This window comes from Cryptomeria japonica, chromosome 5 (genome assembly GCF_030272615.1).
Source record: "Cryptomeria japonica chromosome 5, Sugi_1.0, whole genome shotgun sequence".
Lineage (NCBI taxonomy): Eukaryota > Viridiplantae > Streptophyta > Pinopsida > Cupressales > Cupressaceae > Cryptomeria > Cryptomeria japonica.
Genome location: NC_081409.1, coordinates 57,253,331 through 57,325,419, shown reverse-complemented (window position 1 = coordinate 57,325,419; position 72,089 = coordinate 57,253,331). Strand labels below are relative to the sequence as shown.

Here is a 72,089-nt window from a genome sequence, read left to right as displayed (position 1 = left end):
AATCCAATAAGAATGTACTACAAAAAATTGCATCTTCATATGCTGAATTCAGTACCGGTGTAATGCTGATATGCTTCTACAAAAACCTAACTTCACCTTCAAATGATGTCTTCGTGTATGCCTCTGCTTTATCTCGCATATACTTTCACTTGATCTTTTTCGCATTCCACACTTGATCTTACAAATAAGATCTTACATTTATACCATACCCTAAGACCAATTTTAGTAGGTTGGCTCTACAAGATATTACAATAAAAACATTTTACAAACAATACAATATCTGATGCAATAACTGATTGAACATGTTGGCTTAATGCATTTACAACAATAATAAATCATCTCCATAGCATGCCATGCTGATCTGGAAAAGATAAACCTGCCGGTGTAACCCTAGATAACCTGGACCTATTTGTCGGTAAAAGCAATAATGCAAATAAGAATATACCAATGATTATTAGTTCAAAATAAAGTGTCCACATGATGTCTTTGACATTACCAAGTGTCTTCCATGTCATTCTAGGTATCGGTGAATCATTATATCCTACCGGTTAATCATATACCGGTAACTATTGCACAGTTTACTGTTTGCCGGTGAATGTTGTTGGATCTCCAAAGTAGGTGTTGACATCAATGACAAAACCATACCAAAATACCAACAAATCCACTATGTCTTGAAGAAATCTTTTGAGTCAGAACATTATAGTAGTTATAATGGGTCACTATAAAGAGGATTTCTAGTCCACGCACAAATAAATAAACATTATATAGAGAACAGTAGAAAGGATTACCATATGAATATATCTTGAGTGGAGCTTCAAAGAGCAACAAGAAGGAAAAGCAATATAAAGATACATATTCTATCTTTCCACAAGTGTTCATCCCACACAAGAAACAAGATTTGTAGTCATAGAGAAGAATGTTAAAGATTAGTCTTTGACTAAGTTAGCAGGGTATGAGGACCCATCCAAGAGATATCTCATAGTAGACAACCAAAAACATCAGTCATAGCAACGTTGAGGACCATTCACAAGTCATGGTCTTTTAGAAAGAGTAGTCATTATCCTTAGTGATTGTCAAAAGATAAAATCTCTACCAAATCTATCTTGTATTGCTGGTTTTTTCCCTTTTATATAAAATAATTGAATTAGCTAAATTGTGTGTGTGCCTTGTATCATAATATCACTATTATGTACAGATACAAAACTATCCTAGGTCTAGAGAAGGTTCATTCATGATTTAAAATAGTGAAGACATTTTAAAAGAAACCCTTACCAATCTAAACCACAACATCTTCATTGACCAGAACATAGGCACATGGGTGGAGTTCTATTCGATATTCCTTAGATATGACAAATAATATAAATCCTAAATCAAGTTAATATTTGTAGTCCCAAAGGCTATTTTCACGAATTACTTAAGTGCTTCTTAACTCAGTCAAAAGGAAGTCTTAGGATAATAGCTTCATAATGCTTTTAAAGATAGTCAACAATTTGTAGCTATCAGAGTCCTAATGTATTATGCTCAACCATACACATAGGGACAAAGAGAAATTCAAACCCTTGAATAACCGTGAAAGTATCAAACAAAGGGGTTTTCATGACCACCAAACAAAGAAAGGTAATAGTGTATGATTGTCTTAAAAGGTATTTGACTGTAATGAGCCTCCATAATAGGTCTTCTCTGTGTCATAAGAAATATGGATAAAGAAATAACAATGGGATTGAAATTTTTGAGGGTGTTCATTCAAATGAAAGACACCAATGCCATGATACAATAACATTGAACAACAAAAGAAGATTTTTATAGTTAAGACACAAACACCTAAGCTAGTGCCAGTAATAATGCCCTTTGGCTCTATTTGATCTACACTACTAGCTATGACAAAAATTCTTCTGGTTGAAAACTAGAGCATTGACCATATCATAGTCTTTACCTCCTCTAGCATTTCTTGACAACACAATACTGTTACTTGTCAGTGAATACCTTTGTCATTGCACGGATTTGCATTTGTGCTACTCTTAGTCTGTATTTTATGAGGATTCGAGTGGGCTGCCTTTTAACTAAAATATGAATGTAATCTATCATTTGATGATTGTAAATGAAGTAAGGAAGATGTTAAACTAGTCATGGATCATTTTTTATGTATTTAAATTGAAGTTTTAATGAATGGAATCAAAGTTTTGTGTAAGAACTCTTAAATCTCTTCTACAATAGTCACGTGGTATTGTTGTTCTTTAGCATTTTTTGATGGATGAATGGATTGACCAGGGCTTGAAACCTATTTGGAGTTGTTTCCAATTGAATTAACTTTGTTTTGGATGTGATCAGAACTTTGGCCATGAAAAATGAAGTTTGAACATGTTTTTCTAAAACTATCTTGAAACCCTCTGTGACAGGGTTAGTAAGAAAGGTTTAATCATAACTTTGTTTTTAACCATCCAAAATTATTATAACTTTGGAATACACTTGTATTTTTAATTTTATTTCTAAATGATCCAAGTTTAGATTGAACGGTTTTTTTCCTGGGAGAAAGATGATGCCCTAGGTAGACTGAACTTAGATTTTGCTTTTTCCTCCATGACAATCAAAATTGGTCTATGTATAGAGGGCATACCTTGTTATTTAACTATTGGATCTTTATAGTTTTTGAATTTTTTTTTTTAAACCTAGCTTTATACATTTTCACTAGAGAGATTTACTTAATGTTGTCTGGTTTTTAAGTTATGAGTAACAAAGTTCAGGTCTATCAAAACTATCACAACTGGGACAGATTTGAAAGATGTTTGGAAGCATGAATTTGATGGACTCTTGGAGGATGCAAAATTGATGTCAAGAGGACTATGTTTTAGTCTTAGTTGCTTTAAGAGTTAATGATGAAATATTAATGACCCTTTCTTTGTTTTGAATAGCATACTCATTGTGTTGATAGATTGGTGGTATTGTAATAGTCTTCATTCTTGGTGCATCTTTTGTATCTCAATTCTCACTATGAATTCTTAAGATTTAGACCTATTTGCCTTGATCTATGGAGGCAACAGTAGAAATTTGAAGAACTATAAAAAATAACCCAACTCATGATAGTCTCTATGCTTGTAAAGATAACCCATCTCATGATAATACTTGAAAAATCAAGGAATATCTTCTAAGGCAACTAAGGATCTCTTAGGATAGGGATGCAACATAATGTATCTTCCACAAAATGAAAGCACACATCGAGATAATGGAAACCCTATCCTTCTCTTATTGCCTCTATACAAAAAACCGAAATTTATTTTCTTATGATATACGAGAAATCAAATAGCGAGGAAAATCAACAAACTAAATCATGCAGAGATCCTAACTTCTTGGTGAATGAGGATTCTATTGAGACTGAAAAAATATACCTTTTCATGCAGCAAGAAATGGATGAGAAAATGAATCCTCTGGAATTTAATAATGCCAATAATGAAACCCTAATCACTACTTATCCACGCTCTGCTAGCAGCCTGCAAAAATTCAAAGGTCAATCATATCATCATATTTTATATGTAAGATTGAAATAAAGTCTACCAAAGAAGAAAATTTGAGCAACGCTAATACCAATCCATGGTAGAAACTGTCATTTGCAAATGAAAACCCTAATGGGTAGCTGTGTGGTTTGAATCCATACTTTGCAATTTGCATGCGATTTCGACAAATGTCTAAAACTATTCTTGGAGTAAAACTTTAGACCCTTGGACTTTCATGCTATGTGGAAAGAGAATTTAATCTTGAAAATTTATTCCCTCCAAAATGGTGAAATGGATTTTATTTTTCATTTGGTGGTTTAAATTTTTTGTTTATTTTGTTTTCATTTCTCTCTAGGCTATTTTTGTGACAATTTTCCTAGCTAAATTATTTATATTGGAGTTATACAGATTATTTTAATTTTATAATTATATAATTTTCAAGTTAGAACATTTTATCTATTATTTTAAACTTTAAAATAATTATATAATAACTATAAATATTTTCATCAATTATATTATAACTATAATGCTAGTTAATAATTATTTAAAATATTTTAGATAAATAATTATTAATCAAGATTAAGATTATAATTATTAATTTTTTAAATCCTAATCTTAATTCTCATTATTTATTATAATTCTAAAATCATTATAATTAGGATTAGGATAGAGAAAGATCTTACTAAAAATGATATTTAATTTTAAAAATATGTCTATACGTCTAGAGAGGAAATTGAAAGAGAAATAATGTTTTTATTTGAGCGATGTAGATTTAGAGAGAGTTTTTTAGAATTTAAAATAAAAACCTTGTAGCGATGGAAAGTGCTTGAAGAAATTTTGCACTTCATGTACACTGATTCACCAACAAAGACTTTTCCATCTACAAATTTGAAACCAAAAGTGTATTCCTTCCATAGAGATGGGGATACTTACTTATTATAGGTATGACCTAGCGATGACAACCAAGACTAATTATGACCCAATTTTAACATAAGAATTAAATTGGATAACAGATAATAGAGACATCTTCGATAGGGTTAAAAGTGAAGAAAGGTCAATGTAAAAGTATCCAACAATAGGGACAAAACATATTATTTTAGGTTATAAGATAAATAAATTTAGGATTATCATTTGAAACTTTAGATTGTAGTATTAACTATTTTAGAATTAATAAATTAAGTTCTAGTATGTAATAAATTAGGTTAGGTATGTATATAATAGATAAGAGATATAACAATTTTTGAAAACTAGTGAAAAATATAGAATAATATTAAAACAAGTTTAGGTATAATTATGTTATAATATAAGTTATTTTTTTATGTAAAATAATATGTTACAATATGTTATTTTTTATTTTTTATGTTATAATATAAGTTATTGTTTATAAATATAAAATAAATTTTAAATAATAAATAATTTACAAACAAAAATATTAGGATCATTTTTTTATATCATTTCCACAAGAACCTAATTTCTTTAAGAGAAGAGCCAGACAATTATCTAGTCATTTATTTAGTCATTTATTTAGAACTTCTCTATCATCTATCAAATTATCATTTATTTAGTCATTTTTATTTATGTGATCTCACCCAATGACCAAATTAGTCATTTATTTAGTCATTCATAGCTTTCTTGTAAAAAATTACTAAAATTTGGTCTCGTGACCAAAAACTTTGGTCACGTAGTCATTTATTGGCCATATTTCTACTAGTGTTGGAAGATCTGGTATACAGGTTTTTGGATATAACAACGTTCATCAGCAGTAACATGTGGATATTCATTATGTGGATCTTGTGGATCAATTTTGGTGATCATTTTTGTGTTTGAGGATGTTTAGCCAACATGTGGGAAATGTGTAGACAATTTGTTTTGGTCCACATATGCATTTAAGTATAGATTGAGCTGACTTGGTATACATGTTTCATTTGTGTGTTATGCTTTTTTGGGCCGACATGAAGAAGACATAATTTGATGTTGTGGATATAAAAGAGTGATTTATATGATCATTTTTTATATAAGTGGTTGTGTGAAAAGTGTTTGTGAAAGATTGTGCATAATTTCACTTGCTCAAGTGAAGGATTTGTGCTCTAGAATATATCCGAACAACATAATAGAGCAGAGTAAGATTATGTGTTTTGTGCTTAGCCAAAACTATACATAAATTTGTTGATGCTATTCAATAGTCCAAACCTTCATATAATCTTTTGTAATCATTTTGTAAAGCAATGGGCCTTTTTGTAGCCCTTATTGTAATTTGATCAGTGAGCTCTAGGCAGTGTGCCTAAATGCATGTGCATTCTCCTTATGTAATATTTCTATACTTCTAAAGAGTATATTAATATTGTGGGTCTCAATCCTGCTCTGGTTTTTCCCTTTAGTGGGTTTTCCACATATAAATATGGTGTTATGGTGTTGTGGATATTTTATCTATGTGTTTGCATCTTTCTTTTGTTGATTTCCATTCGATGGTTGAAGAATCAGATTAATAGTGTTGAAGTTTGAAGAACACTGATTCACCACCCCTCTCAGTGTTTCTTTATACCAACAATTGGTATCAGAGCCTAGTTCCTTGGAAGAAACCTAACAACTTGAGGAGGATATGGGAAAGTGAATCAATGTATTCTAGTAGTATTAGATAACAACTTCTTGTTGCACTTGAAGATCTTGATCAATCACAAGTTGAGGTCTGGCAAGTGAAAGTAAACCTTAGGGATGCTGAGAAATTCATTGAATCATTGAAAGATCAGCTGAACAAATCAAGAGAAAAGAGAAAGGAACTTGTTGATAAGTTGAAGGAGAAAAAAATCCAAAGCATTGACGACCAAGCCTTGAGGGAGAAGACATAAGAATGTGAGAAGCTTGCTAGAGATAATGTAGTTTAGAAGAATGAGATGGAATCTATGTTGGCATTCTACACTCTTATGAGAATAGTTGATGTTGTCATTGATGGCAACCAACTGGTAACTCACCGGCAATTAGTTTCTACATGCCCGACATCACAAACTTCATACACCGACAAAGACCGACACCGGCAGGCACTTCACTGGCATTCAGATTATATCACCAACAAAGAATACCGGCACTCCAGCCAACATGGGATAAAGTTTTGTTTATATGATTTGTTTTGTAATGTAATTATATTTTGTAGGCCGACATGGTATATTATAAAAGACTCATATATGTATGAGATCTTATAGGTCATTTTGATAGGATAAAAAGTTGTATGAGAGGTATAAAGAGTGAGACATTTTATTGTATAAGGTGATATAGTTGACATTGAAGGTTTTGGTTATAGACTGAGCTTAAACCGGTACTAAACTTGGCATGAGAGATGTTGTTTTGAGTAGTACATTGTATTGGATTTGATAATCCATTTTGTAGTCAATGTGACTCTTTATTGAGCAGTGAGCTCTAGGTTGTTGGCCTCCCTACATGTGCAGGCCCCTCATTGTAAGTAGTTTTTATTCATTGGATAGTGAGTAAATAATGTGGGTCACAAATCCCACTAAGGTTTTTCATACACTGGGTTTCCTCATTAAATATGTTGTGTTATGGTGTGTTTCTATGTTGTCTCTATTATTTCTATATATTGTATTAATTCTTATTAACCGGTACACTATTTTTGGATGCAAACTTATAAATAAGTTTAAATATTTTGCAAACCGGTCAGACACTGATTCACCCCCCCTCTCAGTGTCTTTGGGATTGTCATTGAATCTAACAATTGATATCAGAGCTTGGTCCTCTATTTTTAAAAGCCTAACAGCTTGAGAAAGGTTCTGACACCGGTACAGATGGAGAACTTAAGAAAACAGTTGGAAGGAGCTCTTGAAGATTTTGATGTAGAAAAATTGAAGAATATCAAACTTGAAGATGATTTGAGGACTGCTAAGGAATTCATTAAAGGACTTTAGTGTTACTACTTATAAGATTGCCATTAGTTTTATGTCAAAGTTATACTATATACTCTATTCGGTTACTATTACCGAAATATTCAGTTGGTATGCATAGTCTAGTCGGTTACAAAAGAAAGTAGTCACAGAACACAGTATACACCAAGCTGTTTATCGAGTATCTTTTCATGTCTACCGAGCAGCAAAGATGACACACCAAGTTGATATACACCAAGTGAAACATGTTACTAGATTCATTGAACTTGGACATGCATATGAAAACATGTTGCAAGATCGAGGCATATCTAACCATTATCACATTGGAAATTGCACTAGAAGATTGTGTATGATTTCAAGGTCATCTAACCAATGAAATATTTTACATGGTTATAAATCGTGTTTGTAAGATCGAAGCAATGAATTGGATCACTGTCTTAAGAGATCTATTTATATAGCATGAGTTAAGGGTGCATGTATGAGTGTAAGAAGACTATTATAGAGACATAGAGGTCAATTGAGAAGGTTTTCAGAGAACAGTCGAAGAACAGAGTAAACAGAAGGGTTTACCAAGTTACTATATGGGTTACCGAGGTATGCTATAAGCAAGGTAATCTTATTCTGAGCACATAGAATCTGCTATAACATTTCAGATGTAAAGTTGCAGATATTTGTAATGATTTTATTGTAATATTGTGAAGTTGAAAGATAAACATTTAACAGGGTAAAAGACTCTAATCAAGTCTATAAACTATAAAGCCTCTAACCAGGTGCAACATTTAGATTAAGTGTTGTAAAATCCTTTAGCAAGGTAGATCTAACAGATCTTGTTACTCCTAACATGGTAAGCTATCAGAAATAGCTAAACATGTAGCTCTAACTGAGCACTCTTTATTATTGTAGTAGTGAAGTTGTGGGTGCCATCCCCACCGTAGTTTTTCTCTCTAACCAAGAGTTTCTGCATAACCAAAATATATGTGTTATGAAGTGAATCATGTATGATTGTTATCTATTTGTTTTAGCTTTATTTTATGTTACTGCACTATTTGGTTTATGCATAATAGTAAAGTTATTATTCAAGAAAAGTTTTGGAGTACTAATTCACCCCTCCCCTCTCAGTACATTAGCTTTCCATATTGGGCCTAACAATTGGTATCAAAGCTCGTATCTTGGAAAAGGGTTTAACTACCTAAAGAGAAAGATCTTATCAATGGAAGGCTATAAACAATCTCAGAGGATTGTGTATCTGCAAGAAGAACTAGACCATGCTAATCAAGTGATTGCAGACATGCAAAGGCAAATGCAAAAATCTCTGAAAGTAAGAATAAGATTATCTGATGATTTGCAGGACTCTCAAGAGTTAGTGGAACAAATTGAGACATCATCTGAGAATAGTATATCTAAAGAAACTGAAGAAATGATTGGAGTATTGAAAGAAAAGAACAAAGCATTGGTTGATCAACTAAAAGCAATGAAAAGAGAACATGAACATTTCAGCACATAGATGACTGAAAATCTAGATGCATTGAGGACAGCTAAGGATAAAGCAAGAGATCTAGAAAGAGAGAAACAACAACTTGAAGTCTTAGTATTTGATAAAAATGATGAAATCACAAGGTTGACTGGAATTCAACAAAACCTATCAGATCCACTAGGTTATGCACATCATGAAGCAATTCTGAAGAATGATGAGAACCAAGCATTGAGACTTGAAGTATCAAGGTTGACCGATGAACTTGAAACAGAAAAGAAATCCAAAGAAAAACTAAAGAAGAGTTATGAAGCATCAAAGATGTTGGATGAGCAACTAAATACAAGAAGACCCAACAGAGCTGCAGGACTTGGTTACAAAGGAAAAGACTCTACCGAGAAAGGAATTCATACTACCAAGAGAGGAGAATCATCAAAGCAAGCTGGAAACAGGAATAACATCAAAAGAAAGAAGCCTACTTGCAACTACTATGGAAATCAAGGTCACACTACCAACATATGCCAAATCAGAAAAGGTAAGCAACCGAATGTCATTAAGTCCAATGGTTATTGTTACAATTGCAATAAATATGGTCACACATCTAATCAATGTAGGATAAAGTTTGTTAACAATTATCAAAAGGCAAAATTCAAAGGGTTTTGTAGACACTACAATAGATATGGACATAGTACCGAGAAGTGTTGGTTTAAGTAAAAGAACTACATGTGGTCTACACACCGAGCAAACACTAGAGGCTACCGAACTTACACAGATCCTTACTGACAATATGTAGCAGTACCATGGGATTACAATACAAGGATATGGTGTGAATGTTGTGGAAGATATGGACATATTAGTGCTAACTATTTTATAAGGTTTGGAATAAACAACCGAGGATCATGGAGAAATCCTGGTATGGCATATTTTCATTGTCACAAAGTTGGACACTTGGCTGGAGATTGCAAAGATCAACCTAGAAAAGACATTGAAGAAATAAAAGAAAAATTACAAATGATTTGGAAAAAGAAGGAAATTGTGTCAGATAAGGAAAGCACCTTACCTACCAAGTTAGGTGCACCTATTCCAAATTAATCGGTAAAGGTATGAAGGGACTGCTTTCTCTGAAGGTTAAAATCATAACAATTCCTATTCTATTATGTACTAAATTCAAAATCTGCATAGTTAAGATGTATTAGTAAGTTTGAAATTCTATCAAAGTCTTTTGAAGCACTTTATAGGAAACCTGTCAAGTCGGTGAATACAAGAAGCCTGTCAAGTCGGTAAATGAAGGAAGCTTGGTTACTCGGTTAAAACAAAAAAAGAGAGTAAATTGGTTAAAGAGGAACCGAGTACATTTAATGTTTTTGACCTAACTCGCACGGAGCCCGATAAGGTATTTTGAGTACTTACAAGCATTTTCGCGGTCATTTACACTTACCAACTTTTCGAGAGAGCAAAGCAAGCGATTCCAAGGTGATCAAAACCTCATTCAAAGCAAATCCAAGGTATTTACATCAAATCTCAACGTATTGTTAAGCTGGTTTACCGATCTTATCTAGTTGCCATTATCTGCTAAGTATAAAGCATCTGTCATTTGAAATCCTGAAACCCTAAGGACTCTTTACTAGTTTTTACCTAAAATCTTAAATGGCACCCAAGATCCAAGATCCCATAGTTGTCAAGAATGTAGAGAAGCCTTCACTAAAATATTCTTTGACTCCCAAAGTCGCTTCTAAACTGGATGAAAAAACTGCCTTTTCACTCATCCTGGACAGAGTGTTGTTAGTCAAAGATGTGAGATTCTTCACCAAATGTCGTGTTGAAGAACTCAGTCATGTTGAAATCAGAGACACCTATGATGAGCTATGTATCGATGGTAAATTGAATAGCAAGTATGAACACATCAAAATCAAAGGATTAACTGAAGCCCTAACCTATCCTTGTGTGTTCAAACCCCAGTGGGTCAAGTTTGTTCTGAGCAGAGTTCATGATGATTTCATGTGGCTAGAAGAGCAAACATTCAAGATAACAAAGGAAATCATTCATTTGATTACCGGTTACCCTATCTATGATCATGCCTGAGCCCAAAAGATGATATCACAGAAGGAATTGATCAGTTTAACCAGAGTAGAATCTGATTACAGAGGACTAAAACTGAACAATGTCACTGATGCAGAACTTAAGTTTGCTATTAGAGTAATTAGTTACTATTTCTTCCAATCGGCAAGGGAAAACAGTGTACCCTGTGCAGCAGTTGACTTAGCTTATAAAATTGTGAAAAAGGGAATGAAAATTGACTTATGTGAGGTGTTATTAAAGAATCTGTTTGAGAATCTGAACACAATCAGGAAGTCAAAGAAGAACAACTCAGCTAATACTCTAAAGTTTGGATCACTATTGGTATGCATGTTTTTCTACTTTGAAAAATTCTTTCCATCAGTCGGTAAAGTAGTTTGGGAGCTACACCGACCAATCACCCATCAGATTAATGACTTCATCAAGAAGTTAGGAGATAATTTCAATGACATCATGGATGATTACTTTAGTAAATTTCAAGAGAAAATGCATAACAGGTACTGAATCCCACCCCAGCTAGTAAAGAAATACAAAAATGATATATGTTTTGAAGTTGACACCGATTACTGTTATGTGAATGCTGTGGAACCAAGGACTCAATCCTTGTCACCAATGGGTTACAAGATTGACTTTGACATCACAAAACAGCAAATTGATGCATTTCTTACATTACCAAGGCATGCTACCGAGCTAAGATATGGAACCTATGAAGAAGTAAAGGAAAAGGTAAAAATGAGCATTGTAGTACCCAAAGCTACAAAGAAGGCAACAAAGATGATTAAGGCATTGTCAGATAAATTCAGAGAAGACTCTTCCTCTACACCTATCAAAGGCACTCTTGCCATCACCGAAGAGGAATCAGAAGCTCAAGAGGCAGCTATAACACTGAGCACTGAATTGCCTAAGGGTAAAGTGTTAAAAAGAAAAAAACAGGACACTTCAAAGGCTCTACCGACTCCTCCAACAAAGAGACATAACACAAGAGCATCTGTAGCATCACCAAGTAAGAAACAAAGGAGTGTTACTGCTCCCAAGGTAACAAAGACATACAAGAAATCTACTCGGAGACTCATTTTGGCAAAAGAGTCTAGTGATACAGAATCAGAGGATGCAAACAAATTCCAGATTGTCAAGAGCAAGAAGGTAAATATACATAGTGTTGAAAAATTCTGTGCTAATCTAAAAGAATATGGAGGATTTGGTTCATTTAGATATGTCAAGTATGAAACTAGAAATAATGATGAGAAGAGACAAATTAAAGAAGCTATCATCTGCACACTTCTAAAGTTCCGGTTAGCTCCATTGGAACTAGTAAAGTCACTTCCAAATGAACTTTACTTGCATATTGATAATAGGTGGAAGTATGTAATGGACTCAAAGAAACAAATAAGAGAAAGAAGTCTAGTCCATCTCTTTCTTGATATGTCAGTAGCTGAAATAAAGGAACATTTGACAACCTACAATTCAAAGTTTCTTGTCAAATAGAGAGCCTTTAAACTGATGAATGGGCTATATATTGACGTAGAAAATGAGACAAAAGCAAAGTGGCAAGAAATCTTCAAAATCAAGGATGCCGGTGAACAAACTATAGTTGAAATCGTTGATGTCATCGAGCATGATCCTGATGTCACGGAACAAGACCCTGCTGACACTATTCAAATAGATGAAGATGTCATGGATACAGAAGCACTGGAGCAGAAAATGATAGAAGGCACTACATATGCAAAACTTGTATCTAGTGAATCCATTTTAGAACAAGTTCAGCCTTATCCCCTGGTCAATCAACCTGTCTCTATTGAAACTCCTCAGGATACAACACAAGGCACCGAAGGTCACACGTCTACAGCAGGAGAAGATACTACTCTAGAACAGACCTCACAAGCACCTTCGAGCACTGAAAATGTTGCAGCTGAGACACCCAGTACCGAGACACCAAAAGACACCACAAAGGCTACATGAACCGACCAAAGTGTTGCCTCTACTGAGCAACCTACTAAGGGTCAACAAGCCTCCCAAGCTATTGTCTTGGTCCAACCGGCCAAAGGTAAAGAAAAGAAAGTGAAAAAGCATAGTTTCAAAGTTGATTTGTTTAAACCAATAGTGTTGCCCAATGTGGACATATCAAAATTAAAGGGGCAAGCACTCATTGATTTTGGTGAATTGCGCAAAGCAAAGGCCGAACAAAAAAAATAGATGGCCATACAAAAGAAGAATAAAGTACTTCAGAAGGTGAAGACACTGCTATTAGATATGCTACCTGTAGCTACAGTGTCAACCAATGCAGCCATCCATATTCAACTAGATGAACTCCTTAATCAAATAGAAACATCTGGAGTTGATGCATCTGAGTATTTAAGCAAGCTAAAAGACAAGGAGCTCACTGAAAAAATGATAGAAGAGGTAAAGAAAGCTCTAGCCATTGGCAAAGTCAAACTTGTCAAATTTATTGCTGAGTTGACTCCTCAACTCAGGCACATTCATTATTTATTTCAGAAACTCTACACATTTTCTTTATTCATTAAAGACATTACAAATAAAATAGAGACAATTGAGAAAGAGATCACCGATCTCTCAAGCAAGTTGACCACAGAGCCAAATTCAATTCAAAATTTTTATACGAAGTTACAATGGCTCATGGCTCAACAATTGGACTTAAGAAATGAAGAACACAAGATCCAGATGGACATAATGACACTTCAGACATTATGTCGTGCCCAAACTTTAGGGCACAAAAACGGAAAAACAATTTTTTTTTTTGACGTCATAATCTCGCTATAAAACCTAAAATATAACAACTTTATTAAAGTTTTGTCTTATCTAGGATGTAACTATATTTACTTCTAAGGTTGGATAAATTAACCAACTCGAGCGAGCGACTTGTTTGGTGGGGATTAATTAGCATCGCGGATTAGTTAGCTAGCTCAATTACCTAAGACAAGATGTCGCTAATTGAATCAAGGGATAATTGATTATCTTAATGTATTATATCATTCCAAATCCATATAAGGATAATGCTATTAATTAATTGATGCACATGCGAAATTATTATATACATCCAACCGACGAGGGTTCGAATTACTACAATGTCATTTGCCCACTTAAAACCGACAATAAGCTAAGGCCAATTCTAATTTTCCCTAAATCCCTTGATTTTGTCAATTAAATTTCAATCCGACCAAAAATCGGTCTCAAGGGCTTTAGGTTCATAAATTTACAAATTCCTCCTATTAAATTTTCCTAACATCCAACTGTATGGGGGAAAGTCTATTGATTAATTAAATATATTGGTGGACTTAATGCATGGTGCATCCAACTATACTAACCCCCTTTGTTTTTTTTTAAATCCCTTTAATTTTAAAATTTTAATCCCCTAAAGAAAAAAAAGGACATATAATAATTCCATTATTAAATTAACCCCGAATATATATATATATTAAAAATCAAGGTTTAAAATTTCAATTTAAATGGACATATAATAATTCCATTATTAAATTGACCCCAAATATGTACATTAAAACCCAAGTTTAAAATTCCAATTTAAATTTCTTATATATATATATATATATATATATAATCATATATATAAACTCTTAAATACTAACCCTCATTATAAATTAAAAATCAAATTATAATGCTCCAACCTAAATCTCCCATATATATATATATATATATATATATATATATATATATATATATATATATATATATATATATATATATATATATATATATATATATATATATATATATATATATATATATATATATATATATATATATATATATATATATATATATATTCCTAAAATGCTAACCCTAACCCGAAATTGGGTTAGGGTTGCTTTTCTATATATTACTCCTTGTTTTATTTTTTTATCATTTAATACCCTAACCCGAAATGGGTTAGGGTTTATATTACCCTTTTCTTTGTTTTTGTTTCTTTTTTTTTTTTTTTGTTTAGGGTGTGACTGCAGGTACAGAGGTGGAGGGTTTCTCGTGGGGAGAGGCAGAGGAAGTGGAAGGGTTTCTCGGGCACCGCTGTGCATACACACAGTGGCGGACGGCATAGCCGCCGCCCACTGTGTATACACACAGTGGCGGGCGCCGCTCACTGTGCGTAGCACAGTGGCGGCCGCGACCGCCCACTGTGTTACACACAGTGCGGTGCCCTTCGGCGCCGCCCACTGTGTGTAGCACAGTGGCTCGGCCGTGGCCGTCCACTGTGTTATGCACAGTGGCCCATGTGTCTCCAATTTCCCCATTTTTTTTTTTGCTACAAATCATAAAAATTACATTTTCTTCTTGCTTTTCTGCTTTTAAATAGAAATCAGAAATCTAAATAAAAGTCTGCAACACAACAATCTGCAACTCCTAGTCTTTTTCCCAAGCCACCTGCAAGTAAAATTTCGGACTGTGACCATGGGATGCTCACCTCCCAGCCTAGGCTTACCAGAAGCCACCCCCGAGCTAGGAGAATCAAGACCTAGATGGGGTAACAACCAAGCAATACAACACAACAATAGGGCAAACACACAAAACATACACCTTCCCATCCCAAGCTACACTTTCACCACACTTTGTGATGATCAATCTATGGGTGGAAGTGGACCAAGTACCATTGGGGAGACTGCAGCCAAAATATAACTCAAGCCACCTCATGGCAACACAAAATACACAACAGATTCATCCCACACACCTTATGCCCCCCCAAAGGCTCAAAGCCATATTCTCTCCCCTTATGACCCCCAAATGCATACACAAGGCTATGCAGCAAGGGTCACAAAGGACACCCTTGAGACCACTCTCCTTAAGGAGAGCCTCTCACCCAAGGCTGTCATGCTTCTTCCACCCCAAGATCATCCTACTCTCCCAAGAGTAGAAGATCTTGGACACTCCCAAAACAAGAACACAAACAAAAAACATAGAATTGAAACTACTCTTTTTTTTTTTCCAACAACAATTTACATAAACACTCCCTTTACAAGCATTTCTTTCCTTCAACAAACAACATAAACTAACATAAACAACATAAACAAGAGGAGATAAAAACCAACCTTATTCTACCAATAGGTATGCTAAATTTAGTTGGAGATGAGCTGCCCAATCCACACAACTTTTCTGCAATTCTTTGGCCCCCAAATTCCTCTATTCCTCAAACTGGTTTTCTCCTTCCAAGTTTTTCCAAAAATCTCCAAGGATGGAGAGTGGGTGATTAGCTCACTAAGCTTCCATTCTTAGCCTAAGAAGGCCTCTCTCACTCCTTCCAACCTCTTGGATAGAGTGAGAGATCCCCCATTGGGTTGGTCTTCCCTAGGTCTTACACACTCCCTAACCTAGGTGTCTAGAGAAGGGAAATGAAATGGGGAAGAGGGATTACTATCTCCAAGAAGGTTATCCTACCAAGGATGGCACTCCTATAGATGGAATTCGTCCATCTTGGGAAAACCACTTTTTTGGGTGGTTAAACAAGTCCTAAGGGAAAGACACATGGCCAATTTTGGCCTTCACCCATAGGTACCCCATGAGGCCTAATAGAAAAGCTCTAAAATTGACTCTAGGAGTTGATTTGACCTTCAGAAAGTCCACCTGAAGTTAACCTACGGGTCAACTCTGAGTTGACCTTCCTTGTGGCTCACTAACCTAGATTTCTTGGTTCCTTCAAGGATAATTAGGAGATATAACAATTAACAAAAATAAAATTTTCCAAAAAGGTGACATGACAAATTGCCAACACAACATACTACATAGGTGTCAAGTGACACTACAAAATAATTCCACATCACAATATACACATGGCAATTGTCCCTTAAACAATTTAAACAATCCAATAAATACAAATTACACTCATGCAACATTTTACATTTACGAATAAAATACAGTACATACGGGGTGTTGTCTCTCCAAATAGACAACCCCTGGTTTTACTAACGCACATTGGCCTAGGTTTGATTCTCCATAATATTTCCATGGTCACATGGATAATTTCCTGCACATCTCAATTTAAACATTAGTACTTCCCAAATAACCTCATATAGTATATAACACAAAATCAGAATACAATACATTCATTCCATAAAGGCTCGTCATTATAAAATATGATTTATCACAAATCAAAGCAATTTATTATAATCCTCAAAATTTGATCCATCTACAAGATATGCAAACATTTTTCTAACATTATAACAAATCTTGAAATTCAGATAATAACCTGCATCATCACAATATTACCCTAATCTAGAATCATATAATATTCTATAATCCACAAGGCATAGAAATGAAGCATCGATATATATCCATGTTACCAAAATCGTGGGACCATGTAAAGTTCTCTATCCATAATGTGTCAAAACTAGCATCCAAAATAGTTCCAAAATGAAAATAACTGAAGAGATAGGATGGGTCGGGGTAGGGCCTCACACATTATTCCTTCCTCATCTTTTATCCATCCAAGAATAGATCAACCGAGCCACATACTTGTCTACTACATAAGAGGGAAGCACTCTTGATGGCTTAATATCACTATTGGCTGATATTCAAGCACAAAATTCTTTAATGGATAGTGTAAAGGATGCACTCTCTGCCGCTCTCACCGACACCCGGAACAGGTACAAATCCATTTTTGACCAGTTACCAAAGTTATTGATGTTTGTCAAAAAGGGGGAGTGTGATACAATATATTTGGGGAGTGATACAATTTTGATACAGTATTGAGAGAATGATATAGTATTCAGAGTATAGTATACAGGGGGAGTATACCGAGCATAATAAGCAGAGTATCCAAGAGCAGTATACAGGACAGTAAGCAAAGCACACAAGAACAGAACCGAGCATGCAAAATCAGAGTTTTGTACAGTATAATGGTAAGGGGAGTATATTTGAATATACTATTTCATTGACTATTGTATATACTGTCAAGTATAGTCATTTTGCAAAGTATATAGATTTTTGATTTATAACTTTGAAAGTAGATTTTATCAAACATCTCAACTAATGTCAAAAGGGAAGATTGTTACTACTTATCAGATTGCCATTAGTTTTATGTCAAAGTTATACTATATACTCTAGTCGGTTACTATTACTGAAATATTCAGTCGGTATGCACAGTCTAGTCGGTTACAGAAGAAAGTAGTCATAGAATGCAGTATACATCGAGCTCTCTACCGAGTATCTTTTCATGTCTACCGAGCAGCAAAGATGACATGCTGAGTTGATATACATTGAGTGAAACGTGTTATCAGATTCATTGAACTTGGACATGCATATGAAAACGTGTTACAAGATCAAGGTACATCTAACCGTTATCACATTGGAAATTGTACTAGAAGATTATGTATGATTTTGAGGTCATCTAACCAATGAAATATTTTACATGGTTATAAATCATGTTTGTAAGATCAAAGCAATGAATTGGATCACCGTCTTAAGAGATCTATTTATACAACATGAGTTAAGGGTGTATGTATGAGTGTAAGAAGACTGTTACAAAGACACAAAGGTCACCGAGAAGGTTTTCAGAGAACAGTCGAAGAACAGAGTAAATAGAAGGGTTTACTGAGTTACTATATGGGTTACCAAGGTATGCTATAAGCAAGGTAATCTTATTTTGAGCACATAGAATCTGCTATAACATTTCAGATGTAAAGTTACAGATATTTGTAATGATTTTATTGTAATATTGTGAAGTTGAAAGAGAAACCTTTAACAGGGTAAAAGACTCTAATCAAGTCTATAAACTGTAAAGCCTCTAACCAGGTGCAACATTTAGATTAAGTGTTGTAAAATCCTTTAGCAAGGTAGATCTAATAGATCTTGTTACTCCTAACAGGGTAAGCTATCAGAAATAGCTAAACATTTAGCTCTAACCGAGCACTCTTTATTATTGTAGTAGTGAAGTTGTGGGTGCCATCCCCACCGCAGTTTTTCTCTCTAACCAAGAGTTTCTGCATAACCAAAATATATGTGTTATGAAGTGAATCATGTATGATTGTTATCTATTTGTTTTAGCTTTATTTTATGTTACTACACTATTTGGTTTATGCATAACAGTAAAGTTATTATTCAAGAAAAATTTTGGAGTATTGATTCACCCCTCCCCTCTCAGTACATTATCTTTCCATATTAGGCCTAACATTCAGGAGAACCTGGTTATAACACATAATAAGAGAAAGGAACTTCATGAGAAGATACAGAATGATGATGCAAAGGATACTCTTAGAGACATTGCAAATAAGTTGAGACAAGCAAATAGTAATATGAAGAATGAAATTCAAGATATGACTATGAGGTTATGTAAGGATATTGAAGACATGAAGAAGAATGAAGAAAACTTGACTAGGAGACTTAATGATGCTGGAAATGAAAATCAAAGACTTGGTCATGAAAATGATATGCTAAAGATAGATCTGATTCACATGCAACATGATAAAGTTGATCTTGTGAGACAAGTTGGAATTATGGAAAATGAGTTAGCTACTGTGAATAAACACAAAGACAAATTCAAGAAAAGTTCAAAAGAACTTGATGACATGCTTAAAAGATAGAAACCTGATGGAGATACAAATGGACTTGGATTTGAACATGGAGAAAGTTCCAGTATTGCAAACAATCAAGATCAGAACAAACCGGTAAGACAACCTAATGCTTATAAATTTAATGGGAAATGTTTCAATTGCAACAAATATGGTCACAGAGCAAATCAATTTAAATTTAGAAATAATCAAAATATAAACTCACCCACCGGTCTATGTTCCAAATGCAACAAAGTTGGTCATAATTCAGAAAATTGTAGAATGAATGTGAAATGCTATGTTTGTGGAACATTTGGGCATTTATCTAATCAATGCAGATCACAAACCGGTCAAGGATATGGAAAGGCTATTCATAGGAATAATGTAACTTGTTATGCATGCAACAAGATTGGACATATTGCAAAATTTGGTAGAAGCAAGAATGCACCGACGAACAACAAAGGATCTAGTTTGAAGGGCAAAGAAAAGGTAGATGAAGTAAAGCAAGAATTTTCAAAACAATGGATTAAGAAGAGTGATCAAAGACATGATGAAGCTATCTTTGCACTGGTCGAACAGAGTAATCCTCCACCGACAGGAGATTCTTCATCTAACTAAGGAATAATCCTTAGGGGGTATTGCAACAAGTTGAAGATCATGCATTCTACCCTTGGTTGATGGTGAGAAGATACATTTCTTCTTTACCGATGGATGTGTTAAGTTTTCACTTAACCGATGAGCATTTAATGCAGTTTTAAGAACCTTTTTGGCTATAAAGCACCAGGAAACCCTCATTTTGAACTCACCGAGCATTCAAACAATCAAAGAGTGAAAGATTGAGCAAGGGCATTCTAACGTGAAGCTGTGAAGTGATTTTCAGTGATTCATAACTTCGGTTAAGAGGTATTTATCTTAGAAACAGCTTCCTCGTCTTCTATTCTAGAGTTTATTTTGAACCCTACCATTGTGGAAAATGTCAAACACCCTAGACCTATATTCAAAATTATCCCTAAGATTGCAAAACAAGATGATTCTATAGGATCTTTTTTGAAAATACCGAAAGGTGTAACATTTGTAGAAGACCCTAGAATCTACATACATTGCAACATAGAAAACCTAGGGAGTGAGAATTTGAAGAAGATATTCAATGAGGTTATTACCGATGAAAATGGAGTGATTAAACCTGAACATAAGATTGTAGAAAATTTAGGTTTTGTAGAGATTCTAAACATTCCTGAATTTCAAAAGGAAGTTGTCAGACTTGTATTGAGCAGAGTCCGTGGAGAATTCATGTGATGTTGCAGCAGCAACTAACTGTACACAGGTACTATGGTTTAAGCAAATGTTGAAGCATATAAAGGTAAAATGCAAGGAACCTATTACTATCTATTGTGATAACACTGCAGCAATTGATATATCTAAGAATCTAGTATTACATTCTAAAACCAAACATGTTTCTATCAAACTGAATTTTCTAAGGGAAAATGTTGAAGCAAAAGAAATTGAACTGGTTTATGTGAATACTAAAGAACAAATTGCAAATATTTTCACAAAACCTCTACCTAAGGAGACTTTTGAATATCTTAGAGAAAAGCTTGGGGTCATACTCCCACCGGTAGAGACTTAGACAGTTGATGATAGTCATCAACCAACAGAATTAACTGAGAAATCTTTTATTCTAGCTTTGATGAGAAAGCTACTTCTCAGGAGGAGTAGTTGGTATTTTGTATTTACATCTGGTTTTGTATTGAATTTGGCATTTGATGTCAAAGGGGGAGAGATTGGTATGGAAAAATACAAGAAAAACTCATGTCACTCCCAGGGGGAGAGATTGTTACTTTGGGGAGATTGTGAGATTGTTGTTTTTTGGTATTTGGCATTTTTGTTTTGGCACTTTGATGGTTTTCCCATCTTGTGTTGCCATCAATGCCAAAGGGGGAGATTGTTGGTATTTTGGTATGGTTTTGTCATTTATGTCAACACCTACTAACACTTATCAACTATGGCACTTTGGAGAATCAACAACATTCACTGACAAGCAAGTGACTTATGCACAGTCACCGGTATATGGTACACCGATAGGATATAATGTTCACCAGGACTTGGAATGGCATGGAAACCACCTGGTTATGTCGAAGATACAATTTGGACACTTTGTCTTAGAGATTTGTTCATTGGCATATTTGTTGTTACCAATTGCAATTTCCAAACTAGTTCTATTCATGATTTTGCATTTTCCATTCTTGAATTGTAACTGAAATCCTTTCTCAACTAATTGACCAACACTCAAAATATTATGCTTTAAACCTTCCACATAGTAAACATTGTCAGTATTATGCTTACCATCAAGAGATATTGTACCTTTACCTTTGATCAAAAAAGCTTTATCATCTCCAAATCTCACTAAGCCTCCATTATATTTCTGAAAGTTCAAGAATTTGCTTTTATCACCAATCATATGATGTGAGTATCCTGAATCAATGATCCATTCATCCTTAACTTCAATTTTAGCTGCCAAGGCCTGCTCTACCAGTTGAATAGTAGGTATCGATTGATATTCTGTTATAGCAATAAAAACCCATCCATTGTCTATTGGATCTTCATTAGAATCATCAGTCACTCCTTCATCAGCAAGATAACAAGATTTATCTTTATTCTTCATAAATCTGTATCTCTGATATTCAGGGTTAGGCTTGTATGTTCTCCTAGCTTCTTCTCTTAGTCTAGCATGTCTATCAAGGCATCTAGAAGCCATATGACCAATCTTATTACAGTTAAAGCATTTAAAGGGTGCTTTACCTTCATACTTACTTCCAACTGGACCTTTAGGCATTTTCCTTGCAAATAGTGCTTCAAGTTCTTCAAGTTTTCCATTTTCTTTCCTTCTTTCCTCAAGTTCTCTTGCATAAAAGGCTTTCCAATCAGACTTGTCAAATGATGGTGCAGATGATGTTGATGCCTTAAAAGCTAAATCTGTCTTTATAGTAGCAACAAGACCAAATTCCTCAATTTTAAAGGCTGAAAGTTTTTCAATCAATATATCCCTAGTTAATGATGTATTAGGCATTGTTCTTAACTCATTTATAGCAGTAACCTTCATTTTATATGCTAGTGGAAATCCTCTTAAAACTTTTGAAACAATTTCATCTTCACTTAAGGTTCCTCCACAACATTTAATACCCAAAACAATTTTATTAACTCTTTCCATAAAAGCATAAATCCTTTCATCTTCTTCCATTTTCAGATTTTCATACCTAACCTAAAAGATTTCAAGTTTTGCAATTTTGATTGTGGAATCTCCTTCATTCAGTGTTTCCAAATGATCCCAAATAGCTTTAGCAGTTGATCTATCTGATAATCCCATGATTTGTTGATCTGTTAATGTGCTCAAGAGCGCATTTTCTTCATCTTTAGCCAAGTTTGGTGGATTAGGCTGACTAGTTGTAGGAGTTGTATAACCATTCTTTGTAACATCCTAGATGTCCTTTCCAATGTGATTCAGATGTGTCTCCATTCTGATCTCCCATATTCCATAGTTGGTTCCATCAAGTTTAGGATTGTCCTTCCTAGAATAGTTAGTAGACATTGGATCTCCTCAAGCTGTTAAAATTCTGCAAAAAGAGGACTAGGCTCTGATACAAATTGTTAGGTCCCAGAGACAACAGAGAGGGGGGGTGAATCAGTTGTCAAATAAATTCAAACCAAAACAACTTAACCAACTTCAATTCTTAATACCAGTAAACCAATCTTTTATGCCAGTAGACAGTTTTATCTGTTAATTATAGTACCGGTAAAGATTAATGCATGAAATAGAAAGACAATAACATCCACAACATATAACACCAAAGTTTGTACGTGGAAACCCTGTAAGGGGAAAAACCATAGTGGGAAACCTTACCCACAATCAGATGATACTACCCCAGATAGTATGTGTATACAAATGGGGTCTGCACATGCAGAAAGGCCAAGTGCCTAGAGCTCACTGCTCAAACACAAATAGGAGTCACACTGACTACAATTGGATGGTTAAATCTAATAAGGATGTACTACTCAAATTAGCATCTTTCTATGTTGGATTCAGTACCAGTGTAGTTTTGATTGTCTTCACAAAAACACTCCTTCAACCTTCAAATGATGTCTGCGTGTATAGCTCTGCTTATTCTCACATATACCTTCACACAATTTCACTTTCTCATTCCACACTGATCTTACAAATAAGATCTTACATTTATATCATAACTTAAGACCAATTTTAGTAGGTCGGCTCTAAAATATATTACAATAGAATCAATTTACAAATAAAATAATTTCTGATGCAATAACCAATTCAACATGTCAGCTTGATGCATTTACAACAATAATAAGACATCTCCATAGCGTGTCGTGCTCATCTGGAAAAGTTAAACCTCCCAGTGTATAACCTGGACCTATTTTCCAGTAACAACAAATATGCAAATACGAATATGCCAATGAACAAATCTCCAAGACAAAGTGTCCAAACTGTGTCTTCGACATAACCAGGTGTTTTCCATGCCATTCCAAGTGTTGGTGAACATTATATCCTATCGGTGTACCATATACCGGTGACTGTCCATAAGTCACTTGCTTGCCGATGAATGTTGTTGATTCTCCAAAGTGCCATAGTTGATAAGTGTTAGTAGGTGTTGACATCAATGAAAAAACCATACCAAAATACCAACACATTCTACCCTTGGTTGATGGTGAGAAGATACATTTCTTCTTTACCGATGGATGTGTTAAGTTTTCACTTAATCGATGAGCATTTAATGCAGTTTTAAGAACCTTTTTGGCTATAAAGCATCGAGAAACCCTCATTTTGAACTCACCGAGCATTCAAACAATCAAAGAGTGCAAAATTGAGCAAGGGCATTCTAAGGCGAAGCTGCAAAGTGATTTTCAGTGATTCATAACTTTGGTTAAGAGGTATTTATCTTTGAAATGGCTTCCTCATCTTCTATTCCTAAGTTTATTTTGAACCCTACCATTGTGGAAAATGTCAAACACCCTAGACCCGTATTCAAAATTATCCCTGAGATTGCAAAACAAGATGATTCTGTAGGATCTTTTTTGAAAATACCGAAAGGTGTAACATTTGTAGAAGACCCTAGAATCTACATACATTGCAACATAGAAAACCTAGGGACTGAGGATTTGAAGAAGATATTCAATGAGGTTATTACCGATGAAAATGGAGTGATTAAACCTGAACATAAGATTGTAGAAAATTTAGGTTTTGTAGAGATTCTAAATATTCCTGAATTTCAAAAGGAAGTTGTCAGACTTTTATTGAGTAGAGTCCATGGAGAATTCATGTGGTTAGAGTTAGTGTGCAAGATAACCAAAGACTCAATTAAGGCAGTTACTAGTTTACCTTCAACCAGTAGTAGGCTTGATAAAACCAATAACAGGTCACTTAGAGTGAATGATGTTAAGAATATCAATGTGAGATATGTGAGTATGGTACTAGGATAAAAAGAAACTCACCCAAATAGACTAAATTATGTTTCTAGCCTATGTATTCATAGTGCATATGAGACGGTAAACAATAATGGTAAGATTGATATGTGTGAATGGTGTAAAGATGAATTAATTGACAACCTAAAGAAGATTAAGGGAGACAAGAAAGGTACTTTCCATTTTGGTAATCTTCTAGTATGCCTGGTGTTGTACTTTACCAAGGAGATACTTGACATAGGTCACAAGGATTTTGGTTATGACATCCCGGTAGGAAAACAAATACAAGATGCTTTCACTGGTATGGGCACTGATAGTGTTAAGAACATCTCAGACTACTTCAAAACATTCCAATCTAAGATGAGAGCAAGTGAGAGACTACCAAAAATCATAATTGACAAATATGACAAGGAAATATGTTTTGTGATTAAGATAGATAAAACTTGGATGGAAGCAGTACACCCTAGAACTATTTGGGTTACTGAGATGGGATATGAGGTAGACCTATCTGTTTTGGAAACATATGCTAAAGCTCTACATGATGCACCAAGGGAGCGATCTAAGAAGTTCTTTGGAAGTGCAGAAACTATGGAGAGCAATGTATCTATGTAGAAAAGGACAAAGAGAAGAGAAAATTTTATCAGAGATGCCTCCAAGAAGTTCAAAGAGATCAAAGAAAATGTCATGAATATTAGTGGTATATCAGGTAGTGAGCTTGAGGGACTACAACTTGAAGAACATGTTTCACCAGTTGTAACATCCTCTGATACTAATAGTGGTAAGGATGTTGAGTTTAAAAGAGTAGAAAGGAAGAGAAAACCCTCATCGGTACCCTCTCCTTCACCTAAGAAAACTAGAACACTAAGGAAGAAACAATAGGAAGTTAGGGAACCGAAGAAGAAGCTTACACCTAAGAAGAAACAGACACCAGTTACCCCACATTAGATGATTATTGAATGAGATTACAGAGGAAGGTAATTTGTCTAATGTAAGTAAATGGTATAATACTTTAAATTATTCTGACAAAAACACAATTGAAGAAAGCATTGTTTTACATTTAGATATTTACAAGAAATTGTTGATAGAAGTGATTGATGAGTTACCAAATGATCTATACATGAGACTAGAAGCCAAAAGGATATCTATAATGGAATTGGATAAGAAGTTGAAAGTTGAAGCACTCTTAGTTGTACATCTGATAAACTCCAAGGAAGAGATAGATGAACTTTTTTCTAAAGCTAACTGGTCAGTATTTGTTAGTGGACACTGACAAGTGAGCCTGATGGCTAGAAGGGTAAAAGAAATTGTAGATGAGACCTAAAATGGAGGAAATATTCAAGGTATATCAAAAGGATAAGGGTAAAGGTAAAGTAGGTGGTGTACCCTCCATAAAGATAATAGATAATATCCCTCTACCCACTAGGACACCCCTTCTTTAGCACCTTCATCACTGGTTCATACAGCTAATCCATTGGATATAGCTACTGAAGGTATAACACATGATAATACAAACCCTGAGTCAGAGATACTTTTTACAATAAATTTGGATACTCAGGAGGTAAAAATTATTGTGGAGGAAGATACTACAAAGGTTAAGATTGATAATGTTGAGGACAACAAGATTTCACAGAAACTGGTACAAATAGTTGACTCTCAGGAAATTGAGATACCAGCTCAAACAGAGCAACTGACGACTGAAAAATATACAGAAGACAAGACAACTAGCACAGGGCCATCGAAATATGAGAAACCAATAGTGATAGAGAAACCATCTGAGGTAGACGTTCATGTTGAGTCTATAACACGGGCAGTTGGAGAGAAGCCGAATAAAACCGAGAAACCATTAAAGATAGAGTTGCAAACATAGACAGATCCACTAGAGGAAAAGAAAAGAAAAATGGATACATTTGATGGAAGTAAAGAGGATATACTAAAGGTGATTGGTCAGACATCTATTGAGAAGAAACCTACAACAGAACCAAGCACATCTACAGGTGAATTCAGACCAACCAATATCACAGAGGTACTTTTGGATTCAATTAAAACGATTACTGATTGCAATGCCTTATCTTTTAAGGCAATTGATAACACATTACCTATTCTAAAGATGATTGCACCAAATTGTAAGATAGATCACATTAAGGATTCTTTAGGGAAATTGGATACATTTTCCAAATTCATTGTTGATAATGTGATAACCATAGATAAGGTGAATGAGGACACCATAAAGGATAGAGTTGAGAAAGAGAAAAACACATTCTTTGAAAATACCATAAAGAATTGTATCGATCATGTGGATACACTTTTACCGGTACTCAATTCTACAATTTTGGAGTATAAGGAGTTATGTAGGGAAGCATGTAAACTTCACTGTTTGACTGAGGACATTGATGAGGAGATAAAAAAGACACAAAAGTAAATTGATGACATTATGGATAATATTATAGGTTCATCTAGACTTAAATCAGTTTTTGAGCAAGAAATGGCAGTTTTTGAGGAGAAGTTAGAAAAACTTGAGAAGGAGAAGGCAAGAATAAGGTCTAATGCCTGGGAACTAAAGGATAAACTTGGTCCAAGGCTAGATAATCTAATTACTCAAAGAGCTGAATTATCTAAGGCAATAGTTCAAGGAGAACGATAACCGGAGCAGCAAATGCACTATCTCACTGGTATGATCCAGCAGACTGAGGCAACTCTTACCAACATCAACACATTTATGTAGAGTTTGAATATGATTTTGGTGGACATCTTTCAGATTGTAACCAACCGGTTACAAACCTTGAGGTAGCATTTTTGTACTCTTTTGATTATTTATGACATTCTTTGTCATTGATGTCAAAGGGGGAGTAGTGGAGAGAAAAATGCATGTATAGAGGAAATCACTTGCTCAAGGAGAGCACATCTTTTTGGATTTCAGTTTTTGGATAATAGTTTTGATTTTTCTCATGAGTATTGCCATAAATACCAAAGGGGGAGATTATTGGCATTCTACACATAGTTGATGTTGTCATTGATGGTAATCAACTAGGAACTCACCGACAATTAGTTTCTACATGCCCGACATCACAAAATTCATACATTGGAAGACACTAACATCGACAGACACTTCACCAGCATTCAGATTACATTGCCAACAAAGCATACCAGCACTATAGCCATCATGGGATAAAGTTTTGTTTATATGAATTATTTTGTAATGTAATTATCTTTTGTAAGACGACATGGTATATTATAAAATACTCATATATGTATGAGATCTGATAGGTCATTTTGATAGGAGAAAAAGTTGTATGAGAGGTATAGAGAGTGAGACATTTTATTGTATAAGGTGATATAGTTGATACTTAAGGTTTTGGTTAGAGACTGAGCTTAAACCGGTATTGAACCTGGCATGAGAGATGTTGTTTTGAGCAGTACATTGTATTGTATGTGATAATCCATTTTGTATTTAGTGTGACTCTTTATTGAGCAGTGAGTTCTAGGTTGTTGGCCTCCCTGCATGTGCAGACCCCTCATTGTAAGTAGTATTTATTCATTGGCCAGTGAGTAAATATTGTGGGTCACGAATCCCACTGAGGTTTTTCCCACATTGGGTTTCCTCATTAAATATCTTGTGTTATGGTGTGTTTCTATGTTGTCTCTATTATTTTTGTTTATTGCATTAATTTTTATTTACCAGTACACTATTTTGGGATGCAAAGTTATAAATAAGTTTAAATATTCTGCAAACCGGTTAGACACTAATTCAACCCCCCTCTTAGTGTCTTTGGGACTATCATTAAATCTAACAATATATAGTGATGAGATTGATAAAGGAGATTAAGTAAAGGAAGAAGAATGAGGAGAATCTTGTTTAGTCCCTAAAAGATAAATTTGAAGAATGTTGTAGATTAGAGTGTGAGAATGGACAACTCGAGCTTAACCTGCAAGACTCTAGACAACATGAGGAAGCTATTGAAACATAGATCATTAATATTAGATATGATATTGAAGTTGAAAATGAGTACAAGGAGAGGTTCATAATCAACTCAACCAAGATTGGTGAGATGCTTGAAATCCAGAAGAATGCTAATGACACAAGTGGTCTTGGATTTGAGAAAGGTGAAAGCTTCGAATATGGTCAAGACAATACCAAATCAACACATCAGAAGAACAATTAAAGAAGGCCTCCAGTAAGGCAATCTAAAGCTCATAATTTCAATGATAATTGTTTTGTTCACAATACGTTTGGTCAAATGACTAGTCAATGCATAAATAGGATGAATAATAATGGTCCATCTTTCTTCGGTCAATGTTTTTAAATGCAATAGGTATGGTCATAACTAAAATGAATGCAGAAGTGTGATGAACAATTTTCAAAATAGAAGAAATGTTAGATTCTATGCATGTGGTAGGTTTGGACATGTTTCTAATCAGTGCGGAACAAGAGGAAATCAAAAGAATTTCAAGCCTAGACAAGGAAATGTTGTTTGTTGTGCTTGCAACAAAATCCAATCACATTGCAAGATATTCTAGAAGTAGAAATATGAATAGGAGAGGTTCAAAAGACAAGAACAAGAATGTGAAGGAAGATGAGAAGGGAAAAGTGAACGTTGAAGAGATTAGAGATCAGATGAAGAAGATATGGCTTAAGAACATTGATTCAGAAGCAGTGAGTGGATCCACACCTTATTTCAATGTTGGAACTACATCTGGTAACTAAACTAAGGCATCTGGCCTTAGGGGAAGATTTCATGGAAATCTTATAAACCCCTTGTTTGAGATCTATTCTTGATTCTGGCAGGTTGTAGAAGTTGAATTTGATGACAACTAATCTATCTAAAGGATTTTCATAAGAGTATGAGCAGATTTGAAGGTTCGAAAAGGAATTCCTGAAGATATAGAGTATCCAGAAGTATTAGGGTAAAATGCATTTATTAAAATGAAAATTTGGGTATGTGGAAGGTAAAAAAGCGTTTTAACCACTTCATTTCTCACTTTGCATTCAAAGAGAAGAAGAAAAGAGAGCTTTACAAATAGATTTTTCAGCAACCAAAGCATGAAAGAATATTTCGCAAGTGAAAACTGAATCTAGAGGTAAAGGTATTTATTGGTGAAACCCTTCAATTTTAAATTTGAAATCTCTGAAATGGGTGCATCTGTTATTGCTACCTCTTTAGTTGTTGACATCACAAAGAGAGCTTGACTTGATTTCAAAAGCTATCCATTTATCTCCATGGAAAATGATTTGAAGAGCATGTTTTCATCGGTTCGATATGGTGTATTACATATTGAGGATGCTAGGGTTTCCACTCATTTCCCTATCGAGTAATTGGAAATCTCTAACCTTTTAAATCTCTACAACAACTAGTTATCTGATGGAAGATCAATGCTTAAACCTGAATTCCAAGTTTCAGAGAACAAGGGTTTTGCACAATATGTAAGATTTCCTATGTTTGATGAACCTGAATGGGTCTGGTACATATTGAATTGAATGCATGACAAGTTCATGTGGTTGAGAATGTTGGTATTTTGGTATTATTTTGTCATTGATGTCAACACCTACTAAAACACTAGCACTTTGGAGATCCAGCAACATTCACTGGCAAGCAAGTAACTATTGTACAATTACTGGTATATAGTTCACCGGTAGGATATAATAATCACCGGCACTTGGAATGATATGGAAGACACCTGGTAATGTCGAAGACATTGTGTGGACACTTTGTTTTGAAGAATTAATCATTGGTATATTCATATTTGCTTTTACTGGCAAATAGGTCCAGGGTTACCTAGGGTTACACCGACAAGTTTATCTTTTCCAGATCAACATGGCACGCTATGGAGATGATTTATTATTGTTGTAAATGCATTAAGACAACATGTTTAATCAGTTATTGCATCGGATATTATATTGTTTGTAAAATGTTTTTATTGTAATATCTTGTAGAGCCGACCTACTAAAATTGGTCTTAGGTTATGGTATAAATGTAAGATCTTATTTGTAAGATCAAATGTGGAATGCGAAAAAAGAATTGTGAGAAGGTATATATGAGATTAAGCAGAGCTATACACGAAGACATCATTTGAAGGTAAAGCTAGGTTTTTGTGAAAGCATATTAGCATTACACCGGTACTGAATCCAACATATGAAGATGCTATTTTGTGCAATACATTTTTATCGGATTTAACCATCCAACTGTAGTCAGTGTGACTCCCTTTTTGTGATTGAGCAGTGAGCTCTAGGCTATTGGCCTTTCTGCATGTGCAGACCCCATTTATGTACACTTACTATCTATAGTAGTATCATCTGATTGTGGGTAAGGTTTCCCATCATGGTTTTTCCCCTTATAGGGTTTCCATGTACAAATATTGGTGTTATGTGTTGTGGATGACTTTGTGTTTGTGTTTCATGCATTAATCTTTACTGGTATAGCAATTTACTGTTAACATTGTCTATTGGCATACTTAATTGGTTTACCAGTATTAAGCATTAAGTTGGTAAATTGGTTTTTGGTTTAAATTTATTTGATAACTGATTCACCCCCCCCCCTCTCAGTTGTCTCCGGGACCTAACAATTGGTATCAGAGCTTAGTCCTCTTTTTGCAGAAGTTTAACAACTTGAGGAGATCAAATGACTACTAATTATTTCAGGAAGGACAGTCCTAAACTTGATGGAACCAACTATGGGATATGGAAGATCAGGATGGAGACACATCTAAATTGCATTGGTAAAGACATCTGGCAAGTTACAAAGAATGGTTATACAAATATTGTAGCTAGTCAGACTACTCCAACTACCTTAGCTAAAGATGAGGAGAATGATTGCAAAGCAAGAGAAGCACTTTTGAGTGCTTTATCAGATCAACAAATCATGGGATTATCAGATAGGTCTACTGCTAAAGCTATTTGGGATCATTTGGAAACACCGAATGAAGGAGATTCCACAGTCAAGATTGCAAAACTTGAAAGCTTCTGAGTCAGGTATGAACATCTGAAAATGGAAGAAGATGAAAGGATTTCTACTTTTATGGAAAGAGTAAATGAAATTGTTTTGGGTATTAAATGTTGTGGAGGAACCTTGAGTGACGATGAAATTGTTTCAAAAATCTTAAGAGGATTGCCACCGGCATAAAAAATGAAGGTTACTACTATAAATGAGTTGAGAACAATGCCTAATACATCAATAACTAGGGATACATTGATTGGAAAACTTTCAGCCTTTGAAATTGAGGAATTTGGTTCTGTTACTACTATAAAGACAGATTTGGCCTTTAGAGAATCAACATCATCTGCTCCATCATTTGACAAATCAGATTGGAAAGCCTTTTATGCAAGAGAACTTGAAGAAACTAGGAAGGAGAATGAAGAACTTGAAGAACTTGAAGCACTATTTACAAGGAAAATGCCAATAGGTCAAGTTGGAAGTAAGTATGAAGGTAAAGCACCCTTTAAATGTTTTAACTGGAATAAGATTGGTCATATGGCTTCGAGATGCCCTGATAGACATGCTAGACTAAGAGAAGAAGCTAGAAGAACATACAAGCCTAATCCTGAATATCAGAGATATAGATTTAAGAAGAACAAAGACAAATCTTGTTACATTGCTGATGAAGGTGTGACTGATGATTCTGATGAGGATCCAACAGACAATGGATGGGTTTTTGTTGCTATAATAGAAGATCAACTGGCACCTACTGCTCAACTGGTAGAACAAGCCCTAGCAGCTAAAGTTGAAGTAAAGAATGAATGGATCATTAACTCAGGATGCTCACATCATATGACATGAGACAAAGGTAAATTCTTGAACTTTCAAGAATACAATACAGGTTTAGTAAGATTTGGAGATGACAAAGCCTATTCAATCAAAGGTAAGGGTTCAATATCTCTTGATGGTAAGCATAACACTGACAACGTCTACTATGTTGAAGGATTAAAGCATAATCTTTTAAGTGTTGGTCAATTGGTTGAGAAGGGATTTCAGTTACAATTTAAAAATGCAAAATGCAAAATCATGAATAGAACTAGTTTGGAGATTGCAACCGATAATTAGACTAGAGATAATATCTTTCATTTGAATAACAGTAAAAAGGCATGCTTGATTGCACATATAGATGAATGTTGGTTATGTCATAAGAGACTATGTCATGTAAACTTTAATTGCATGGTGAAGATCAGTACTTCTAAGGCAGTTAGAGATCTACCTAAACTTGTGAAACCTCAGAATACAATATGTAAGGAATGTCAATTTGGAAAACAAGTTAGAGCTAGTTTCAAAAGTATTCCAGAAAAATCCAATAATGCTCTTGATTTGATTCACACTGATTTATGTGGTCTTGCTAGAACTAAAAGCTTACAAGGTGATAGGTATTTCATGCTAATTATTGATGATTATTCTAGAATGTGTTGGGTTACTTTTCTCAGAGAAAAATCAAAAGCACTTGGAAAGTACAAACTGTTCAAAGCAATGGTTGAAAATGAAACCGGTAAGAAAATCAAATGTTTAAGATCAGATCAAGGAGGAGAATTCACATCTAAGGACTTTAATACATTTTGTGAAGTGAATGGAATTAAAAGACAACTATCAACACCTTGGACACCACAACAGAATGGAGTTGTTGAAAGAAAAAATAGAACTATCTTGGATGTAGCAAGAAGTATGTTATCAGAAGCAAATCTACCACATGTGTATTGGAGAGAAGCAGTCAGCACATCAGTCTATACATTCAACAAAGTTCACATCAAAGGTGAAACCGGTAAGACCCCTCATGAACAATGGTTTGGTAATACTCCTACTCTTAAGTATTTCAGAATTTTTGGAAGTAAATGTTATATTAGAAGAGATGAGTATATTGGCAAATTTGGTCCTTCTCTTTAGGCGGGGCAGGCCTAACAAACAAGGGACAAGCGCCCCGTAGCGGGGGGTGCGCACAAGGGAAAAAAAAGAAAGAAAAACTAAGAAGGTATAACGTAGGTGACCAGTGGGGTGCAACCCTCCTCAAGAGAAGGGGGGGTCTGGGTTCAAGTCCCGGGTGGTCAGTGATTAACTATAGGCATAGGGTGAACATGACTCCCCAGTGGTAGGTCTAACCGCCAGTGGGGATAGTCCTATGCCGGCCTCTCTATATGGATATCATTTTTCTATAGAGCAACCCTGTGCTATACGTAGGGCCGAGGAACAGTATACGGTAGATGGGACCTGACGTCCTAGTTAAGAAGAAGGCACTTGCTCCTCGCTGTCGGCAGGCATGGACGTATACCCTCGGCCTTCAGGCCATGTCCCCATGTCCTGTTTTGGAATGGCTTTAGGAACGTTGTTAGCCGTCCAAAACAAAATAAAGAGGACAAGAAGGTAAGCTTATTACTGGATTGTCTAGGCATGCTAGAGGTGAAACCGACCCTTGAAACCAATGATCCTGCGGCCCACCTCCTGATGAGGGAGGCCACCCAAGGGGGGCGTCGGTATCATTGGAAGGCTCTGCACTTTTCTAATGGTGTATCCTTCCTTCAGGTGGAGCAAGAGCTGGAAGCGTGAGAGCCCCCCCACAAGGGGAAAGCTCTGGCTAGGGCATAGGGGAGCCGACACTGGAAGCAGAGGCTATACGGCCGCCAGTGGACAGAGGCAAAACCATGGGTTTGGAAATAGGAGGTAGGGATAGGAGGTGGGGGTGGTCTACCGGGTTTGGGGGTAGTGATAGGGAGTAGGGGTGTGGATAGTCGGAGAAAGGAGGGTAGTAGGGGAAAGAAAGTAGGTTCCTGAAAGGCAGGAGTCGGGAAGTAGGTGTCCAGGGAGTAGGAGGAAGGAAGTAGGTACAAGAGGGTAGGTTCTGAAAGTAGGTGTTAGGGGAGTAGGTGTAGAAATGTAGGAAATAGGGCAGGAGGTAGGAAACTTTTTGGGGAAGGAAGTAGGTGTCCAGGAAGTAGGTGGTGGGAAGTAGGTATAGAGATGTAGGAAATAGGGAAGGGAGGTAGGAAACTGCAGTAGGGGGGGAAGGGTCGGAGTGGGGGTTGGGAGTTGGAAAACAGGAAATGGTGATAGGGAATGCGGAGGGTGCCCCGCTACTTTTGTGCCCCCCTAATAGAGAAGAAAGTTGGATGGGTAGTTGGGATGAAGGAAAGATTAGAGAAATAGGAGGAGGAAGGGGGCACATAAAACTAGGGTGCAGTTTAAGAATGGCGAGGCCTAACCAATACCCCTCCTGATGTCGGGGTATTTGGCCTCGGGGAACAAGGGACTCGGGCACAGTTTGAGAATGACGAGGCCTAATCAATACCCCTCCTTCAGAAGTAGGGGTATTGGGCCTCGGGGAACAAAGGGAGTGGGGCAAGAACAAGAGAAGGAAACAAATAAATAGAATAATAAATGATAGAAAGGAAGGAAAGGGAAGAAGTAATTTTTATTGGAAGGTACAAGTATCTATCCTGCCCTCGTCTTGAGGTCAGGACCCTCTTGGGAGGGTCCTTCCCTTAAAATGGGGTAGGCCTAATAGGGCCCTACCCTTCACCTTCAGTCAGGCCCCTCTTTGGAGGGTCCTTCTCTTCAGGCGGGGCAGGCCTAACAAACAAGGGACAAGCGCCCCCTAGCGGGGGGTGCGCACAAGGGAAAAAAAAGAAAGAAAAACTAAGAAGGTATAACGTAGGTGACCAGTGGGATGCAACCCTCCTCAGGAGAAGGGGGGGTCTGGGTTCAAGTCCCAGGTGGTCAGTGATGAACTGTAGGCATAGGGTGAACGCGACTCCCCAGTGGTAGGTGTAACTGCCAGTGGGGATAGTCCTATGCCGGCCTCTCTATATGGATATTATTTTTCTATAGAGCAACCCTGTGCTATACGTAGGGCCGAGGAACAGTATACGGTAGATGGGACCCGACGTCCTAGTTAAGAAGAAGGCACTTGCTCCTCGCTGTCGGCAGGCATGGACGTATACCCTCGGCCTTCAAGCCATGTCCCCATGTCCTATTTTGGAATGGCTTTAGGAACGTTGTTAGCCGTCCAAAACAAAATAAAGAGGACAAGAAGGTAAGCTTATTACTGGATTGTCTAGGCGTGCTGGAGGTGAAACTGACCCTTGAAACCAATGATCTTGCGCCCCGCCTCCTGATGAGGGAGGCCACCCAAGGGGGGCGTCGGTATCGTTGGAAGGCATTGCACTTTTCTAATGGTGTATCCTTCCTTCAGGTGGAGCAAGAGCTGGAAGCGTGAGAGCCCCCCCACAAGGGGAAAGCTCTGGCTAGGGCGTAGGGGAGCCAACACTGGAAGCAGAGGCTATACCAACGAAAAGAGCTTTCACATTTCCTCTCTCTGTTCGCTAGTACAACTAGTACATTCTAAAGTAATTGTTACTCTTACATTTCCACCCTTGGCCATATAACTTACTTTGGATATTGTATCTACTTCTTTTCTTTTCAATTCGGAAAAAAGAGAAGAAAGAGAAGAAAGAGAAAGGAATAGAAGTTTTCAAAGAATGATTAAAGATTTTATTACTTAATTCATTCTCGTAATAAAATCTTTAATTAAAAGTTTTCAGTAGTTTACTATTTGAGGAACTTTTGGATCTATTTTTTTTATTATTATTCTAACTTCCCCCCCTTGAATTCTAAAGAGATTGAATCTAATTTATTTTCTTTATCCAAGAAGAAAAGGAAATGAAGCTAACATCATTTTTTTTCTTTCGGGTTCGCGGGAGAGGAAAATGAAAGTCAAAAAAAGGGAAAAATAAGGGCATTCGGGAAAAAATGATTTATCTCAATTAATAAACCGGCTAAAAATCCCAACGATAAAGCAGCTAACACAGGCGTTGTGGAAAGATATGTCTTTATATCTTGCATTGTTCATAAGTTCTCCTTCTCAATCGTGATGGATATATTATATGGTCAACTACATCCGTAGTTTATGAGTAACTGCAAACAGATATTTGCACAAGTTGGTTTTTTTTTTTTTTTAACAGAACATGAACATGTGATAGTAATCAAGTAGTACTGTCAATAAATAGACATCTTATAGATCCGTGTATACAGTCTATTCACGAAATCAAATGGGAATCAAGGCGGATAAATGTGGAAAACAAAATTGATTTTTTTTTAATATGAAATATTGAATAAAAATACTCACGATTAAAAGGGATGTAGCGCAGCTTGGTAGCGCGTTTGTTTTGGGTACAAAATGTCGCAGGTTCAAATCCTGTCATCCCTACCTAGTATTCTTTGTTTTTTTTTATAAAAGAAAAGAAAAAAAATAGAGCGATTTTTATTCAAAGAAACATCAATAATCGGTGATTGAGGCATACCACATGCAAAAATGTTTTAAGAGTCAAAAAGGCCCTTCTTTGCTTAAAAAAAAAAGCGCTCTTAGTTCAGTTTGGTAGAACGCAGGTCTCCAAAACCTGATGTCGTAGGTTCAAATCCTACAGAGCATGATTCTGCTTTTTTTCCGATCTTCTTGTCACTTAAACTGAAAAAGCTAATGGAATCTGATCCTTCAGAATCAGTAGGAGACCCCTTCATAATATGGTCCTAAATCAAATATCCAATTGATCACCGCGTCGGTACTGTAAATATACAGTTACAAATAATCCAGCCAAAGTTATAGGAATTAGACCTAACACAATTCCGGATAACAAAACTTCAATCATATTTTTTTTATTAAAAAAGAATAGGTAAGGATTAATAGCTAATCTACATAGTACCTCAAATTGACTCGGAATCTCAATCCCTATTGAGGGTTTTATTTTATTTCAAATAAGTCGTATACTGCTTAACCCGATGAATAGGACTGAGGTGAAAATAAGCAAAGCTAATAAAAAACCAAAATAACTAATTATAGTAAGCATGGAAGAGATCGATGAAAAAAAGCAATGATTGATACGTATTTTTGTCAGGCAATTACCTCAATTTTTTTTATCTAGGAGCAGAAAAAAGAGTTGAAATAAATACATACAAAGTTAGAATGGAATATCTAACAATTGTTAATTGTTATGAACAAACATAGAGAGAATAGACAATAAAAAGGTATTCTGTTATAAAAAAAGTGAAGATGAAATCTCCCACTCAAATAAAATAAATACCAATTGTGTAGTAATTTTACAATTTATCCTACGTAATAGTCTAATACCAAGTATTAGATGAATGAATTTGACAATGATTCTGATTAAATCACCTTACATTATCTCTAGTAGTCTTTAGAACGAAAAAAAAATTTGCTACAGCCAAGCATAGTAAAAATACCGTACGCTATAAATGTATTCACTTTTTCCATATGCCCCTTTAATTTTAAGGGCAGGTTTTTTTAGTAAAACCTGAAATCCTTTTTTTGTAAAAGAACTTCTAAAGGAAAATAGGAATAGAATAACATAGTTACAATTCGATCAAGATAATTTACCACTATTCATCGATTTCTTTTTATTCATAAGAGGAATAACACTTCGGTCGTTGACACTTCGAAGTGCTATCTACAGAAGTCATTAAGTTCATATAGTATTATAAACACACAATATAAATAACATAAAAACAAAATAGAAAAAGAAAAAGAATAATATTTTCAATGAGTTGTATTTATAATGAATGATACTCCTTAATCTTCTTAAAACGACATACGTGTATTCGAGTGATAAAGTAACCTGTGGAAGTGAGAGCCATTACAATTATTAATGCTCAAATGAAATTAATTTCGCCATAATCCATATATCCAATTGTTGCAATATAGAGACAGGGTTCCTTCCGGAAGCTATTATTAAATTGAAATATGCGAGATTCTCTCATTTCTGTTCAGTAAAAAAAAAAAATGTTTGAATTAAGTTGATCAAACAGGGCTAGAGTAACTGGCAGCTAGCAGGATGGTTCTATCCTGCTCTCTTTTAATGTTAAGCAAAATTATATTGCTATGTTAGAAGCAGGCTAGCTATACTTAGTATACTTCAAATATACCCTTGGTATCATATTGACAATCAAGCAAAGATTGTAGAAGATATCAGTAGTTTTCCATTTCCTGATCGCTTTCTTTCATGGGATCAATTTACCCTTGATTTTACAATAATATAGGGAGCTTAGCATGTCTGGGAATATGGGAGAATGCGCTTTTGCTGACATTATTACTAGTATTCGATACTGGGTTATCCACAGCATTACTATACCTTCTCTATTCATTGCAGGTTGGTTATTTGTCAGTACGGGTTTAGCTTATGATGTATTCGGGAGCCCTCGGCCAAATGAGTATTTCACAGAAAGCCAACAAGAGGTTCCATTAGTCACTGGCCATTTCAATTCATTAGAGCAACTTGATGAATTTACAAGATCTAGTTTTTAGGAGGTATTAATGACTATAGATAGAACCTATCCGATTTTTACAATTAGATGGTTGGCCGTTCACGGGCTCGCTGTACCTACGGTTTTTTTCTTGGGATCAATATCAGCAATGCAGTTCATACAACGATAAACTTTTTATAAACTAAATCATGAAGCTATTTATGACACAATCAAACCCGAATGAACAAAATGTTGAATTGAATCGTACCAGCCTCTATTGGGGGTTGTTACTTATTTTTGTACTTGCTATTCTATTCTCTAATTACTTTTTCAATTAGGAGCAGTGAGAATATTTTTTCTTGCCCAATTTCATTTATTGAGATATAATCTCACATGAAAACTTAAAGTAAATATTAAAAGAGTTTATAGAAATGACCGATACCACCGGAAGGATCCCTATTTGGTTGATAGGCCTTTTTGCGGGTATTCTCATTATTGGTTTAATAGGTTTGTTTTTTTACGGTTCTTATACAGGATTAGGGTCTTCCTTATAAGAAAGTATCAAAAAGAATTTGAGATCGCCCTAAAAGAAAGAGCATATAGAACGAATTCTAAATCGTCCAGTACAAAAAACTAAAAAAGAAAAATAAGACCTTACCGTTCTTTCAATACAAAGAACGGTAAGGTCTTATTTTTCTTTTTTCATTTAAAATTGATTTTTTCATTTTCAATTTATTTAAATGTTTTTTTTTTTATCAATTAATGCTGCATTTCTAGAATGCAGTCTAAATTCATTTAGAAGACATTTAGTTAATGTTGCGAAAGAGCATTAACTATATATAATAGTTCTATAAAGTTAGAACTCTCTATTATATTTTTAAATTGTCGATTTATATCATAGATTTATAAATCTATTATATATTTTTTTTTTTAGGTTTTATAAAACATTTTATTCAAACGTTTGTTTTGTGAAAGAGGTCCTATTTGCTCGACGGACATACCTTTGCTGCAAAAAAAAAAAAAAAGAACCTTTTGATTACTGCGAGTCCTTTTTTAGGAAGGAAGAAGAGTCGGTATTATTGTCGGTAATAGAATATTACTGGGGGAGAATCGGGAACCCAGCAAAAAACAAATCCAAATTTTTCGCAGACCTATAGTTTCTCCTACAGAACTGTAGTTTGTAATGTTTTTGCACTATCATTTTCCCCTCGCAAAACTATATTCCTTGCCTTGCGATGGTCCAGGACGGGTATATTGTTTGGCCTGTTAGAATCCAATGTTGTGGGATTCCATGGCGAAATCCATTCCGCAGACCGATGGTCGATGCTGCGATCCTCACGATCATGAGCAAAATCATGAATAAAATGAGCAAAACTACTATCATGGGCATCAACATCGTCATGAACAAATAATGTATCTAATGTATCTGAAAAACTGAGTCCTTCTACGCCAATTTCGTCGATAAGACCAAACTCTACTGCTTTCTCTGGTGTCATATAAATATCTCGTTCTAATAGATAACAAATTAGTTCGAAATCTTCCCTTGTTGTTCTTAAATAAGTTCGCACAACATACGAACGCAAAAAGCCCAGATACTCTGAATCGAAGCTTGATTCTATTGAAGTGGCGCGATGATCATAAGGAGTATATGGGGTTGGTGGATCATAATTGATGCGTTTCGGGTCATTACCCATTTAGTAAACGTCCCCCCGTGTAGAAGGAAAGCTCCCATTGAAGCATTTAACCCGACGCCTATTGTAAATGCATCCCCTGTTACGTATTGCATAGTATCGTAAACAACGACTCCCTGTACCATTCCTCCACCTTGACAATGAAGAAAAAACATAAAATCCTTTGTTTGATCTTCTTGATTTAAATAAATCATACTTTTCATGATTTGATCAGCCGGTTGTTTTTCGAGTGGTCTAGCTAGGATAATATATCTACCAAAAAATAATCGGTGATATAATTCGACCCAGTTTGCTTCCTCCTCTTTGGGCCCTTGATAGGGCACTTTCGGCACATTTGCTACGTCCATGCTCAACTACTCTTTTTTTTTACTCTTTCTCATTTAAAGAAGCCAAAAACAAAAAAACAGAGAATTTTTGTTTTTGTCATTCTTTTCATAAAAATTGATTTAAACGATTTTTTGTTACAAAAAAATGCGGATATGGGACCTTCATAAAGCTCGGAGGAAACCCACTAAAAACCTTTTCTACACTATTTTTTTTATCTCACTTTACAACGTAATAAGTTAAATTACCTTTACCACACTATTCCTATTTGATACAATATGAAAACAAATAACAAGGTTATTGGATTTGCACCAATGGAAACTGAAAATGGTTTTTTGCTAGAAAACATTCTTACTATTTCTTTTCTTTTAGTTTTCCAATGTTAATTTGAAAATCGACAGAATTCTTATTCTGTAAATGGAGAAAATTCTTATTCTGTAAATGAATTACAGATGTACTATAAATACATTTACATTTTTTGTAGTACATTTAGAATAAAAGATATAATATGTAATAATCGACATAAGTTTTTTTCTATTATATATTTACGTTTGGAATAATATAAAAATATAATGTATTATAAACACATTATTTATAATATAAATTTATACTATAAAAAGGTAAAAACCTCTACATAATTTAAAAACTTTCTGTGTTATTTTGATCCCCAAAAAAACAATTCTTAAGGGATCAAGAATTGTTTTTGGGAATCTTAAAATAGAATGAATTATTCTGACCTTTCAATCACCATACATGTATATTTCAATTGTCTCGCTTAGAACATTTTTTAAAAGAGCTCGTTGAACCATGCTATCAAACATTCCAAAATCAAATAAAGAATTGAATATTTGATCTTCATCATCTACTATCTGGTTTAATGTCTATTCAATAACTCTTTTACCTGCAAATGCAATGTATGCATTAGGCTCAACAATCGTGACATTAGCCAACATACCAAAACTAGCAGTGACTCCACCAGTTGTCGGAGATGTAAGAACTGAAATATATAGTAAATTTTTCTCCTTTTTATATGTATGCAACATAGCAGCTATTTTATTCATTTGCATTAAGCTAAAACTTCCTTCTTGCATGCGCGCTCCGCCAGAAGCACATACAAGAATTAATGGAAGAAAATTCTCAGTAGCAAACTGTATTAAACGGGTTATTTTTTCACCCACTACCGAGCCCATACTGCCTCCCATGAACTGAAAATCCATAACTCCGAGTGCAATAGAAATACCATTTATTTCACCTACGCCTGTTTGAATAGCGTCGGGTAAACCTGTTTCTTTTTTATAGGAAGTGTTATAATCTTGATAAGACTGTTCGTCTGTTTCTATAAATTCTTCCTTTCCTAGATTAAATGTACTCTTAATTAGTTCTATGTTAGCATCGACATATTCTTTTTCTTCTTTAGTTAAAGAGTCATAAGTTAAAGGATATTCTTCTTCAATATCCTCCTCATCAATACCTTCAATATCTTCAGTATCTTTAGTATCTCTTCCTTTTTTCTTAGGAAATTTATCTTTGGAATCTAGTGTTAATGTAGAAAACCGTTTCATTATCTCTAGTAAACAGAAATAAATTCCCTTAGTATTTTCAGTATACGACAAAAAATTATTGTCATAATCTTTTTCATTGTTCTTGTGATGGAACAAGAGATTTATTTGTTGAAATAACTCAACACTATTTGTACTAGTGTGTAGATCATCCTGCATGATATGATCTATCATATTATAAAATTCATAGCGATCTTGTTTTTTAACGTATTCTATTAGAATATCAGAACCAAACCGAGGAAATTCTTCTTCTTCCAGTAAACCACAATAACGATTTCTAAACCAATATTTAAATTGTTTCAAGACCAGATATCTTTCCATCAAAGAGATCGCCATATGTGTTCACAGCCATAAAAAGTAATCTGTCTCTGGGTCAGTTCCTGGATAAAAAGGAAATATTTTTTTTATTTTCCTTGTTTTTCTTTTGACTTCCAGAAAATAAAGTTCTTTTTTCACTAAGCTTGTCGCCACTGCTTTCAAGAACTTATCTTGTGATAGTAATTGTTCTTTTACATCGGCTAATTGTGTATTAAATTTCAATAGTGATTCTAAAATGAGGAATTTTTGAAGTCTAAACGCCATTCTATCAAATTCTATAGAAATGATTTCAGACTCGTCATCCCTCCTATCTTCCAAATTTTGAGCAAGCAAGCTAGAAATTTGCTTATTTTCAAATGCTTTATTTAAAAGCGCAAACCTATAGAATTCATTTTTTATTTTTTTACGTATTTAGTGCAAATTGAGCTATTTTCAACCCTGTATCAATAATATCTTGTAGTATCTTAATAGTTTCTTTTGAATCTAAATTCAAATATTTTATGAATTTCGATCCTAGTGCAACCTTAAGGATATTAACAAGAGTATTGTTGTATGCTACTAATATTCTCAACGCTTTATTGTAATATTTATTTTTTAAAAATTCTTTGTAAAATTATTTGCCAGAAATTACTTTGTACAATAAAATTGAGGCCTTTCGAACCATTTTGATGTCAAACGTCGTATGTTTTTTCTCTAAAACATCTATACTAGATAACTTCGTGTTTATAGAACGCCAAGTGCCATTATCAATTAATAGTTCAATTCACTCTGAACTAGTCATTTGCAGAGTTGCTCCACATTCTGCACAAACACCTTTTTGTTCTAGTAAAGATTTCTTATATATAAGGGTCTCACAATTCTCGCACAAAAACCACAAATGCTTAAAACGTTCCAAATTGTATCCACTTTCTACGGGGGTTGTTTTGATATATTCAGAATCCTTGTTTTCGTTTTCCTCACACATTTTCCTATATTTTTTCTACATATTGTTAATGTACAACTTTTAACAGATAAAATACAAATTTTGCTTCCTTTTTATTCCATTTTTATTTCTTTTTTTAAGAAAAATAAATAAATTGATCCATCTGACTCACTCGACTTAATCGGGAATTAATTCGATCTTATCGTCGTAATTCATTTATTTGTTCAAATAGCGTACTATTATATATATATAATAGTATTTCATTATACATTTGATTCCTTGAATCAAATTCCGCTTCTGATAAAAAAAAAAAAAGAAAAGGAAGTCTCCATCAGGTTCTTTCTGATCTGTCCAACAAATTCACGATGATTCATGAAAAATAATGAACAATTGACTTAATAAAATATCTATTTTTACATTTTTACATAATACGCTATTGTAGTTTTTTTGTTTTTTTACTAAAGCTCCGGACAAAGCCGATTAAAAATGAGCTTTTATATAGATATAGATTAGAAGAGATTTGAGCGGGATTTAATTTGTTAAAGATAACAAATTTTGAACCTCCTTTGAGCGTGTGGCTAGAAGAGATTGAAGGCCCTTGCTCCCTGGGCCTGGATCTAGTGATCCACTGACCCGATCGAATAATCCAGAAAATATATTTCTATATTAGTAGGTAAGAGGTAAATTTCTTTCCTCTAGCTGAATTATCTATTCCCATCCATTCGGTATTCGGCTCAATCTTAAAAGAAAAGATTGGGCCGAGTTCGATTTGATTAAGGGACCAAACAGACGAAAGTCACTCAATTACAAGCGATCAATCATATTAAATTCAAATTTGATTTCTTTCCATACTTCACAAGCGGCAGCTAGTTCAGGGCTCCATTTAGTAGCTTCGCGGATCACTTCATTACCTTCACGCGCAAGATCATGTCCTTCATTACGAGCTTGTACACAAGCTTCTAAAGCGACCCGATTAGCCACTGTACCAGGTGCATTTCCCCAAGGGTGCCCCAAAGTCCCTCCACCGAACTGTAATATGGAATCATCCCCAAAGATCTCGGTCAGAGCAGGCATATGCCAAATGTGAATACCTCCTGAAGCTACAAGCAGAACACCCGGCATAGAGACCCAATCTTGAGTGAAATAAATACCATGACTTCGGTCTTTTTCAATAAAATCATCACGTAATAGATCAACAAAACCCAAAGTCACTTCCCGTTCTCCTTCAAGTTTACCTACTACAGTACCAGCGTGAATATGATCTCCACCAGACATACGTAGTGCTTTAGCCAGTACACGGAAGTGCATACCATGATTTCTTTGTCTATCAATAACTACATGCATTACGCGGTGAATGTGAAGAAGTAGGCCGTTATCTCGGCAATAATGAGCCAACGAAGTATTTTCCGTAAAACCTCCAGTCAGATAGTCATGCATGACTATAGGAACTCCCAATTCTCTGGCGAATACTGCTCTTTTCATCATTTCTTCACATGTACTTGCAGTAGCATTCAGGTAATGTCCCTTAATCTCACCCATCTCAGCCTGAGCTTTATAAATTGCTTCTGCACAAAAGCAGAAACGATCTCTCCAGCGCATAAATGGTTGGGAATTCATGTTTTCATCATCCTTGGTAAAATCAAGTCCACCACGGAGACATTCATAAACCGCTCTACCATAATTCTTGGCAGATAGACCCAATTTTGGTTTTATAGTACATCCTAACAAAGAATGACCATATTTGTTTAATTTATCTCTTTCTACTTGAATACCATGTGGTGGGCCTTGGAAAGTTTTTGAATAAGCAGGAGGAATTCGTAAATCTTCCAGACGTAGAGCCCGTAAGGCTTTGAATCCAAATACATTACCTACAATAGAAGTGAATAGGTTAGTAACAGAACCTTCTTCAAAAAGATCTAAAGGGTAAGCCACATAGGCAATAAATTGACTTTCCTCTCCAGGAACGGGTTCAATATCATAGCATCGCCCCTTGTAACGATCAAGACTGGTAAGTCCATCGGTCCAAACAGTCATCCACGTACCAGTGGAAGATTCGGCGGCTACTGCTGCTCCTGCTTCTTCAGGGGGTACTCTAGGTTGAGGAGTGACTCGGAATGCTGCTAAGATATCAGTATCTTTGGTCTGATATTCCAGAGTATAATAAGTTAATCTGTAATCTTTAACACCAGCTTTGAATCCGACACTTGCTTTAGTCTCTATTTTTGGTGACATAAATAAGTCCCTCCCTATGATTTATTGGTTAATAGCTCTTACAAGAACGAGGTCTACTCGACCTGGGTGTCGAACGTAAAGAATCACTTTTGTATTACAAAATTTTTTGTAATACAAAATACTCATTTTGTAGCCTTTATTGTCAAAAAGGCTTTTCTTTCAAGTGATATTGTATCATGTTATGTATGTATGACGCAACCCAATTTCTTATTTCGATTGACCTGAGGACCTTTCCACAATTCTCATTTTATATAGAAAAAAAATATAGAGTTCTTCATTTTAGGCGAAAAAGAAAATGAGAAAAAAATTGCAATAGCAGACCGTATGGGCATAGGTGAAAATGTGCCTAGTTATTGGCTCAAGCAAATTGAAGACTTCTTTATGATCGTTATCCATTTACTTCCAATTTCATAAATTAATATTTCTTTATCTGAACAAAAGAGCATCAGCAGCCTCTAGTCGTGTTCTAGCTCTTTTGAGAGCCACATCAGCCTCGATTGCTTGTCTCTTGCCTTCAGCTCGCACACGATCAGTTGCAGCTAGTCTAAAACTTTCCTGAGCCTCTTGAAGATCAATATCAATACCTCTTTCTACATTATTTACCAATAATGTGATTTCATTATTGTCTATCGTGGCAAAATCACCCATCAAAGCCATAGTGGACCACTGAGCATTGAGTCGTATCTTCATGACTCCTATATCCAAAGCTGTTACAAGTGCAGTATGGTTCGGTAATACACCCATTTGACCATTATTAGTAGCTAATATTATTTCTTGAACTTTTGAATCCCAAACAACTCGATTGGGAGTGACTACATGAAGGTTTAGGTTCATTTTGTTTCTTTAAATTTCTTTTAAGTTCATAGCCTTTGCGGTAGCTTCATCAATGTTACCCACAAAATAAAAAGACTGTTCGGGTAGAACATCTAATTCTCCGGAAAGGATCATTTGAAAACCTCTAATTGTCTCTATTAGACTAACATATTTACCGAGGGAACCAGTGAATACCTCTGCTACAAAAAAGGGTTGTGACAAAAACCGTTCAATTTTTCTTGCTCTTGCCACGATTAAACGATCGTCTTCTGATAATTCGTCTAATCCAAGAATAGCTATAATATCTTGAAGTTCCTTATAACGTTACAAAGTTTGTTTAACTCCTTGTGCAGTTTCATAATGTTCTTTGCCTAGGATCGAAGGTTGGAGCATAGTTGACGTGGAATCTAACGGATCTACTGCTGGATAGATCCCCTTGGCAGCTAATCCTCTCGATAGTATAGTAGTAGCATCTAAATGTGCAAATGTTGTAGCAGGAGCAGGATCAGTCAAGTCATCTGCAGGTACATAAACTGCTTGAATGGAGGTTATAGATCCTTCTTTGGTAGAAGTTATTCTTTCTTGTAAAGAACCCATTTTCGTGCTAAGAGTTGGCTGATAACCCACTGCGGAAGGCATTCTGCCTAATAATGCGGATACCTTTGATCCTGCTTGGACAAAGCGGAAGATATTGTCAATAAATAGGAGTACATCTTGTTTATTTACATCTCAGAAATATTCAGCCATAGTTAAAGTAGTTAAACCTACTCTCATACGAGCTCCTGGTGGTTCATTCATCTAACCATAGACCAAAGCTACTTTTGATTCTGATATATTTTGTTCATTAATGACTCCCGATTCTTTCATTTCCTTGTAAAGATCATTCCCTTCACGGGTACGTTCTCCTACTCCGCCAAATACCGAAACACCTCCATGAGCCTTAGCAATGTTGTTGATTAATTCAATAATTAACACTGTTTTACCCACTCCAGCTCCCCCAAATAATCCAATTTTTCCCCCACGGCGGTAAGGAGCTAAAAGATCCACTACTTTAATGCCTGTTTCAAAGATTGAAAATCTGGTATCCAATTGTGTAAAGGCGGGAGCAGATCTATGAATAGGAGATCTTATGAGAGCATCTACAGGACCTAAGTCATCAACAGGTTCCCCAAGAACATTAAAAATTCTTCCAAGAGTAGTTTCACCAACTGGAACAATAAGTGGACCTCCTGTATCAATTACTTTCATTCCTCTCATCAAACCGTCTGTAGCACTCATAGCTATAGCTCTAACCTTATTATTTCCTAATAATTGTTGTACCTCACAAGTCACACTTATTGGTTGACCAGTTGTATCGTTATCCTTAACTATCAAGGAATTGTAAATTCTAGGCATATTACCTGGAGGGAAAGATACGTCGAGTACTGGGCCGATTATCTGATCAATACGTCCTGCCTTCTTTTCTACAAGTGCAGAAACCCCAAGAATAAAAGGATTGGTTCTCATAAAAAAAAAAAAAAAAAAGGATATTGATTCCAATTGCTAATACTAGCAAAAAAACCTAAAAAAGCACAAATGCTCCGTAATGAGTTGATCAGTCAATAATCATTTAGAGTTATAACTTACATTTACTTAGTAATCTCTTTCTTTGTAAAGTTCAACTTCGATAATGATCTAAAAATGGATTCATTATTTAAATGAATCGAAATAATTGATATTATTTCAAAATAGAGTAAAACTTATTTGATGCGATTGAGTAATAAATCGCATCAAATAAGTTTTACCTACTATTGGATTTGAGCCAATGACTCTCGCCGTATGAAAGTGATACTCTAACCACTGAGTTAAGTGGGTTATTTATTATCATAGATAGAGTCATACCTAGAAACAATTCTAGTTATAATTAGACATATAAACAATATGCCCTTAACTAGGATTTGAATGATTCAATCAAATATCATCCGTCTTGACAGAAAGTGATCTATTTTATTAGTATATCTTCAAGACTAAACTATGAAGGGCTATAGCTCAACTGGTAGAGCACCTCATTTACACGTGCGCCAATGGTTTTCAGGAGAGTTTATTGGTTCACTCGATCCATAAAATAGATTTGAGTCTTACTCTATGAATTGGGAGAACAATAGCATGACAAAGATTAAGTTCGATCTGATTTGAACTATAGATCTAGTTGATATGGTCAATCTCGTGGACATTCAATGTCAGACATAATGAGTACAATACGAGGATCTCAAAAAAGAATTCTTTTCGCTCTATGAACTTTGAGGTGTATGAAGGCTCATATTATTCTATTTTTAGGGTGAGAGAGACTCCATTTGGAGAATCTATGTCTAAGCATGACAGACCTACGTCAAGGAAACCTTTTGAAGCACTTTGGGATTGCTTCCAAAAAAATTTCGTTTGAAGCAAACGGAGCCATCTTATTATCTTTTTGGAAAGAAGAGAATGGCAGACTAACTGATTTTTCCATCAGTTAATGAAAGAGCCGAATGCAATAAAAATGCATGTTGGGTTCTTCGAACAGTTCGAATCATTTTGGTAATAAGAAATTTGATCTGTTCTACCGAGAAGGTCTACGGTTTGAGTCCGTATAGCCCTATACAATTAGAAAACTATTCTTTCTCTCTCATATTGTCCCTATTATTCGATGCTAATTTTCAATTAAAAATAAAGCATCTCATTTTTTTTTAATGCGGAACACAGAAGATAATTTTTTGAAGAAAAAGTAAAGAGGAAATATGAATGAAAAGCAAAAAAGGATATAGAATTATAAGAAATAATATTCTTTCGACTGCGACTCAGAGTCTTATTCCCCAATATCTGAGTTATACAGAACAATAGATCAGAAATCGTGTCGGAATATGGGCACATAATCATTTTTTTAATGAAAGATTTCATAGGTTCCACAGGTCGATCGGTACCTATCAATTATAATCGATATATAATCGAACTCCGTTGTTTTTTTTTTTTTCAATTTGCTAGAAAGACATAGTATCAATTTGATTTCTCCTTGAACATTTTATTCCAATATGTGCGCCTTAAGGAGGACTCGAACCTCCACACTCAGTAGTAACGCGTGTTAGGTGTTTACCTCGTGCATATCGTATGCTCTTTTATAGAGCACGTATGCTCTTGTTGACCCACATGGCAGGCAATATACCTCTCCGCTTGGGGGAATAATATAGAACTATTCTACCCTCGTTGAGTAGGTGAGAAAATCTACGTGTCTATAAGGTGGAGTAGAGGTACTACTGCTCCGCGTATCAGCACGTCTGTGCTTGTAAGCACATGTGAGATACGTGGGGTATGCGGGGTATACGGGCCATTTTGCGGCGCATGTGTCTACTGAGACGAGACTGTTTTGGTCTCGCGTGTCTACCATTTCACCATCAAGGCAGAAAAAAAAAATAAAATTATTATTTCCCTATTTCGAATACTATATTATACTAGATAGTTTGGGTTTGTCGAATACATTATCTATTTGTTCCATATTCGAATAATATATTTAACTAGGTCGTTTAGTTTTGTTAACTTTATTTTAATATTTGAATATGGAACAAATAGATAAAGTTGAACTTGCTAGCACATCTCACATCGTTAGAAACAACAACCCTGAAAGAACCCTTATTTCAATAAATAAAGTTCCCTTACATATTCACACGTTACAACACGAACCAACGTGAAGTCTGCCGAACTGCACGGGTTCTTTTAGAACCAATTATTTCAATTGTATTAAATATATAATATTCTTTTATGAATTTCTATGTTAAGTCACAGACGAAACATTTTTTTAATATAAAAAATCATAATGAATCATTCGGGAGGGGAGAGAAGCGATTAATAAATTGACAATAAATAGAAGAATTTAATCTATTTAAACAGGAATCTATTTATGTATCTATTTTCTGAATATGATACTTTTTGGATATATTTATCCATATCCAGTCTTATTCCGATTCTGGCATTCTCAATTTCAAGAAGTTTGGCTCCAATAAGTAAAGGGGCGGAGAAAGCCACTAGTTATGAATCAGGTATAGAACCAATGGGAGATACCTGGATCCAATTTAGAATTCGTTATTATATGTTTGCTTTAGTTTTCATTGTTTTTGATGTGGAAATAGTCTTCCTCTATCCGTGGGCCATGAGTTTTGATATTTTGGGTCTATTTACATTTATAGAAGCTTGTATTTTCGTGATTATCTTAATTGTTGGTTTAGTTTATGCATGGAGAAAAGGAGCATTGGAATGGTCTTAACTCCCAAATTTTGGAATAATAAAAGGCGAGTAGAAAATTATCTAAATCTAAAGCCGGCGGTAAATCCTATAGAATCATCTTTGCTTGATCAAACAACTTCAAATTCAGTTATTTCCACTACTCTAAACGATCTGTCCAATTGGGCGAGACTCTCTAGTCTATGGCCGCTCCTTTATGGTACTAGTTGTTGTTTTATCGAATTTGCTTCATTAATAGGTTCGCGATTCGACTTTGATCATTACGGTTTGGTGCCAAGATCCAGTCCTAGGCAAGCTGACTTACTTATAACAACCGGAACCGTGACCATGAAAATGGCTCCTTCTTTAGTGAGATTATAAGAACAAATGCCTGAACCAAAATATGTAATTGCTATGGGAGCCTGTACTATTACAGGAGGAATGTTTAGTACAGATTCTTATAGTACCGTTCGCGGAGTAGATAAGTTAATTCCTTTGGATATCTATTTGCCGGGTTGCCCTCCTAAACCAGAAGCTATTATAGATGCTATAATAAAACTTCATGAAAAAATAGCTCAAGAAATATCTGAAGATAGAAACGAGTTTCAACAAGGAAAGAGGTATTTCACTAGAAAACATAGGTTTCATTTTGGATCCAGTATTCTTATTGAAAATAAGGAGGAGAAGTTTTTTCATCAATCTTATGAATCTTGGTTTGAGTCAACTTTAGAGATAACTCCCAAAACATCTGAACCCAGAAGGAATATTTCTTGGTTATTCATCTAAGAGCAAGGCATATAGATGTTTTAACAAGAGATTGCAGAAAATTGTTGAGAGTACAAATGTAAAGATTGATAAACAATTCAGAGGAACTTCAAGGTATATAGACTCTGAACCGGCAACAGAAATTGTGACAACAGAACCTACACTAAATCCACCGGTATAGAATGAAGATCCAGTTACCCCGGTACCATCAGAAAATTCCATAGTAATTGAAGAAGAACAACAAACTAAGACACCCCGGTATGTAAAATTGAATCATTCTGAAGATCAGATAATTGGAAACAAATTTAAAGGAGTTATGACAAGAGGAAGTTTGGCAAATGAAGAGGTATGTCTTATTTCTCAAATTGAACCATCATCTATTAATGGGGCATGTGAAGATAAATTTTGGATTAAAGCTATGGAAGAAGAATTAGGACAAATTGAGAAAAATAATACTTGGATATTAGTTCCCCGGCCTAAAGATAGAAATGTAATTGGAACCAAATGGGTATTTAGAAACAAACTTAATGAAGATGGTAAGGTTGTCAGAAATAAAGTAAGACTAGTGTTTAAGGGATATTCTCAGAAAGAAGGAGTTGATTACAATGAAACCTTTGCACCGGTAGCTAGAATTGAGGCAATCAGATTATTCTTGGCCTTTGCAGCTCACAAGAACTACAAAGTTTATCAAATGGATATTAAATGTGCATTCTTGAATGGAGATCTTGAAGAGGAAGTCTATATTGAACAACCTGATGGATTTTCTTTGACAGATGACAATGATATGGTTTGCAGGTTAAGAAAAGCTCTGTATGGATTGAAACAAGCCCCAAGAGCTTGGTATGCAAGGTTGGATAAGTATCTTTTAAAGATTGGTTTTACTAAAGGAAATGCAGACAACAATTTATATTACAAAATAACTAATGATGACATCTTGATTATAGAAGTATTCGTTGATGATATAATCTTTGGAGGAGAAGATGGATTATGTAAGGAATTTTCTATTAAAATGCAGCAAGAATTTGAAATGTCTATGATTGGAGAAAAAAAATTCTTTTTAGGATTGCAGATTTCACAGACTGACAAAGGTATATTTTTTAGTCAATCCAAGTACCTGAAAGAGTTACTAAAGAAATTTGGGATGGAGAACACTAAACTGGTAAGCACACCTATGACTACAAATGACAAATTATCTCAAAGGGATGAATCTACACCTATTAATCCAACTAGATACAAATCTATGATAGAAGGTTTACTGTATTTGACACAAACCAGACCTGATATTATGAATGCAGTATGTATTGTTTCAAGATTTCAAAGTAATCCTAAGGAAAATCATGAATCAACAGTAAAAAGGATTTTCCGGTACTTACAAGGCACTGCAAATCTTGGATTATGGTATCCTAGAGATGAAAATTTTGATCTATGTGCATACACATGCAAATTGGGCAGGAAATGTGGATGATAGAAAAAGCACCACCGACGGAGCATTCTTTCTTGGAAAGAGATTAGTTTCTTGGTTGAGTAAGAAACAAAGTTGTACATCTTTATCAACAACAAAATCAAAGTATGTTGCAGCAGCAACTAACTATACATAGGTACTATGGCTTAAGAAAATGTTGAAAGACATAAAGGTAAAATTCAAGGAACCTATTACTATATATTGTGATAACAGTGCAACAATTGATATATCTAAGAATCCGGTATTACATTCTAAAACAAAACATGTTTCTATCAAACTGAATTTTCTAAGGTAAAAAGCTGAAGAAAAAGAGATAAAACTGGTTTATGCGAATACTAAAGAATAGCTTGCAGATATATTCACAAAACCTTTGCCTAAGGAGACTTTTGAATATCTCAGAGATTAGCTTGGAGTCATAGCACCACCGGTAGAGACTTAGACAATTGATGATTATCATCAACTAGTAGAATTGAAAGATAAATCTTTTACTCCGGTCTTTTATGAGGAAGCTACTTCTCAGGGGGAGTAGTTGGTATATTGAATTGATTGGTATTTTGTATATGAACTTGATTTTTGTAACTTTGCCATTTGATGTCAAAGGGGGAGAGATATCTATGGAAAAACACATTATCTTTTAAGGAGAGATTGGTATTGAAAATCTTTGGATAAACACATGTTGCTCCTAGAGGGAGAGATTGTTGTTTAGGAGAGATTGTTGGTTTTTTCTATTTGGTATTTATGTTTTTGCACTTTCATGGTTTTTCCATCTTGTGTTGCCATCAATGCCAAAGGGGGAGATTGTTGGTATTTTGGTATGGTTTTGTCATTGATGTCAACACCTACTAAAACACTAGCACTTTGGGGATCCAGCAGCATTCACCGGCAAGCAAGTCACTATTGCATAGTTACTGGTAGTTCACCGGTAGGATATAATGATCATCGGCACTTGAAATGATATGGAAGAACCCTGGTAATGTCGAAGACATCATGTGGACAATTTTTTTTGAAGATTTAATCATTGGTATATTCATATTTGCATATATGCTTTTACTGGCAAATTGGTCCAGGGTTACCTAGGGTTACACCGACAGGTTTATCTTTTCCAGATCAGCATGGCACGCTATGGAGATGATTTATTATTGTTGTAAATGCATTAAGCCAACATGTTTAATCAGTTATTCCATCGGATATTATATTGTTTGTAAAATGTTTTTATTGTAATATCTTGTAGAGTCGACCTACTAAAATTGGTCTTAGGTTATGGTATAAATGTAAGATCTTATTTGTAAGATCGAATGTGGAATGCGAAAAAAGAATTGTGAGAAGGTATATGCGAGATTAAGCAGAGCTATACATGAAGACATCATTTGAAGGTGAAGCTAGGTTTTTGTGAAAGCATATCAGCAATACACCGGTACTAAATCCAGCATATGAAGATGCTATTTTGTGCAATACATTCTTATTGGATTTAACCATCCAACTGTAGTCAATGTGACTCCCATTTTGTGATTGAGCAGTGAGCTCTAGGCTATTGGCCTTTCTGCATGTGCAGACCCCATTTATGTACACTTACTATCTACAGTAGTATCATCTGATTATGGGTAAGGTTTCCCACCATGGTTTTTCCCCTTACAAGGTTTCCACGTACAAATATTGGTGTTATGTTTTGTGGATGACTTTGTGTTTGTGTTTCATGCATTAATCTTTACCGGTATAGCAATTTATTGTTAACACTGTCTATTGACATACTTAACTGGTTTACTGGTATTAAGCATTAAGTTGGTTAAGTGGTTTTTGGTTTGAATTTATTTGACAACTGATTCACCCTCCCCTTTTAGTTGTCTTTGGGACCTAACAGAGAAAGCCTTGCAAGATCATGAAGAATTATATTAGGGATATTATGGGTTTGTGTTCATCTAGAGAGTTGCCCTCATTAAAGGCGATAAAGAATGAGATTGCTACAAATACAACTGGGTCTAAATTTGATAAAAGAGCAATGACTATCAATGACATTTTGGATCATGATGTTAAGTTTGCATCAATGGTGATTGGATACAAGGTTTACGACTCCAGCATCAAGAATGTTATCTCTTGAACAACCATCTATGTTGCATATGAGATGATGAAGGAAAATAAGAAGTATGACCTATGTGAACTACTTCAGAGTGAGCTAATAAAGTGTTGGAATCCAAGCTCACTAAGAGGGAGAAGGGGTGAATCAGTGTTCTACTGATGAGATCAATTTTAACCTTATTAACAAAGTACTTTAGTAATTGGTAAACATAAAAGAATATAACAAGTAGAAATGATACCACCACAAGAACATACACCATAACACAAAGATTTATACGTGAAAAACCTCAAAGAGGAAAAACCATAATGGGATTGGTGACCTACAATATCTATCCACTGGCTAAATGAATAAATATTACAATAGGGGCCTACACATGCAAGAAGGCCAACAACCTAGAGCGCACTGCTCATCACAAAAGGAGCCTCACTGAATACAGATCCAAATATTGGATTACAAACAAAATTCTAAACTCAGAGAATGCATTTGCTATGTTGGATGAGTTCTGGTTCAAGCACTATATGTACTGGCTTTCACTGTGTCCCCCCTTACCGGTAACTTACTTCACATCCAAAACCTCTAAACCAATAACCAAGACTAACTACGGAATATTATATTTGTATTCAGTTGATCAACAACACTTGCACAATATCACATCACTATATCTGTATATATCTCCAAAATAACCTAACTGGACTGACTTAAATATCGTTCCCAAACATAAACATAAATGCCTTATGTCATCTTACAATGATATTACAATTTATTTATATGTTGGCCTAGAAAAAATTAAATGCATTAAACTTTGTGACCGATGCCACTGATTTCTACCATGAAAGCCTATCAAATCAATCTCCTATGTCAGCCTCATATATCGGTTCCAAGTTTGTCGGTTTCCCTAAATGTCGGTTGCCAAATCATGGATACCGGTGAGTACCGGTTAAGTGTCCAACCCAAAATGATATGTGTTGCCATCAATGAAAATACAAATAAACTGGATAAGTATCAATTTCCAACAATCTTCCCCTTTGGCATTGATGGCAACACTCATGTGAAAAATGGATAGCTGAAGTGTTGTCCCAATTCCTCCCAAAATTGATGATCAAAACTGACCCTGCTCCCCCTGAGCTATATATTACTTCTTATGTCTCTTAACATTTTTCACAACAACCTCTCCCCCTTTGACATCAATGACAAAGGTCGGGGCAAATAAATGAAATAATGAAATCAAACTATGTTTACCGGATCTAGATGTACTTGAATATATCTAGGTAAGCACCCTTAAAAAATCCTCAATATCCCAACTAGTTTTCAATTTTTCCCAAATAGATACAAACCTATTAAGAATGCATGGATGTATTTTTTCTCCAGTTAGATCTTTTGGTGTGGGTTTATTCATCAATTCTAAACTTTCTCACTTATGGAGTAACAAAGTATTCAACGGGTGACTTACCAATCCTCTCAATTCCCTAGCTCGCTGGATTAACCTGTCCATATCTTTCTCCAAGGCTGATATCTCAGATTCTGTAACCAAAATTTGACCATCAATAGAACTGGTCAATGACTGAGTACCATCATAATTGTTAGCCAGATGTTCCAACCGAGCCTTTGCCACTTTTATTTTTACCTCTAGGACAACTATAAGGTTACTGATGTTATCACAAGACCTATATATACAACTGCACTGATTAAGAGCCTCATCAATCTTTGTAAGTTCCTTTGTCATCTTGACCTTTTTTGATGTGATCATATTGTCACAGGTGACCTTCCTAGTTGCATTGTACCTCTCTATTAACTGCCAATTTGATATATGTTGAAGAGTTTGAAACTCTTTTGCAATATGTTTAGTCAAACTCTTAAGCTTACCAAAGGGGCTAGCTACCAGACTGGTGTATCCTAAAACTAGTTGTTGAAAAATCAGAATGGACTGCTCAATGGCTTTCTTGTCTTCTGATCCTTCCTTCATTAACTTCTGAGCTGCAACAAACATCAATTCAAAACTGCTCAATTACTCAATATTCTTCTATCCAAAATCAACTTAACCAGATGAGCCAAGTGCCAATAATGAATGAATAGAATCTCCAACCTATTGACTGACATAGGTGGCTTCGCCACTTGGTGCAGTAACTTGCTCAACCTTAGCCTCTTCTATATGTACTTTGGTTGTCGGAGGTTCAATATCCTTAACCTATTTATTGTCTGTATCCATATTAATAACCTGTACATCTAGAATGTTATGTTTCGGTGTTTCCTGATTATCATATACAACTTCAATGTTATCTACCAGTTTCTCTATATTATGTATAGGTGATACTACCGAAGGAATATCCTCTATTTGTTTCGATTCTAAAACTAGTGAATCCAAACCCAATATACCTTTCCCCTTACCATCAACAGATTGTTGGCAATATTGCATTATAACAGACAATGAAAGATTGTTGGCATTTCTTAAGGATATTGAGAAGGTTGTTGATGATTATTGATATAACTAATTAAAGATGTTTTACTATCTTGATATTATTATTTTGTCATTGATGTCAAGAAATTGATTTTCTAATTCAGTATGATGTTGCCATATCTTGAGAAGTATGATATGAAGATTATAAAGATGTCGGTAAAAGACATAGGAAAGAATATGATGAATAAGGTATTCAATGGGCAACTACTACCAAGTCAGACAATGATGAGATCATGATGTTTTAGATTGTTTTAACATCATACATATGTTGTAAATTGTAAAGGTTAATACTATACTATGTTATCAAGTAAAGAACCTAGTCAGTAAACCCTAAGGTTATCGCTATCAGTTAATGAAGGCGGAATGTCTACCGAGTGGAGTTTAGTATTCACCGAGTTGTTATCGAGTTGTAACTGAGCTATAAAAAAATGCATTAAATGTTTACATGTGGTATTTAATGAAGGAAGTTGATCAGCTGGAGCGGATTAAATGATTGGTAAGCCATGGAAGAAATTTGTTAACGAATCTAAGGCAACGGAAAGTCGACATGAAGATCTACAGCTCAGATTGAACCACAATACCCTGGCACAAGTTCCAATACTATTATGCAAGTTCCAAGGTGAGGTAAAACATTTTTAGATCGAAAGATGCATTGAACCTGGACAAGATTGAAGATCTAATGGCTATGATTGATCATGGGAAATGTGATCAAGGAGATTAAGCGGTTATCTAATTGTTTATAAATAGGAAACTGTTGATAAACAATGTACCTGGGAAAGTGTATGCACAGGGATGCTACATAGTGATTACCGAGCATAGAAGCTTGAAGACCTATTAGAATAATAGAGTATAGAAGCCCAGCAGATAGACAAGATTAGTTCTATGTCTAGATTGTATTGAACAGATAGGAATCTGCTTTAGCATTTTAGATGTGAAGTTGGAGATAGATTTTTATTACTGTTATTTTGTGAAAGTGACAGAAAATCTCTTAATCGAGTGGACTTAACAGTCTTATATGTAAATCCTCTAGCAAGGTGAAATTCTAATTGAGTGTTTGAAATTGTTTAACAAGGTCACTTCTAACAAAGTGAAGATCCTAACAGATCTGAGGGAAATCCCTTAACCGGGTCACATCTAGCAATGTGTTTGTAATCTTTAACATGATTTGCTTTTGACCGAGCATACTCTAGAAGAGTATATTTCTTAGTGGCTCCAAAATCCCATAGTGGTTTTTCCCTATTTGGGTTTCCACATTAAATCTAGTTTTATGAGGTTTATATTGTTCATATGCTTTTGAGTTTGCATGTTTAATAGTTTTGGTTATATTACTGATATATATGTTACCGAGATTGAATCTAATGTTTTTATGGATGAATAAGTTTGTATGATTCACCCCCCCCCTCTCATCTTGTTGGCTATTGGATTTGTACTTATATTAAGTATCAGAACTATCAATTGGTATCGGAGCATTGGACACTGAAAGGAAAGTTTAAAGGCACTTGAGTTAAAGATCCAAAGATGTATAAGAGGAATGCACTAAAACTGAACAAGTCAAGTTTCTCTACATGGCAGAAAAGGATGAAGCTACATCTATCAGGAGTTGGAGAATATGTTGTATACTATCTAGAGAATGATTTTGTTACATCGAGCACCTATCCATTGACTATGGAAGAGATAAAGGTGAAGCAAGAACATATTCAAGCAATGATTGAAATAACATCTGCATTGACCAATTCAGAGTTTAATGATCTAGAAGGCTGCAATGATGCAAAGGCAATGTGGGATAAGCTCATATCAGTATATGGAGGAGATGAACATGTTGAAAGAGAAAAATTAGATAGTCTGAGAGGACAACTTGAATCTATGAGGATGAATGAAGGTGAGAACATAACTCAGTACAGTACAAGACTAAAGGAGATTGTCAATCAAATCAAAGGAGCAAGTGGAACTATTGAAGAAAAGGATATAACAAGTAAGTTGTTGAGAACCCTTCTACCAGCTTATGCAATCCGAGTGTCTGCAATCAATGAATTGAGGTTCATACCTAATATGCCAGTTTCTTTGGATGCTACTATTGGTAAGCTACATGCATTTGAATTAAGTAATTTTGATAATAGTGGATCTTCGGTAAACAAAGTTCAATCTACATTTAGTTCTTTTCATCTTGATGAATCTAATTATTACAATGAAAGAAAGTATAAGTACTCTGAAGGAGATCACAGTGGAGCAAGTGAAAGATTTCAGAAGAACATTGAAGAAGTACACAAACTGTATGAAGAAATCAGAAAGCAAGAAGAGTTTGAAGCACTATTAGCCAAAAGGTTAGCGAGAGGCAAAGGTAAGTATAAAGGAAAACTACATTTGAAATGTTTCAATTGTGATAAGATAGGAAATATGGCTTCTAACTATCCTGACAAAGATTTTTCTATAAGGAGAGATTACTGAGATAACAGACAGAAAGATAATCATTACATAGGACACCGAGACTTCAGAAGAAGAGATAGAAAGACATGCTTAATAGCTGATGAGGAATCTAACGATGATAAATCAGATGAGACTGATACAGAGGAAGTAGTTTATGTGGCTATCAAGGATGGCTCGGATGAAGAAAGGTATGAAGGAAAAGCCCTAATATCTCACATAAACACTAATGATTCTTGGATTATAGATAGTGGATGCTCACATCATATGCCAGAAGATAAACACAAGTTTGTTATGTTGGAAGATTATGATGGAGGCTATGTTAGATTTGGTAATGATGCACCATGTCCGGTAAGAGGTAAAGGATCTATAACACTTCTTGATAATGCAAGATGCAATGATGTTTATTGGGTTGAAGGTTTGAAATACAATTTGTTGAGTGTAACACAACTAAACAACACAGGTTACCGAATAGAATATCAAAAAGGAATTGTCAAAGTTCATGACAATAATGGAAAGATAGCTGCTACCAGGACACAAACAAAAGGTAATACATTTCACCTTGACTCAACTCCGAATAAGTGTTTGCATGCAAAGATTGATGATACCTAGCTATGGCATAAAATGTTTTGTCATGTAAATTTTGATAATCTGATCAAAATAAGTAAGAAGCACATAGTAAGAGGTCTACCAAGTCTTGAAAAACCTGAGAATGCTATGTGTCGAGGATGCCAGATGGGTAAGATGACAAGATCAAGCTTTACAAGTAAGTCTTACACTTCTAAGGGAATTTTAGATCTAGTGCACATTGATCTTTGTGGTCCTATGAAAGTTGAAAGTTATTATGTTGATAAGTATTTCATATTATTTATGGATGACTATTCAAGGATGATGTTAGTAATGTTTTTAAAGGAAAAATTAGAAGATTTTCAAATGTTTAAATGGTACAAGGCAAGAATTGAAAATGAAATAGGAAGACAACTGAAATGTCTTAGATCAGATAGAGGAGGAGAGTTCACATCTGATGAATTCAACTTATTTTGCAATGATCATGGTATTAAAAGACAAGTCTCTGCACCAAGAACTCCACAGCAGAATGGAATAGCTGAAAGAAGAAACAGTTCTATTGTGGATTGTGCTAGAACACTAATGATTGAAAAGAAGGTGCCACAAACATTTTGTAGAGAAGCAATAAGCACAATTGTTTACACCTTGAACCGAGTTCAATTGAAGAAAGGTACTTTGAAGACACCATATGAAATCTAGTATGATAAGAAACTTAATGTTAGTTATTTTAAAATATTTGGAAGTAGATGCTATGTTCATAAAGATGATAGAAATGGCAAGTTTGATCAGAAAAGTGAAGAAGGAACATTTCTAGGTTATTCTTCCAGAAGCAAAGCATTTAAATGTCTGATCAACTCATCTAACAAAAGAGTAGAAAGTGCAAATGTGAAAATTGATGAATTTGCAAAAAGAAATGATGAAGGAAATTCCAAGGAACCAGAAGACTATGATGAATTTGTCTATGTTCAACCGAGAAGTCCTACCAAGAAGATTGTTGAAGAAAATGAAGAGAATATCCAATTACCGAGTGATGAAGAAGATCATACAGAGCCTACCGAGGCTGTATTAGCCAAGTATGTCAGAAGACATCATGCACCAAGTCAGATTATAGGAGATAAGGATGATCCAGTGATGACAAGGAACAAACTGAGATAGAACACATGTTTGATATCTAAATTTGAACCAAGAATAGTGAAAGAGGCATTTAACAGTGAAGATTGGGTAAATGCTATGACAGAAGAGATTGATCAAATCAAGAAGAATGACACATGGACACTAATCCCAAGACCGAAGGACAAAAATGTAATCAGTACAAAGTGGATTTTCAGAAACAAACTAAATGAAAAAGGTGAAGTCATTCGAAACAAAGCAAGACTAGTTTGCAAATGTTATGCTCAAGAAGAAGGAATTGATTATGGTGAAACTTTTGCACCTGTTGCTAGACTTGAAGGAGTAAGAATAGTATTGGCCTATGCTACTTTCAAGAACTTCAAGGTATATCAAATGGATGTCAAATCTACATTTCTGGATGGAATATTAGAAGAAGAAGTTTTCATTGAACAACCTGAAGGATTTGTTGAAGACAATAATAAAAATCAGGTATGTAAATTGAACAAAGCTTTATATGGTTTGAAACAAGCACCAAGAGCATGGTATGAAAGATTCCACTCTTATTTGATTAAGATTGGTTTTATAAGGACAAGTGAGAACAACAACATGTACATGAAAAATGATGAAAATAGAATACTGATCTTAGCCATATTTGTTGATGATATTATATTTTGTGGAAATGACTCTTTATGCAAGAACTTTGGAAATGAAATGAGCAAAGAATTTGAGATGTCATTAATCAATGAGATAAAGTATTTAATAGGTTTACAGATAATGCAAATGAAAAATGAGATTTTCATTACTCAATCCAAGTACATAAAGGAAATCTTGAAGAAATTTGGAATGGATGATTCAAAACCAGTAAGTACTCCTATGACTACCAGTTGTAAATTATCTAAGAATGATGAATCTACATTTGTTGATGAGACACTCTACCAATCCATGATTGGAAAACTACAATATGTTGTTCACAACAGACTAGACATAGCACATGTAGTAGGTATAGTTGCAAGATTCTCTGTAGATCCTAAGGAAACACACATGACAACAATCAAAAGAATTTTTAGATACTTGAAAGGCACAGAGGATTATGGCTTAGTATATCAGAAAGGAAATGATTTTGATTTAAAAGTTTATACTGATGTTGATTGGGTAGGCAACATTGATGACAAGAAAAGCACACGTGGAGGAGCTTTCTTTTTAGGAGAAAGATTAGTGAGTTGGCTTAGCAAGAAACAAGGATGTGTTTCATAGTCAACAGTAGAAGTTGAATACGTTGCTGCAGCATTGCATTGTACCAACATTGCATGGATCAAACAACTATTGGAAGGTATAAATGAGAAAGTTATTGAGCCAGTAACTATATTCTATGACAATACTAGTGCCATTAATATTTCAAAGAATCATGTTATGCACTCTAAGACAAAGCACATATCTATCAAATATCATTATCTTAGAGAAGAAGCTCAAGAGAAGAAAGTGGTGTTGGAATATGTTAGCACAAAGGAGCAAATAGCAGATATCTTCACCAAGCCACTACCAAAGGACACTTTTGAATATCTCAGAAGTAAGTTAGGGGTCCTACCCCTATCTTCTACTCACTAACCGAGTTCGGTGAAAGCATCAATCTGATGACTCTAATGAATATCTTTTGGGAGTTGATGCTGAGTTATACACTTTAGGATGTTTTCTAAAAGTGTACTGGAATTAATACAGGAAAAATTACAGGGAACAGGAATTGAAGACAAATGCTTTGACCGAGACTCAGTTGATACACAATAGCAGGAAATCACTTCTTACAGAAAGAAATTATGTTTTAGTTCTTTACTTTTTTTGGCATTGTTGTCAAAGGGGGAGAAGATTACTATAAAGGAGAGAAGACTGAGAGAAGACCTATCAGGGGAGAAAACTAAAACTGAGTAGACTACAGATTGCGAAGTAGACAGAAGAAATGAAGAGAAGTCTAATGTATGGGGGAGAGCATTTCAGCATTTCAGAATCACAACAATCTGAATCTATTAAGGTCAAATCAATTGGTTTTGCCATCAACACCAAAGGCGGAGATTATTGGTAATATTGCATTATAACAAACAATGAAAGATTGTTGGCATTTCTTAAGGATATTGAGAAGGTTGTTGATGATTATGGATATAACTAATTAAAGATGTTTTACTGTCTTGATATTATTATTTTGTCATTAATGTCAAGAAATTGATTTTCTAATTCAGTATGATGTTGCCATATCTTGAGAACTATGATATGAAGACTATAAAGATGTCGGTAAAAGACACAGGAAAGAATATGATGAATAAGGTATTCAATGGGCAACTACTACCAAGTCAGACAATGATGAGATCATGATGTTTTAGATTGTTTTAACATCATACATATGTTGTAAATTGTAAAGGTTAATACTATACTATGTTATCAGGCAAAGAACCTAGTCGGTAAACCCTAAGGAACCTAGTCGGTAAACCCTAAGGTTATCGCTATCAGTTAATGAAGGTAGAATGTCTACCGAGTGGAGTTTAGTATTTACCGAGTTGTTACTGAGTTGTAACTAAGCTATAATAGAATGCATTAAATGCTTACATGCGGTATTTAATGAAGGAAGCTGATGAGTTGGAGTGGATTAAATGATTGGTAAGCCATGGAAGAAGTTTGTTAACGAATCTAAGGCAATGGAAAGTCGGCATGAAGATCTACAACTCAGATTGAACCACAATACCCTGGCACAAGTTCCAAGACTATTATGCAAGTTACAAGGCGGGGTAAAATATTTTCAGATCGAAAGATACATAGAACTTGGACAAGATTGAAGATCGGATGGCTATGATTGATCATGCAAAATGTGGTCAAGGAGATTAAGCAGTTACCTAATTGTTTATAAATAGGAAACTATTGATAAACATTGTATGCAGGCAAGTGTATGCACAGGGATGCTACATAGTGATTACCGAGCATAGAATCTTGAAGACCTATTAGAATAACAGAGTATAGAAGCCTAGCAGATAGACAAGATTAGTTCTATGTCTAGATTGTATTGAACAAATAGGAATCTGCTTTAGCATTTTAGATGTGAAGTTGCAGATAGATTTTTATTACTGTTATTTTGTGAAAGTGACAGAAAATCTCTTAACCGAGTGGACTTAACAGTCTTATATGTAAATCCTCTAGCAAGGTGAAATTCTGATTGAGTGTTTGAAATCCTTTAACAAGGTTACTTGTAACAATGTGAAAATCCTAACAGATCTGAGGGAAATCCCTTAATCGGGTCAGATCTAGTAATGTGTTTGTAATTTTTAACAGGATTTGCTTTTAACCGAGCATACTCTAGAAGAGTATATTTCTTAGTGGGTCTGAAATCCCATAGTGGTTTTTCCCTATTTGGGTTTCCACGTTAAATCTAGTTTTATGAGGTTTATATTGTTCATATTCTTTTGAGTTTGCATGTTTAATAGTTTTGGTTATATTACTGATATATATGTTACCGAGGTTGAATCTGATGTTTTTATGGATGAATAAGTTTGTATGATTCACCCCCCCCCCTCTCATCTTGTTGGCTATTAGATATGTACTTATATTAAGTATCAGAACTATCACAGATATATCTTGAATACTAGACTTAGGAGGGGATACCGATGCAATAAAGAAATTAGGTTTATGTACAAAGAATTTTACCCGTACCTCATGGGTCTCCTTAACTATTTCATTTACTCTACCTACCATGAGACTCACATGTCGGTGTCTACTCTGAAAAATTATTTTATTTGCATATTCCAGACATTGAGGATTCAAGAGCTATATCTACATTTGATTTCTTCTTCTTGTTGGGAGTAGAAGTAGACTCTTTAACCAATTTCCTCTTCTCTATGGGTTTCCTCTCCTTCAAAATTTTCTTGGGCTTGATGGAGGAGTGACCTTTACTTTCTTCTTCTTTCCTTCCTCAGACTTCTTCCTCTGTATCCTGATGTATGTCTTTGGAATCTTTGGGGGTACAACATCAGTATCAGAACCGGATTCAACATGGGTAATATAAGTTTCTAGTTTCTTCCTCTTCAATATACCCTTGTCTGTTGTTGCTACTGGTGGAGTCACAACTGCTGTCGGAGATGACCCTTCTGCTAGTCCAATGATCTGCTTGATTTCAGAGGACATCTTATCAACAACTTCCCCAACCTTCTTGATTTTTCCTTCCCTCTTCTTCTAGCTGAAACCTATCTGAGCTTTGAATTCCTTTTTCTTTGTTGTCCCAAAGGTTTTCTCAGCTTCATCAACCTGGGCATCAATAAGAGTCTTGGAATATAATTACAAGATCTCAACATCAACCTCATAGCCCATCTCAGTGATCCAAATCTTTCATGGTTGCATTGCCTTCATCACTGTTTCATCCTTCTTAACCATAAAGAAGATTTTTGTAGAGTACTTATCAACAATATGTTTAGGCACTCTCTCTCTCTTCTTCATTGTCTTCTGAAATGATTTGGAATAACCCTATAAAATGGAGTCTCTCTCCCTATCCTATCCCAAACCTCTTATATCATATTTTATTTGTTTCCCTACCGGCATATCAAATGCCCATTATGTTTTACTGGATCTCGGTAACTCATTCAAAAAGAAAAGCATCAAGCAAACAACAAGGTTGCCATACCAAAAAGCACCTTTCTTCTTACCCTTAATCTTCCCTAGGTTTAAAATGAGCTCTTCACACATCCATTGATATAGATCATACCTATCATTTTCTTTGACCATCTGATGAGCATAGTAAATGCATGAACTGGAAACAGAGTTTAACTGGTTTGATTGAGTTACCTTGTAACCTATGATCATTCTTGTAAATTGAACAACTTTGTCTCTGATAGTGCTTATCCTCATTGACCAGTTGTCAAAAGTTGCACTAGTTAACTTATCCACCTCATTGTTAGATATTTTATTCTTTTCGAGAGGCTGACCAGTCTGGGGAAAACCGGTGATTGCATGAATAGCCTCCCTAGTGATTTTGTAAGGTCGGTCTAACCACATGAATTCCCCATGGACATGGCTCAACACATACTAGATCATTTCATCTTCAAATTATGGCATCTCCAAAATGTCTATGAAACCCCAATCCTTCAGAATTTGGAATTCTAGTTTCATCGATCCCTTCCTATTGAGAAGATTTGTCATGTACATTGTTTTTATTTCACCAGAACCTAAATCCTCTAGAGTGTAGTGGATATATGCATGAACATCTTCAACATACAAAACTCCATCTGGAACCCTAGAAAATACGTCGACTGAATCATCAACCTTTGAAATCTGAGGGCATTGCTTGAAAATTGGGCATGGATGATCCTTGATGTCAATAACAATAGGGGTAGCCACACCTACTATAGTGGGAGTAGATCCATAAGCCACTGTAAACAAAAGATAACTCAAAAACTGATAGAATACCTCACAACCTTCACCGATGAAAGCTCTTGAAAATCCACTCTAAATACACTGGAATTCACTTGAAAATGCTCTTGATTGCCTTGAATCACCTTAAACTTGCTAATATTTTCTCTTAATATTGTGTGATTAGAAATGAAACAACATTTCCCTTTTATTCTGCAAAAATCATAATTTCACATTGACATAAATACATGTCGATTTATCATACCAGTTTCAAAATTCATAATCTTAGTACTAGAATACCGTCAGACTGACTTCTCCAAGATCTGAAACAAGATTTCATACCACTACTAGGGGTAATACAAGATCTATCATTAATTTTCCTCACCCTAAGGCTAATGCCCTATTTACCGAATGAGTTTCTTGTCGGTGCAAGAACATTCTGCTCTGTCAGTTGAGTAATCAGGTTGATGGTCTCTATCGATTGATCTTCAAATTTCCTAACCCACTTCTTCTCATGCTCCTTCCGAATATCATAAACCTTTTGTTTTCCTTTCTCATCATTTCCTACTAGATTGTTCTTGCTTCTACAAAACCTAGCATTATGTCCTATTTTGTTGCATGCATAGCAAGTGACATTATTTTTCTGAATTGCCTTACTGTATCCTTGATCATTCCTTGACCTTCATTGATTATCCATATGTCCAAAATTTCCACATGCATGACATTTCACATTCATTCTACAATCTTCTATCCTATAACCATACTTCTTACAATTTGAACACTGACCGAGAATTGCATTATTATCCTAATTTGCTCTATTTCTACAATGTTTTGCCATATGACCAAATTTATTGCAAAAAAAAATATCTACCATTGAATTTATGTGCATTGGGTTTCATTACCGGTGATTTCTAGTTGACAGGTGGATTCTCCTTCTGACCAGTTGCTTCAACTTCATTTGTAGTACTAGAGGTTTCTCCATGCTCAAATCCAAGACCTCTAGTGTCTCCCTTGCGCCTTTGATCCTTCAATATCTTATAAATCTTTGCATAACTATCCTTAAACTTGTCTTTGTATTCATTTGCAGTATCTAGATCTCCTCTTAGGACTGTTATCAATCTTTCCAACTCCTACACATTATTCTAGGATTGCACCAGTTCAGTTCTCAACATATCATTCTCATGTGCTAGCCTAATGCATTCCTCATATCTATCTTTCAAAGATTTGCCAAGATTTTATTCATTATTCTTCCAGTTTTCAATCTCCTTGGACATCCTCATAGTTAGGACTTCTGACATTGTTCTTTTAGGGCATTATTCTCTTCATCATCTTCATTTTATAAAACTTCCTTCCTTCTAGCTTGAGCAAATGATAATGTTGGCATTCTACACTCTTATGAGAATAGTTGATGTTGTTATTGATGGCAACCATGTGGCAACCAACTGGAATTTATCTGGTAAGCCACTGGCAGTTATCGGCACTGATAATAGACTTCTACATACACCGGCAGGCACTTCACCGATAGCGGCAACAATGCATATCGATACTCTAGCCAACAGGGAATAAAATTTTGTTTATTGTATTTTAATGTAATTATCTTTTGTAAAGCCGACATGATACATTGTAAAAGACTAATATATGTATGAGATCTTGTAAGTTAAATGTAAGAGAGAATGAATGTAATGTATAAGAGAATGTAGAAAAAATAAGGAAAAGGAAGGATGTTATATGCGTATGCATAAGGAAAATTTTGTATAAGGTTTTGGTTATAGAATGAGCTTAAACCGGTATTGAACCTGGCATAGTTGATGCCGATTTGAAGCAGTACATTGTATTGAATTTGATAATCCACTTTTGTAGTCAGTGTGACTCTTATTGAGCAGTGAGCTCTAGGCAGTTGGCCTTCCTGCATGTGCAGGCCCCTCATTGCAAGTAATATTTATTCATTGGCCAGTGAGTGAATATTGTGGGTCACAAATCCCACCAAGGTTTTTCCCACACTAGGTTTCCTCATTAAATATCTTGTGTTATGGTGTGTTCTCTATGCTATCTTTGTTATTCTTATTTGCTGCATTAATTCTTATTTACCGGTACACTATTTTGGGATGCAAAGTTCTTAATAAGTTTAAATATTCTGCTAACCAGTTAGACACTGATTCACCCCCCTCTCAGTGTCTTTGGGACTGTCATTAATCCTAACAATTGGTATCAGAGCCTAGTCCTCTATTTTCAGAAGCCTAATAGCTTGAGGAAGATTCTGACACCGGTACAAATGGAGAACTTAAGAAAACAATTGGAAGGAGCTCTTGCAGAATATGATGCAGAGAAATTGAAGAATATCAAACTTGAAGATGATCTGAGGACTGCATAGGAATTCATTCAAGGACTTTAGGAGAATATTACTATAGCTCAAAATAAAAGAAAAGAACTTCATGAGAAGATGCAAAAAGATGGTGATGAAAAGGAAACTCTTAATGAACTTGTGAACAAGTTGAGAATATAGAACTGTAACATGAAGAATGAAATGCAAGATATGACTATGAGGTTATGTAAAGACATTGAAGACAGGAAGAAGAATGAAGAAGACTTGACTAGGAGACTCAATGATGCTGGAAATAAAAATCTAAGACTCAGTCATTAAAATGATATGCTGAAGATAGATCTAATTCACATGCAACATGATATAACTGAGCTTATGAGAAAAAAGGGAATTCTAGAAAATGTGTTGGATACTGTAAATAAACATAAAAAGAAATTCAAGAAAAGTTTAGAGGAACTTGATGATATGCTAAAAAATAAGAAACCTAATGGAGATACTAATTGGCTTGGATTTGAAGTTGGAAAAAGTTCTGGTACTGCAAACAATCATGATCACAATAAACCGGTAAGATGAACTAGTGCTTATAAATTTAATGGGAAATGCTTTGATTGTAACAAGTATGGTCATAGAGAAAATCAGTGTAGATTTAGAAACAATCAGAACATTAATGCACCCACCGGTCAATGTTCCAAATGCAACAAAATTGGTCATAATTCAGAAAACTGCAGAATGAATGTGAGATGCTATGTTTGTGGAAGATTTGGGCACTTATCTAATCAATGTAGAGCACAAACCAACATAGGATATGGAAAGGCTATTTAGAAGAATAATGTAACTTGTTATGCTTGTAACAAGATTAGACATATTGCAAAATTCTATAGAAGTAAGAATGCATTGGCAAACAATAAAGGATCCAATTTGAAAGGGAAAGAAAAGGTAGATGAGGTAAAGCAAGAATTTTCAAAACAATGGATTAGAAAGAGAGATCTGAAAGTTGATGAAACTATCTCTACACTGGTAGAATGGAGTAATACTCCACCGATAGGAGATTCTTCATCCAATTAAGAAGTAACCCATTTTGGGGGTATTGTAGAAAGTTGAAAATCATGCAGAGTACCCTCGGTTGATGGTGAGAAGATAGATTTCTTCCTTACCGGCAGATGTGTTAAGTTTTCACTTAATTAGTGAGCATTTAATGTGGTTGTTGAGAGAAATTTCATTATAAAATAGTTGATTTCCCTCTTTTTCGACACATCAAACATTCGAATTAGTAGAGAGCGCGAAAACTAAGCAAAGGCATTCAAGGAAACGAGCGAAGTGATTTCTCCAAGCATTCAGAATATTTTTCAGGCAGCTAAAGGTATTTTTCAATGGCTTCTTCTTCTACTCCCAAATTTGTTCAGAACCCTACTATTGTGGAAAATGTGAAACGCTCTAGGCCCGTGTTCAAGATAATTCCCGAAATTGCGAAGCAAGATGACTCTATAGGGGCATTCTTTAAAATTCCTAAAGGTGTAGCATTTGCAGAAGACCCTAGGATTTATATACATTGAAACATTGAAGAATTAGGTTCTGAGGAATTGATGAAAATGTTTAAAACGATAATTTGTGATGAAAATGTTTAAAATGGTAATTTGTGATGAAAATGGTGTTGTTAAACCTGAACACAAGATTGTAGAAACTCTAGGTTTTGTTGAGATATTGAACATCCCTGAATTTCTGGAGGAAGTAGTCAGGATTGTTTTAAGTAGAGCGCATGGAGAATTCTTATGGTTGGATTCTGTCTGCAAAATAATTGGACAAGCAATTAGGGTAGTAACTGGTTTACCCTCAACCAGAAAAAGACCTGATAAAACTAAGAAGATTCCCAACAGCATAGTGATAAGCCTAACTGGAGCAATATCTGACAGTAGATCACTAAGAGTGAATGATATTAAGGACATCAATGTGAGATTTGTGAGTATGGTGCTAGGATACAAGACTACACATGCTAACAGGTTAAATTCAGTTTCTAGTCTCTGTATACACAATGCTTATGAGATGGTTAACAAAATGCAATGATTGATGTATGTGAATGGCTGAAAGATGAACTTATTGACAACCTGAAAAAGATCAAAGGTGATAAGAAAGGCACATTCCTCTTTGGAAACCTTTTGGTATGTTTAATGTTGTATTTCACTAAGAAGATTCTCGGTATAGGACCCAAAGACTTTGGTTATGATATACCGGTAGGAAAAAAAATACAGGAAGCTTTCACCAGTATGGGAATTGCTAAAGACAACAACATAGTTGAATACTTTTAAACTTTCCAAGCTAAGATGAGA

The 72,089-nt window shown here is 35.1% G+C and overlaps 2 protein-coding genes, 2 non-coding genes and 2 pseudogenes across 4 annotated transcripts; 2 read left to right on the top strand and 4 right to left on the bottom strand.

The window, feature by feature from the left end:
- Positions 1-37,004: 37,004 nt before the first annotated feature.
- Positions 37,005-37,078, top strand: TRNAP-UGG (transfer RNA proline (anticodon UGG)). Its single transcript has one exon. It is a non-coding gene; the product is annotated as a tRNA-Pro (tRNA).
- Positions 37,079-37,227: 149 nt separating this feature from the next.
- TRNAW-CCA (transfer RNA tryptophan (anticodon CCA)) lies at positions 37,228-37,301 on the top strand. The gene has a single exon. It is a non-coding gene; the product is annotated as a tRNA-Trp (tRNA).
- A 4,493-nt stretch (positions 37,302-41,794) lies between these two features.
- Positions 41,795-43,982, bottom strand: LOC131032699 (acetyl-coenzyme A carboxylase carboxyl transferase subunit beta, chloroplastic-like; annotated as a pseudogene).
- Positions 43,983-44,744: 762 nt separating this feature from the next.
- Positions 44,745-46,401, bottom strand: LOC131032793 (ribulose bisphosphate carboxylase large chain-like). Its single transcript, XM_057963844.2, has one exon. It carries the CDS (start codon positions 46,170-46,172, stop codon positions 44,745-44,747), a length of 1,428 nt encoding a protein of 475 aa, XP_057819827.2. The 5' UTR covers positions 46,173-46,401.
- Positions 46,402-46,555: 154 nt separating this feature from the next.
- Positions 46,556-47,006, bottom strand: LOC131032786 (ATP synthase epsilon chain, chloroplastic-like). The gene has a single exon (XM_057963837.2). The coding sequence runs from the start codon at positions 47,004-47,006 to the stop codon at positions 46,599-46,601; it is 408 nt and encodes a 135-aa protein (XP_057819820.1). The 3' UTR covers positions 46,556-46,598.
- A 9-nt stretch (positions 47,007-47,015) lies between these two features.
- LOC131875589 (ATP synthase subunit beta, chloroplastic-like) lies at positions 47,016-48,491 on the bottom strand (annotated as a pseudogene).
- Positions 48,492-72,089: the final 23,598 nt, after the last annotated feature.

Coding starts and splice junctions, on each gene's coding strand:
- LOC131032786 (XM_057963837.2), bottom strand. CDS start 47,006: ATGAACCTAAACCTTCATGTAGTCACTCCCAATCGAGTTGTTTGGGAT.
- LOC131032793 (XM_057963844.2), bottom strand. CDS start 46,172: ATGTCACCAAAAATAGAGACTAAAGCAAGTGTCGGATTCAAAGCTGGT.